Consider the following 72,089-nt stretch of genomic DNA (forward strand, 5'->3'; position numbering starts at 1 on the left):
GTTACAAGCTAAAACACTAATGGATAAACAGTCTCATGCACACCTGGGCAGGTAACACTGGAGGCATGTCAGAAAAACTCTTTACAATTTCAAGGTAACACAGGGTGAGTAATTATACAAAGGGTCATCTTGTGGAGAAAGTAATTGTTTAACAGGTGAGAAAAGACAGATTAAGTAAAATGTAACAGCAGTAAACCACACTGTAGCTGCATATTAATCTTTAAGACTGTTTACAATCTGCACAAATTTTAGAAGAAACAAAGTGATGTAAGAAAATGTACCTTTGACAGCTCCGAGACCATAGTGACCTGGATGAGTTCCCTTCGCCAAGTTTGCTGTTTTGTCCCTCGCATCCAAACAGTCTACAGTCTATATGGTGGATGGTGACGTGACTAACAATTTCATGATAATCTACATCTGCTTCCACAAATAAAAGATGGGCAGGCATGAACACCGTGCATCATGCAAAGTACACGAGAGGGGCAGGTTTAATTAACGAGAGAGACACACGTATACTCCTGATAACATTGGCCAGTTCATAACATCTGTTCATAGTAACAATAATTCTACTAATCCCATGCTCGTTTCTCTCTCTCCATTTACACATCCTTCTTTCTTCACCTAATTTTTGCTGTTTTATTCATGTTTCTCACACATCAGATTTGAAGTTAAGGGAAGCAAGAGGAGGGACTTACTGCAGCCAGCTGGTATGCAGAACAGTTTGCATGTTCATTTGCATTGCTGCTCTCTTAGTTTTGTATCAATGCGTTTATTGTTTTTATGTATTACATTATTTATAGAATGACAGAAATAATAACACATGCTGCAGGACCACAACCTTAATGAGCTTCCTTCACCAGAGTGTGCCAGCAGGAGGTTCCGCAAGTTGTACTTTGTCATAATTGAGATTGTTGTGGGTGGCACTCTTGCTGTGAATTATGAGGCTGCAGGATTTCTGAATGCTTATGTCATCCTCCAGAAGTTTTCAGAGTTGTTGTTACTGCTGTAGAACTGCTGGACACAATCTTTCCTCCATCCATCCCTTTTCATCTGCTTATCTGGGACCGGGTCTCGGGGGCAGTAGGCCAAACAAAGCACTCCAGACACCCCTCTCCTCAGCAACACTTTCCAGCTCCTCCTGGGGGATCCCAAGACATTCCCAGGCCAGATGAGATATGTAATAATAAATGTCTTCTACAGTTCACAGCCTCTCAAAAGTGCCCCTAAACTATTACTGCAATATTATGGGAAACCATTTTGGATTTTATGAATCACAGCCTCTCAGCTACTGCCAGTGTGGCCTGAGTGGAAACAAGACACAACACAGACAAAAGAATAGAATCCTCTGAAAGACACATACCTTTGTCTGTATAATAGCAGTTAAACAGGTCCATGATGGGTGAAGTAAAGTTAGCTGGCATAAGAACTGAAGAACAAAGCTGACGGGGCATTTTCAACATTTACTGTAAAAACATGAATAAAAAGCTGCCACAAGATGTCAGCAAAGCTTCATGTTTCTTCACACTGACATCACACATGACGACTTCTGCTTCTTAATACTTGGTGAATGCTCCTCAGGACTCCTTTAGTTTAATACCAACAGTGTCAGTATGATCACACATGAAGAGCCGGGATAAAGTGTGACAGTGTGGAGACATGAAAGCAGCTCACACACCAGTGTCCATGTTGGAAAGTGTTCCTTTAACCAAATGTTACTGTTTTAATTTGTTCTGTTAAACACCAGATAGCCCAAACATTGAGGCCCCTCAGTTGTTTCACAGGTTCATATTAGTGTGTTAGAATGAACAGAGCTCCTTAAAGACAGATGCTGGAGCATATTTAACATGTGTTAAAAAGACAAACCTCAAATAACTTGTTCTTCTTCTGTTGGTGTGATTGTGAGTAAGCATGGTTATCTCCTTTTTAGCTAATTATGCCTCAACCCATTGTCATTCCAAAGTCGTCTAATACCTCCGCTTAGTCATCGATGTCTGTGTCAGACACCAACAAAAAAAGAGACATCCTTTTGTGGTGATATGATACGCTACCAGGTGCCATCAGTTCAAAACGCTGCAGGACGACAACATGCTTAAAAGTTGCTACAGGGCGGGTGGGAGGGGTGGTGTATGGGTCCAACAAACCCCAGACTTTCACCCATCCTGTGTGAATGTAGAGCCAAGCCATGATGACTTTTTCTCAACCTAACCATGTGCATTTGTTGCACAGGGAAATTATTGGGACATCAGCCTCAAGAGAGAGGCCTTCACAATTCCAGTCCAGTAGCTGTCAAAGGTGTAAATCACTTCCAAAATTCAAACTCTTGCTCCCTATTGGGCGACAACAGCCAGATCCAGGTGGAGTCAGGCAGAATTCCCTCTGACGTCACCAAGACTTTAATTGCCACCGTGCCATTGCCTCCCACAATCCCCCTGTGTGATGAGGTGCTGGAAGGGCGCCAAGGCTTTCTGTGCGCAAGTTACTACTAGGGAGCACTTCAAATGTTTGAATTTAACCGACCTAGGCCGCCCTTTTTCTTGACTCGTTGGACGAGGAAAGACACTTTTCTTTTTGTTTCAACACTCAGTGGAGTCCTCTGTGGTTCTTTGTGCATTGATTATTGTATCAACAGGTGGTTGTAACGGTCAGTGCTCTGGTTCACACCCTCTAGATTATTTGATTGTTAATATTCACATACATTACCAAACTGAGACGAGGACTTCCTCTATTTGACTAAATGCTGGTTGGTCATTGATCCCTGCATCTAGGGTGGTGCCTTGGAATCATTAATTTACATTAATTTATTTTCTTAATTGCCATTAGTAATTAATAATCAATAACCAACCTGCCTTTAGCAAATCCCAACAAAATAAACTTAAACAAATAAGGTGTTATACCAATATGAAAAAGACTGTATGCATCTAACGAGCAGAAACTACATTTCCTGTGAAAACAGAAGTGTATTTTTAAAAAGACACTAACAGATGTAAATTTACATGGCGTCCCAGAACGTCAACAGATGCACCCAGGGTGCCTTGCACAGCCCATTCTCATTCCGAAGTCTTCAAATGTCGCTGCTTTGTCAGTGGTTTTGGTGTCGGACACCAAAGCCAAAAGCCACCTTTTTGGCAATATGATGGGTGGATGGGTCCAAAAAACACTGGACTTTCAGCCTGGAGCTCAGTGTTCATTTCCTGTGTGAATGTAGAGCCAAACTATGTTTTTCTAACCCTAACCATGTGGGACTGAGAATGTGTTGCTTTAACAGAATGGTATTTACTGCAGATCAGTTTTACCTTTCACCTCCACATTGTTATGCCCCCAGTCAAGGGGATCCTAGATGTATATGAAGTGTGACTCCCCATATGGAAAAGATATAGATAAATCTTATAAAGTTTGTATCTCTTGTCTGAAACTTGTATGTAATGCATATGACAGTGAAACCAGATATAAGATCCTTATTAAATTTGTATAAAATGAAACTTGTATGATTTGGGTACTTATAAGAACATTATATGACAGTAATTCCACATACAATATCCTTAGTAGAAAAATGTAATATCAAACTTATGAGTTGGACAATAATCAGTGAAACTAAACTCTTGTAAGTATTATAGAAAACACTTACAAGATTTACTTGTGGTGCCACAAACATGAAACAACATAATCTGATAATAAAACTGAAGGGAAAAGCATATGAGTTGACTGAAAGCAGGTTTTGAACATGTAATGACAATGGACTGTTAAAATGTTGCTATGTTTAGCATTTTTGCAAAACCAGGGATCATATTCTTCTCTCTAAACCAGGGGTGCCCAAATACTTCTCAGTGGAGGGCCAAAAATGAATCAGGGTGGAGGGTCACGGGCCAAAACTAAACATTCATGTTGCAGTGCATTTAATTAAATGACTATGATATAACTATGCAAAATAAACAGTCATACAAAGTAATTTAGAAAATGAATAACATTTCTGTTTATTGAAAGCAGAAAAATAATAAGTACCAGGCCTATGTCTCTAAAAACATGGGACACAACATGTCCCTACAAGACCAATATATTACAGTCTCCACTGTCTTGAACAATCATTTTCAAATAGGAATATAATTGAACAACAGCTTTAGCTTTTTAGCCTTTTCTTGTAAATCACTGAACTGTGTTTACATTAATTTCAGCTGAAACATTAACCATACAGAGCAGAACATGCTCCAAAGTGCCAGACATTTCACGCCTAGGCCTCCAATACAGTCATCACTGCTGACGGGAGCTAAACAGCGCCACCCTACCCTCAATGTAACACTGATTTGTGGTCAGTAGAGGAAGTGCAACAATAAATAAATATTTAAAGAGATATTCCGACTGCTGGCAGCGGGAAAATAATAATTATTTAATTATTGAAAATTTGAGCATTCTGATCAGAGAACTAATTGGCTAACTTCTGCACTGTGCAACTGCCATATTTTCCTATGGCATATAAACACTGATCACCCATGTCTAATTAGACTGTAAAAATACTTCCATCCTTAGCACAAGAGTTGTTTAACATTTTGTTATATCCAATAAGTTAGGAGAAATGATTAAATCAGCACAGCAAATATTCAAAATCCCTGTCGAATGTATTCAATGTAACGCAGAGATTGAAAAAGACTATTCATCCCATTCTTGTAGAAATAGTTTTAATTTTGCACAAGATCAGCAGATTACATAAATTGCACATTTACTTTAGAAAGAAAAAATGGCAATACTTGTTCCCTTTTTACATGACCCAAGTTTATTATGGCGGTGCTTTAATAATTGTTGTACCACTTCACCACTATTCTTTTGGATTGCACATCGAAATACATAAATATTGATAACATGCATTAGAAAATGTAAGAATCACATAAGAATCAATGGACATTTTGTTCACCCTGACATGTGCCACTTCATTTGTTACACTGGTAAGTGTTGAGACATAAATGTTTCCTTTTCAGCTCAGAAACCCAAAATCAATAAGTGACAATCATCTAGTTAACATTCAGTCATTTACAGTAATACGTGTTCAATAGCCGACACACAATCGAGCTGGACTGTGGACACTGCATGTACATACACGGTCTAACTATTTGAGTAGCATTTATGGCTTTGTGAGAGCCTGTGGACACTGAAATATGTGACAGACAGCAGCTCAGTTTAAAAGTTCTGATCAGAGAACCTCTGGCTGTTTTTTAACCTAACTATGTGCTTTTGTTGCATAAAACATAAACACTGATCACCCATGTCAATAAAGTGTGAGACTGTAAAAATACTTCCATCCTTCAAAAGAGATGCAGTTGTCTGTGTGTCATATTTTGCTGTATTAGACCATGTCCACAAAGCGCCATCCATTTACAGCAATTATCTTGTAGTAACTGTTGGGAATAGAATGATTTTATGTGTTTTACTGTAAGTTGTGTTTCACCATATAAGTTTTAGATATGTGAACAATAAGAATACTAAGATGATTTCAGCTGATCTGAATGTGTTTGCTTTGCAGAAGTGGAGAAGTACAGGAGAGGAAGAGACATGAAGTCTGAGGAGCACATACTGCAATGCTTAGATAATTAGTTTCATATATGGTAAAAAGAATAGAAAGTGATGTACAGATACTCTAAACCTGAAAATGGGCCTCACAGAGTTCTCTTGTCTTTCAAAAGCAAACACACAACCACTTAGACAAGGAAGGAGTCAGATTAACACGAGGCAATCCAGAGCTTGTGGTGAAGGAGCAAGTGGAACTGCCAATGAGAAGAGGACAACGCCAGTTTAATGACACTCTACGCTCAAATATACTGCTGAAAGGACAGGAGGTCAGACTTCGTGAACTGACACACCTTTGTTGTTCGTCAGGGACGTGAAGTTGAGACCCAGAGCTCTGTAATTTTATTCCTTTACTGCTTAATAAACTACATTAACTGAGACCGAATATCTTCTCCTATTGCTTCATTAAAGAACACGCAGGACTGAGCTCACACATAGCACACTGGAGAGTAGGATGAGCCCCCAGTCCATCATAACTCAGCACAGAGTTTGTGGGAACCTCTCTCACTGTGGAGAGCAGCTTGGTCACCAAGAGATATCACAAAAAAAACTATATGTAATGGTACATATTCATATATGTTTATTGTGCTTCACTGTTCATGGAAAGTGAAAATAATTTTCCAGTTAATGTTATAAAAAATTCTGTTTTGTCTTTCTGTGCATTTGAGGTAATATACTGACTTTACATACAGAAAACATATATATAAAATGGTATTTGTTCATATATGTAAAGCATATAAAGCAGACATATAGGAAAAACTATATGTAACATGTTTGTTTTCTTCATCTTTGCATTTATTTGATATATAATGGGCTCTTTTGTTTCACATGATTATGTAATTCTTTTTATTTTCTTGTATGAAAAAAATGCAAAAGTGGCCACTTTCAAGAGTAAATCATATAAGCCTCATATGATGCACAATGCATAAAACATAAACTGAAGGTGATGGAACTTCATAAGTTTTTTCTATTCCTTTTCCATATGGGTCCCCACTCTCATTGCCACAAAAGGCCAGCTACACTGAAATATGTCAGACAGCAGCTCATTTAAAACTTTAGATGTGCCAGGCCATGATGTTTTTGTAAAACCTAACTATGTGCTTTTGTTGCTAAAACATGAGGAAACAGACCTGTGTTTTACCTGCATTGTAAATTATTTTCTGAGATAAAGAGGCCTGCAAGGTGACATGCTGTACAGACTGTCAAAAGAAATTATATCAGCTGTGTGTCATATTTTGATGTATTAGGTCCACAAAGCGGCCATATTTGACAAGTTGAGATGAGAATGTGTTGTCTTGCACTTTTTATACTACAGTAATTGTCCGGAGCGTCACAGAATGCAGCCACCTGGTGAATCTCATGTCAGTGAGTGTGCATCTGTGCGTTGGTGTCTGATGGGCCAGTGATCAAGCGTTGGTGAGTGATGAGCCAGGTGTTGGTGTTTCTGTGCACGGGACGAGTGAAATATTCTTTTGATATGTGATCAGTTTTCCATTTGTACTGGGCGAAAAACGTCCTCGCTCAAACTCTAAACCTGAAAATGGGCCTCACAGAGATACAAGTACAAAAGCAAACACACAACCCTTAGACAAGGAAAAGTGTGCAGGGCAATCCAGAGCTTGACCTTGGAGTTTCCCAGGAGCAAGACAGAGCCCAAGAGAAGATTAGAGGCAGTTTAATAAACTCTATTAAGACTCTGCTGATTGGCAGTCATGTTGCTACTCTGTCCATCTTTAAAGTGGTGCTCAGCTTTCATCTGGCCCAGGCACAGTCCCGTCCCGCAGACCTCTCTTCTCCCTCCTACCTGTCAATCACCTCCGGCTCTGGTCGCGGCTCCAGCTGTCTGACCCTCCACTGCCTCAGCTTACCCATCACCTCGCCTCAGGCAGCAAAACCAATTAGTGTCTGATAGTAAAGCAGAGACCTGCTCCCTAAACTTCTCAGCTCTGTTTTTATTTCCTCCTCTCTGTGTAATTGACAATCTCCACACTGACCCAAAATTGAACCTCAGGGATTAATAAAGTATATAAAATTTTACAATAATGTTTTTGTGCTTCACTGTTCATGGAAAGTGAAAAATAATTTTCCAGTTAATGTTATCAAAATTCTGTTTTGTCTTTCTGTGCATTTGAGGTATTTTGATATTTACTGACTACATTTTCAGGGCCTGGATGTATTAACATGACAAATCGTTTTTTCCAGCCCTCTAAATGGAGATGAAACCAAATAATAATGGTCCTTTTGAATCTGTTTGTTTTCTTCATCGGCATTTATTTGTGTCAAAATGGGCTCTTTTGTTTCCTGATGAGTCACTGTGTGGTTTTGCATTTGGCTGACAGAACAAAATGAGCTGCTGCGATTGTTTCCTTTGGACAAAACCCAACACAGCGAGTAACAAAACAAAAACACCATCCTCTAATGTTTCTGTCTGAATCATCTCATCAAAAGTTCCCACTCCTATTATCGTTACAGAAGCCAGCAATTAAGGCCAATCTCACTGCTTTGTGGGAACATTTAAATTTCAAAAGGCTGAGTGGAAGTTTTGCTCACCTGCACTGATAACTTTGTTTTTCCTCTCTCTGTCTGACTGACAGCTGAGCGGCTTCAGGAGAAGATAGATGGTCGTTGCTCTGAGATAAAGAGGCCTGGAGGTCATTCAGACTGTCTGGAAGTAAATTATATCAGCTGTGGTGTCTATATCATCTAGACAACACCATAGTGATGAGTGGTAAGGAAAGGTTCATGGTTATAGTGTGTGATAATGGTGCGATAATTCAGTGCAGGAGGTGAGAGGTCAGGCTCAGTACAAAGCAGAGACTCTGCGGTTGAAGGGACTGAATATCAAGCTGAATGGCACTTTCACACAGGTCAGATTCTTGACTCAGTTCATGAACATCCTGCTCATGACAACAGGTTAAAAGGATAAATCAGGAAGTTTAAAAAAACTAATTTCGAGCACAGGGAGACGTCCAGGTGCTACAAATTGTTGCCGCTGGATTGAATTACAGCTGAAATACATGAGAAGGGATGCGGCGTGACACATCTGCAGCACTGTGGCCACAGCAGAATGTAACATCATAAATCAACTAAAACTTTTCCATCTGTACAATAATGTCACAAAGTGCCATAATTTACTATAATTTAATCTATGCTGTCTCGGCAGTTCACCTCCTGGGCACTGCCGAGGTGCCCCTGAGCAAGGCACTGAACCCCCCAACCGCTTGGAGTGCCTGTCATGGGCAGCCCCCTCACTCTGACATCTCTCCACTTAGTGCATGTATATGTCCTGTTTGTGCGTGTGTGTGTGTTCGGAAAAATTGAATTTCCCCTCAGGGATTAATAAAGTATATAAAGTTTTAAAAAATTAAATTAAATATCAATCCAACCCAGTCTCATTGTGAAGTCGGCAAAAACCAGAGTTTGGTCAGTGACAAACAAAAAGACGTCCTTTCTGTCAGCAAGATACGCAGCCGGTTGCCATTAGGGGTTATGGGGGCACAGAGCGGAGCGGACCGGGTGAAAATTTCCACTCCTCACTCGCAGACCTGTCACTTTGCGCCGCTCGTCCGCTCCGCTCGGTTCTGTGCATTCTTCGCTCCTGTAATCTTCTATTCACAAATAAAACATGAGCTTGGTAGATTCTCCGGGGAAGCCCTCCTACCTCTCCCCGCAGTTAGGGACCGTTCTCCAAGGTACCGCTGCTTCTCTTCTCAGTTTCTTTTCTGAAGTACACAGTAAACTCCATAGTTTTGAAAGAAAATATTGCGCAGGTGCAAAGATGCATTCTGGATGGGGCATGAGTGACAGGAGCGAAATTGGATAAGGCTCTGCTCCACCGTTTAAAAAAAATAGCCACAACTAGGGCAGACGGGAGGGGTAGATGGTCCAACAACCGCAGACTCTCTAGACCCAACCACATGCGTGTGTTGGCCAAACATAATCGTGTGCAATTGTCGTTGAAGGTAAAAAACATCAGTTGGTGGTGTTGTACCAACATAGTGCTTTTATTTTGAAAGAGACTGTATCAAACTGTACATTTCCTGTGAAAACAGAAGTGTATTTTGAAAACAGACAATGCATGTAACAGGCTGAAGTTGACACGGCATCCCAGAACGTCAACAACCAACACACCCAGGGTACCTTGGACGCCATATGTGGACGTGGAAAGTCCATGACCAAACGTGGACATGTGACGAGGTCACAGTGAGGATGAGTTGCAAAAATTGTATCAGTGCATTTTGGCTTTGCTGCTTATGATCACTTGACATTAACCATTGTTACTCCATTTCACTCATGTTGGGAACCGCTATGCAAAATAAACTTCACATCGTGGCCACAATAAGTGCCTGCTGTTGGATCATAAAGGCCGGGGTACGTACTTACATGCAGCAGGGACTACAGTAGGATTTCCAACATGTTTTCCAGCAGTTTCAGTTTTTTATAGGTCCATCAACAGAAATGGTCTGACAACATGGCAGAGAAGTATGTGGCGGACAGATAAACAAAAGATGTTACTCCTTCAGGCTGTGACAACTCCACCAACAGAACCTGATACCTGTGTCTGAAAATATGACAGCTTTGCTTCTTTTTGTTTCTCTTTAGAGAAGAGCACAGTGACAGTGAAGTTGTTTGAGGATTTGAATAAATAAAGCGTGAGGGAAGCCTCATCATGGTCTGTGGGTCATCACTAAACAGGAAGTGAGTGGCAGCCAATGGAGCCTGATGACAGGGTGCAGGCAACATCTTATAAAGAGTAATGTACTGTATGTCTCTGTGTCAGACTGGTTGAAATGTTTCACCTTTACATCACTGGCTGGCTGCACCGTTGCTGCTCCCACTCTGCGGTCACCTGATAGTTTGTAAGTGACAGAGTGGTCTACAGAAGGTTCATTATTGCACTCTCATTGCTTTGCTGTGACATTATGTACATACATTTAAATGGGAGGCTGACGATCACTGTTGTCTGCCTGTTTTTCAATGCTTGATTCTTTCTTTCCATGTTCTGGAAGCAAGGCCACCAAATCCTCTTTACACTGGAAAACTTTAAATTAAGTCTTCAATCAAGGCACCCATTCAGAATAGCTGTGTGATCCATTTAAATTGCTAGGAGCGGTGAGACTCAAGATGATGTTGTAAAATGTCTGAACTTCCTGTTTAAATTGGCGGTACGTGTCCCCGTTTGCACCATTTAAAAAGCAGACGTTGCTACTGCAGACAGTTTGCTTTCACCTCGAACGTAGTAAGCCTTTATTATTAGCAACACTGCTAGCTACTTTCACCAACACCAACTGATAAAACACATACGACATTCCACACACAGCAACACATCATAAAGCATTCCCATAATGCATTACAGTGTGTACGAGTCATTAAAATGAGACTCAATTTTGACTCAACTTTTGCTAAACAGTAAAAATAAGAGTAAAGAGCAGAGCCACTCATGGTAAACGAAGGGCGCAGCCATCTTTGCTTTTGTCAGTCTTTCGGAACTCGTAGTCCTCTGAGTTCATACAAGACCGCTACTGGTAGAACCGCCTCAAAGAGGCGTGTCATGACGTATCGCTGCGTAATTTTGCACAGCTTCCCATCTTTTCTACTGTCTTACTAGTGGTAAGATCTATATGGAACAGCCCATAATAAAAAGGTCCAGTGTGTCAGATTTCAGTAATCCTCTCCTGTAATGACATCTATGTTTAAATCCCGTGACAGTTTCTTTATCAGTCACTGTCCTGTGACATTTATATAAATTTGCAACCGCAAAAAAGTCACCGTCCTTCTGCCTGCTCTAAGATAAAAAAAAAAAAAGAACACACGTCGTCTCATTTTAAGAAGCATTTCCATTTTGTTTTCTTCAAATATTACTTTATAATTCTCGTTATTTTTTATTATACTACTTGTCTGGGCTCCTAGTTGATACTTCAAAGTTGTTTCATGTCATATACATCTTTCAGTCTCCCTGCTGGAAGCCTGCCTACAGCTTTGGTTTTGTTCATTGCTGCCATTCATGTCGTGTTATATATGCTGCTCTGTGGCCCTGAACATCAGAGTTGTCTTCACAAGTCTTGATTATAAAATTGTGTGATCTGTGCTCAGTGTTTCAGGTCTGCATTTTCTGAGCCTCTTTTAGGAAGTCAAGTCAAGTCAAGTCAAGTCAACTTTATTTATAGAGCACATTTTAAAAACAACAATCGTTGATCAATGTGCTTTACAATGGACAATTATGCACAACCAAGAAAAATAATCAACCAGACAGAGTTCGCCTTGAGCAAATTCAATGAAAAAGATGAATATCAAACAAAATGTTCTCATGATCAATCACCAAAAGCTAAGGCAAAGAGATGGGTTTTTAGCCGGGCTTTGAATATATTTATAGAGGGTGAGGATCTAACTGTTTGTGGCAGGCTGTTCCACAGTTTCAGACCAACAACTGAAAAAGCTCTGTCACCTCTGGTTTTAACTTTGTAAGTGGGATAGAAAGCAATGATTTGTCAGTGGATCTGAGGGGACGAGAGGTGGAATAGGGAGTGAGGAGTTCTGAAATATAATCTGGTGCTGGTCCATGCAGTGCTTTGAAAACAAACAAGAGTCTTAAAATTAATCCTACACTTTACTGGTAACCAGTGAAGTGACAACACAGAGGAAATGTGATCACTTCTCCTGGTACCAGTAATGAGTCTTGCTGCTGCATTCTGAACGAGCTGCAAGCGTGACAGAGCTGACTGGTTGATGCCGATGTAAAGGGAATTACAATTATCTAATCAGGAGGAGATGAAAGCATGAACCAGAATTTCTAAATCTTTTATGGACAGAAGTGACCATGACAACTGAGTTGATCTGTTTATCAAATTTAAAGCCAGAGTCAAAGATGACACAAAGATTCTTTACATCGGATTTTAAATGGGAAAACAGAGGGTGGAGAGCACTGGTAACAGAGGCAGAAATGTCTGTGAGGCCAAAGATGAGGACCTCAGTTTTGTCATGGTTCAGCTGGTGAAAGCTTCGTGCCATCCAAGATTTTATGTCATTAATACAGAATAGTAGTGAATTTATGCTGCAAGGATCTGATGGTTTCAAAAGGGAGGTACAACTGGGAATCATCTGCATAACAATGATAAGATATATTGTATTTCCTTAGTATAGAGCCTAATGGAAGCATTCATTCATTCATTCATTTTCTAACCGCTTCATCCTCTTGAGGGTCGCGGGGGGTTGGAGCCTATCCCAGCTGACACTGGGTGAGAGGCAGGGTTCACCCTGGACAGGTCGCCAGACTATCACAGGGCTGACACATAGAGACAGACAACCATTCACACTCACATTCACACCTACGGACAATTTAGAGTTATCAATTAACCTGCATGTCTTTGGACTGTGGGAGGAAGCCGGAGTGCCCGGAGAGAACCCATGCTGACACGGGGAGAACATGCAAACTCCACACAGAAGGGCCCGGGATCGAACCGGCAACCCTCTTGCTGTGAGGCGACAGTGCTAACCACCACACCACCGTGCCGCCCTAATGGAAGCATGTATAATGAAAATAAAATTGGGCCTAAAATGGTGCCTGGGGGAACACCATAGGAGATGGGAGCAGAGGAGGAGTACACATTACCAATTTGGACAGAGGCTGAGCGGCTTTGGAGGTAGAAAGCAAACCATTGAAGAGCCAGTCCCTGAAACATCCCTCTGGAGTATCAAACATTAAAAGGTATAAAGCAGCCTGAAAATGAGACAGACAGAGAGAGAAGGAAATTAACATTAAGAATACAGTCTGAATTTTTGTTGTAGATCAAAAAGGTAGAGATGAGAAGCACACACACCCCAAAGTGAACGAGGGTTTGCAGCATGTCCTCAGCAGCGAAACAAAATGCAGGCAATTTCAAGAGAATCAGGTGGCTGAATCACCACCGGGGAATCTCTCTGTGGTGAACTGAAAACAAAGAGGAAGGAACGATGGAGAGAAGAGGCAGACAGACGGTGACAGAGAGAGAGGGAGATCAGAGTTGTCAAGGTAGACAAAGGAAAAGAAGAACAAACAAATGTTTCTTCTTTCACCTTTACTGTCTGTCTCTGTCCTTCTCATCACAGCTCCCTTTCTTCTGAGATCATGAAAACGCTGATGCTTCTTTCAAAAGGTGCCAAAAATATATTCTGCTGTTTCAACCTGAGCTCATCGTTAGATTTCTGATGTCTGAAGGACTTAGGGTCAAAATATGAAACATTTCTATGTAGGATCACATTTATTCTTTTGGTTGTTTTGATTCATTTGTAATGTGTGTCAGTGAGATAAGTGTTCATCTCTTCTACTGGCTCTCCTTCCTTCTGTCAGCTCTGTCTATCTTCATACTGCCTCTCATTCATTCTTCAGCCTGCAGGATGATCAGCACAGTCTTTCAGATGCATCATAACATTTCCAAAATGATGTACCAGAGATTACATGTATATGAGCGGAGTTTCTCATCAGAAGGTGGAGGTGATGATGGATAGCGTCACAACAAAAAGCGAGACATTTTATAGAGGAGTTCAGGAAACTTTCAGTCCTGTTGGTAACAACAAAATGTTTTTTTTAACAACAAGGAGTCGAGACACTTCCAGCAGTGTTCATAGTGATGAAAACAGGTAGTTTGGGACATGTCAAGCCGTGTTTGTAGCAACAAAATCAGTAATTTTTTGTCATGACAGTTGTTGTTGTTGTTTGCAGAGACATAAGTGGGTATATTTTAACACATGTTCAGGACACTAAAGCATGTTTGTAGCATCAGAGTCTGTTTAATGAGACAGATATTTCCAGGCATGTTTGTAGTGACAGACATTTTTCTTCGTTATTTAAGAAGAGGTATCAACATTTCCAGCCGTGCTTGCAGAGACAAAAGTGGGTATATTTTATGAAAAGTATGAATTATTCCTGGTGTTTAACAAGAGTGCATTTTATAGCAACCAAACCAGGTATATTTAGTCAAAACATGGTTTTCTTAACCTTAGCCAAGTGGTGTCATTTTTACTTTCCATGGTCCATGATCAAATGTCGACATGTGACAAGGTCGGAGTGAGAATATGTTGTTTGGTTAGACTCTTTGATGCAGTTTGGTTGATAGTTAGACAACTTTATTACTTAACTATTAACAGGAATGTAAACTAAATTGTTGAAGCTAAACACAGAGCCGGATTGGCGAGTTGATCCGAGGTGCCCAATTTTCCACCTCGTAGGGTAGACATATTGATGGAACCCTTTTAGTTTAAACAGACCGAGGCGGCCTTCTGCAATGGGAGGAGCTGTTGATGACTTGTGGGAGGAGCTGTTGATGACTTGTGGGGGGGGGCTGTTGAAGTCTTGTGGGAGGAGCTGTTGATGACTTGTGGGAGGGGCTGTTGATGACTTGTGGGAGGAGCTGTTGAAGTCTTGTGGGAGGAGCTGTTGATGACTTGTGGGAGGGGCTGTTGATGACTTGTGGGAGGAGCTGTTGATGACTTGTGGGAGGGGCTGTTGATGACGCCGCACGTGCGAGCACTGGCGGTGGATAAACAGGAAACAGCTGATAGCAGGAATTAGCGAGCAGCTAGTAGCAAGAGGGAAACAAACCTGACAGACACTGTAAAGATGAGCAACTGGGGAGACAAGGAATTGCGCGCCCTCCTTGTCCTCGCAAACGAAGAGGCCATTAACCGTCAGATGACGGGGACGGTGAAGAACGGGCCGACTTATGAGAGAATCGCCGAAGGACTGACCAGCCGCGGCTTCCCTCCCACGTCACTGTTTACGTCACACGCTGAGCTACACGTTTTGTTACTTGCTCACGCCCCCCATTGCCCCGAAAAAGGCACATTCTGTATAAACAAAAGTAGGTAGGCGGCATTTTGCTGCACTCCCCGATTTTGTTTTTATACTGCCAATGCTGAAAAAACACTGATTGGGCTTTCCTGCAGATTTGCACACCTCCTATCTAAAAGGGCTGATGTGTCAGCCCTGTGATAGTCTGGTGACCTGTCCAGGCTGAACCTTGCCTCTCGCCTAGTGTCAGCTGGGAAAGGCTCCAGCCCCCCGTGACCCTCAAGAGGATAAGCAGTTACGGAAATGAATGAATGATTAGCATATCAATTTAAACATTTTTATTGTCTCCAGGTGTTTCCTCATTTCTGCCACTGTCATAATTGAACATACAAGCAGATCAGCTGGTAGATTTACTGATACAATTTATTTACTGTGAAAGTAAATATGTGACAACACAATGATCACAGTAAGTCAAAACAACAACAACAACAACAACAACAACAACAACAACAACAACAACAACAACACTGTTACCAGCTTCATGTGGCCCTCAGCGTAGTATTTTGGAAGGATAATGAGGCCGGTTGCTTGACTTCCTTTTGAGACGTGTACTTTATAACTGTTTAGAAGGATGAGTTGAATCTCTATTTATTCCTCTTGCACTTGTGGAAAACCAGTATTCTGGTACAGAGCAGATGTGCAGCATTACATTCATGTACCTTTGTGTAGAAGTAAGCATGCAGTAGTTTTTTCAGTTTTTCAAACTTCAGAATTCAAAGATGTCCTGGGAACGAGATAAAATGAAATTAAGTGTGTGTGCGCATGTGTCTATTTATATGAATGTTGCCAGTGTGTGTTCAGATAACATGTTTGTGTGAGTGTGTAGCACAAGCAGACACACGCTGCAAAGGGCTTAAACAGTTATGGCTCATACTGTAGACAAGCGTCACACAGAGAGGAAGCAGTGTGTTTCCCCAGAGCCTCACTACCACCACATTACTCCAAACTAATCAGCCGTTCACTTACTCATATCCCCACTGGAGGAACAGCTCTCAGATGATTAATGGGATTAATGGGATGTTGCGGTTGCGGTGATGTCTTTACAAAGGACGAGATGCAAATCAGTGGAAGAGAAAGAGGACCAGTGATCAACTCATCACCATCAATTACAGTCATTCACCTCAGTTAGCCTGTCATACCTGACACGGACAAACTGAGAACAGAAAGTGTTTGCATAGGTACAGATTAGAGATGGTATGTTGGCTCAGGAGATGGTGGTGGTGTTCTTTCACCCACATTTGATGTGTGTGGTTCAGTGTAATGAGCTCACTCAAAGTTAAATTCAATCAGATTACAATTAATAGGTTCATGTTAATTATCCAAGGCTTCAACTTCGTTCCAAATTCGCTGTTGATGTGGCTGACATGTGGACTTGTTTTCTCAGACTTGGGAGGGAAATCTGCATAAAAATGTGAGATTTTCTTCTGTTGGAAATTGCACTGATTTGTTCACAAAAAGTATTTCAAAAAAGTGATGCTGGTGCTGCGTCGGACCATCGTGGTGAAAGGCGAAGCTTTCAATATACTCCATCTATGTCCCAACCCTCACCTATGGTCATGAGCTCTGGGTAGTGACTGAAAGAATGAGCCCAGACACCTCTCCACTGGGTGCCTGGTCAGTTGAGGTGGTTCGGGCATCTGATCAGGATCCTCCTGGACGCCTCCTGTTGGAGGTGTTCTGGGCACATCCTTCTGGCAGGAGGCCCCAGGGGCAGACCCAGAACACACTGAGGGATTACATATCCCATCTGGTCTGGGAATGCCTTGGGGTCCTCCAGGAGGAGCTGAGAGGGATTGTCCGAGGTGTCTTGCTTGGCCTGCTGCCCCAGCAAGCCGGCCCTGGATATGTGGATGAAAATGGATGGATGGAATGTTTGGCTCAAACATCGATCCAAAATAGTCCATCCCAAGTTTGAAAGAGAGACTGAATAAGTGAAACCAACCCATCCTCACTGTGACCTCGTCACATGTCCACGTTTGGTCATGGACTTTCCACGTCCACATATGGCGTCCAAGGTACCCTGGGTGTGTTGGTTGTTGACGTTCTGGGACGCCATTTGTCTGTTTTCAAAATACACTTCTGTTTTCACAGGAAATGTACAGTTTGATACAGTCTCTTTCAAAATAAAAGCACTACGTCGGTACAACACCACCAACTGATGTTTTTTGCCTTCAACACGTGCAGTTAGGTTCAGGCGACAAAATAATCTTATGGCAGGTGAACACCGCTCTCCCAGGTGAAGGTTGGTGTTTGTTGGACCCGTCCACCACCCCTCCCACCTGCTCTACTGACTTTCATCACCTTAACTTTAGTTTGTGTGCCGCTGTGTTTCCCGACACTGCCGTATGCCACTAAAAAACAACAACAACAACAACAACAACAACAACAACAACAACAACAACTAACGGCAACCAGCTGTGTATCATCCTAATGAAAAAGGACAGCTTTTTTTGTTGTTGTCTGATGCTGCAAGTCTTTGCCCAAGCCCTGGGGTCCGTTTCACAAAGCCAGTTTAGTGAAAACTCAGAGTCTGTTAACCCTGAAATGAGGGAAACTCTGAGTTTTCCGTTTCAGAAAGGGAGGTAACTCAAACCAGAGAAAGAGGGATAACTCTAGCCTGTTTCAGAGAGAGAGGTAACTTAAGCTCTCGGTCAGTTACCATAGTAACAGACTCTATGAACCTAACCTGGTCGGGACCAGGTTTTTCTCAATGAACCTCGAGTTTCTCTCTGTCTCCGCCCTCTTTCAGAGCCACACACTCCATTTGATTTCCTCATTCATTCAGTCAGCAGGCGAGTTTGGGCGTAGCCTAGTTCTGCCGTCTGTCATTTAAAAAAATCAGTAGTATATAGGGACCAGCTTTGCGCGTGCACGCGTACACGTGAAATGCGCGTGCGTCCGTGCACGCGAACCGTGCGTGCGCGTTATGAATTATGGATTATGAATTATTATGAATATTAATCTCCTCCCCCCCCCCCACTCCCCTCCCCCACATCCGTCATATGAAATCCTGCTCTCATTGGTTAAACATAGCGCCTCCTTCTGCGGGTGGTTTCTAATGAAACCGTAGCTATTGGCTAATCAAAAGCCCCTCCTTGAGGGCGGATTATGAATAATAATCCCCTCCCCCACTCACACACACCCCACTCAGGGGGGTGTGTGTGAGGGTTTCTCACAATCAGGGTTTTGTGATGTGTGCCGTGTTTGCTTATTGTTTTACCCAAATGTATAAAAATCCCTGTGAAACAAGCAGAGGACACCTTTTTTAAAAAAGGCTAGGTTGCGTGAAACACAGCGGACCCTTTTCTACAGCTTTACTGCGGACAATGGCTTCAATTAACGGTAAGCGTGCCTAAACTATATTGGATAACATTGCTCTCTAGATACTTATTTTTTCTCAGAAAAAAACATTTTAAAAACAACAACCACAAAAAAAAAAAAAAAAGTGTTTCTCATTAGGTGCAGCTGCTGACGATTCCGGAGTTGAAAACCGTGCCCCTGCACCCCGCCGCAGCAGCCGTAAGTTAAAATAACATTTCGTCGTGTGTGTGTGCGTGTGCGTGTTTACTTATTTTCATTACTGTTATTAAATTCTAAACCTAATGAATGTATTTTCGTTTTAAATCTTGACCTAATGAATGTATTTTATTATTATTATTTTAAAGAGTGTGTTACTAGGCTAAATAATGGTATTACTTTCCAGCTGCAGCACAAAGACGCTCACTTTCGTTGAAAAGGCGCAGAACAGACCCTCCAGCCTCTGCTGCTAGAGATTTTATACCGTAAGACTGTTTTATTTTTTTATATTTTATTTATCATTAATGGGGGAATGCTTGCGGCATCATTGCAAACATCTGTTTTACCTCCTCTTTCTCCACAGTGCACAGCGCAGGCCACTGAGACCCCTCCATCAGTTTTCTAGCGGGTTTAACACGTAAGACACAATGTTTTAACGCTACTCTATATGAATATTATGTTAATATGTGTCGGATACAGAATACTGCTAACATATCGTTTTGTTTGTTTGTTTGTTTTTTTTCCATAACAGTGCCTGGGCGATTCACCAGGACTACCCAGCTGAAAATTTCCAGAGGGTTACACTGTCAGGACAAGGATTTCTCACGTAAGACATGTCGTTATATTATAATAATAATAATAATAATAATAATAATAATAATAATAATAATTATAATAATAATAATAATAATAATAATAATAATAGCAGCCTAATAATGATAATAATATTAATAATAATGATAACGTTAATGTTGTATTTTTTTTAATAAACAGTGCTCAACCGCCTGAGCTGACGGCCACGCAAGAAACAAGCGCTGCGGTAGCTGCGTTACTGGTTGTCCAGGGATTATCTGGGGGTGAAGCGTGGAGCGCACAAGGATCGGGCGGTGTAGAACCGGCTCCAACGGCTGTTGAGGAGTGCTTCAACGACACATTCGAGGAGGTCGGGGAGTCTGTGAACTCGTTTCCTAACGGTCGAGAGGAAGTCGGCGGAACAGCGGACGCCCAGCAGCGTGAGAGGGCATCGATCAGTGAGGAACACGGGCCATCTCCTCCTCCTCCTCTTCCTCCTCCTCCTCCTCCTCCGCACCGGCGGCTATTTCACGAGGGAATATCTACAGAGGCTTTGTGGAGCCAGCAGGAGTCGCTCTTCCCACCACAGGACACCAGCCTACAGCATCAGCACGAAGTAAGCAAAGATCTGTTTTCTACGAGTACACCTGTGAAGGCTGGCGTTGCTGATACTGGTGCTGCTTCTGCTCCCGCAGCGGGGAGAGGTGTGTGTGTGTGTGTGTGGGGAATCTCCCCACAATCCCCACATTATTAAGAGGTGATGACTATATTCCAGATTTCGATGATCTGTTAGACAGTACTGGTGATTACAGACACAGTAACTTACCCAATTTACTGACATTATCACCTGTACCCGCTTCATATCCTCCCCCTCCCAGTGTTTTTGCTGACGTTGTTGTTGAAAATGGTGAGGAGGAGAGCATAGTTTTTGTTGATGCACATCCAGGCCACCCCTCCAGCCCGCCTCAGCCTATCCCTTTTCCCCTGCCTCCTCCAGTAGGTGTTGTTGTTGATGTTGATGAGAGTGTAGTGTTTGTTGATGCGTATCCAAGCCATCCCTCCAGCCCTCCCCGGCCTATCCCTCACCCCCTGCCTCATCCAGTAGGTGTAGGTGTAGTTGTTGATGCTGGTGGAGAGTGTATTGAACCATACGTCCCCGCCCTCCATCCCGCCTCCACCTAGCCCTCCTCAGCCTATTACCGACCCTGTCTCACCCTCTGATTCTCCCACCCCAGTGGCTGCTCTAGCAAGAGAGAACGTTTTGCGCAAAACCAGGTGCAGGCAGCAGGCTAGGTTAATCAAGCGCGAACAGCGTCAGAAAAGATTGCCGAGACGCGATACCTCCTCCTGGCAAGCGAGCGGCGAAACCTGATTAGGAACAGTAAAACTAACGAGCGACGCTACAGAGCCCTTAATACACAGGTACAGGTGCTTAAACAGAGCGTCGGCACCTTAATTGAATTACAGCACACAATCACAACATCAATAAATAACCTAGTAGACGCACTGTATAGAAAAACAGGAGCACATTGTAAGTAGACGTAGATAATGGCACCACCAAGGAAAATGTTAAAAACGAATGAGCACCCGGGTCGGGATGCTCGTTATGACACAGATGATAAAAGCACACATTTTACTGATAATGTCGATTCGTCCCAGTGCACTACAGAGGGGCGGCGTGCTTTGACAGGTACAGTTAGGGAACGTTTTAACACACCCTCTGGACCAGATGTACTGGCTAGCCACAGCAGTGTTATGCGCTGGTCCAGATACATTATAAAAAGAATGCGGGGGATAGAGAAGAGAACAGCACTGTTTAAGAGACAGAATTTTATCCTCATCATCATCATCATCACCATCACACGCTTGTGGTTCAGGTTCTGGTGTTGCTGCTACTCCCGCTACATCTAATGCTGAAATCAGGGTTAATAATAATAACAATAGTGACAATGATAATAACAATGATGATAAAATAGCCTCACCATGCCGCTGCTGTCAGTTCTGGGACTGTGAGTGTCTCTGGTGTGAATGTGAGTGATCGCGGGGTCTCTGCTGAACATGCTGCTGCTGTTGGTTCTGTGAGTAACTCTATGGTCTGTCAACACGGCGCAGGAAATCCGGTAGAAGGAACACCTGCTGTTCCATCTACCAGTACAGGCGTTGCACAGTTGCGTGTCCGTGACATACCTAGATTCAACGCTGCCGAATTTCGCCAGAGGGTCGATTTCAGAGACGTTAGTCTTGATAACATCACCCAGGCAATTGACAGTGTTAGAGAGAGGTTGTCAGGCGTGATTGGTGCAGCCTTAGAGGACTCTCCTGCAGGTAGTGTATTAAATGTGGTTTTGAGAGGACCATCTCTAGCCAGCGATGTGCAAGCTGTTTTAAGCTCTGACAATGCATATAACGCTGACGAGTTTTTGGAGGTGATCTCTCAAGTTGTGCAGAGTAATGACACGTCGCTGACAGATGATGATCTGGAGTTTGTTGTGACCGTGGCACGTGGTAGTAGTGGTGGTGGTTCTAGACTGAGGCTAGGAAGCGTCCTTATGATGAAATTTTATCTAAGAAGGGAAGGCACCTGTATAACCCTGAAAACGACGGGTCTCAGAACAGTCTTTGTTTCTCTCTTTGTCTCGCCCATTTTGTTAATGAAAGCTTGTCTGCCACTGATAAAATGCAGTATGCTAAACAACTGCACAGCGCCATAGGATTTGATGAAACCCACAAGGTGTCGCTCTGTGATATCACAAAATTTGAAAATCACTTAAACCTAAAAATCGTAGTATTCCACCATGGTTCAGGGCGTAAACACCTACAGTGTTACAAAACCCATGACGCTGTACACGCCAGCACTGTGTGGATGTACCTGCACAATGACCATTATTACCTGATTGTAAATAAAACCGGTTTCTTTGGCGGGACCTATGTGTGTGACTACTGTTACGGTTCATACACAGAACCGTTTAAGCACGTTTGTAAATACATCTGCAATGTTTGTTATACACAGTGTCACATGCACACAGGGGCCACTGTAAAATGTACAGAGTGTAAACGAATCTGCAAGTCCAGACACTGCTATAATCAGCATAAACACCCTCACTCTAAACACGACGCAGCGCTGTGTGACAACGTGAAATATTGTGAAGAGTGTGGTAAAACCTACAAGGCGGCAAGAACGCAGCATAAATGCACACCACCAAGTGTACACACTGCGGTGAGGCCCTAAATGAGAGCGATGCGGTACACCAGTGTTTTATCCAGCCGCTGAAAAATCAAACCCCACACACAAAATACATATTTTTTGATTTTGAGACACGTTATCACGAGGGCAAGCACGAAGCAAACTTTGTGTGCGCTATGGACACAGAGGGAAACAAATTTTGTTTCAACACCCTGAAATGCGTTGACACGTTTGTTAAACGGTACCGGCAGCCAAAATATAAGGGGTACACATTTATTGCACACAACGCCTCTGGGTTTGATAATTACATACTGCTGGAATATTTTGTGCAACAGGGGATCCCTCCCACAGTAACCATGCGTGGCAGTAGGGTCATCCTGATGTATGACAAGGCGTTCCAGCAATGCTGGATCGATTCTTTCAGCTTTCTACCCATGCGTTTATCCAGGACACCGGCTGCCATGGGTTTTGAGGACATGGAGAAGGGGTATTTTCCGCACAAGTTCAACACCAAGGCGAACGAGTACTATGTGGGCAAATACCCCGACCCCTCGTATGACGGGTACAACACCATGTCTGACAGCGACAAGCATAGGTTCATGATGTGGTATGACACCGTCCGTGAGAAAACCTTTGATTTCCAGACAGAAATTCGCCACTACTGTGTTAATGATGTAGAAGTGCTTCGCAAGGCCTGTCTAATTTATCGTGAGACATTTATCAGGTGCGCAGACCTCGACCCGTTCGACACTGGCGTCGAGTTGCATGGGAGTTTTCAAAACGCGTTTTCTACCCAAAGACACCCTCGCCCTCACGTATGAAGGCGCATACACACGGCAGAATAAAACCTATTCTGAGGTGTCTATGCAGTGGCTGGAATACGTGGCCAGGGTAGAAGGCTCCGAGATTAGACACGCTTTGAACCGCGGTGAGCAACAATTTGGGCAGTTTTTTGTGGATGGGTATAACAAGGCCACAAACACATGCTACGAGTTTGCGGGATGCTTTTTTCACGGCTGTGTCAAGTGTTGTGTCCAGACCGAAGTGAATCCTGTCACCAAAAAACCCTATGGCAGTCTGTACCACTCATTCTGTGAAAAAATATCAGCGTTGAAAAGTGTGCATGGTCTGCGTGTGGTGGTGATGTGGGAATGTGAGTGGGAGGCGCTAAAACGTTCAGACCCATCTGTTCAGGTGCACCTCAACACTTACAGGCCCAAAGAACGCCTCGACCCACGACAAGCCCTTTTTGGAGGGCATACAAACGCCATCAAGATGTACCACAAGGCTGATAACGCAGATGAGAAAATCAGATACTACGATTTCACAAGCCTGTATCCTACTGTACAGTCAAAAAAACAAGACCCGGTTGGACACCCTCAAATTATCCACCGAGATTTTGGTCCGGTAGAAAATTATTTCGGGTTTGTAAAGTGTACCGTGCTTCCTCCCAGAGGTCTGTACCACCCCGTACTGCCCTACAGGTGTCACAAAAGGCTCATGTTTCCGTTGTGTGGCAGGTGTGCTGAGGAGTTAAACCAGACCAGTGTCTGCGCGCATACTGACGCCGAGCGACAGCTGTCAGGTGTGTGGGTCTCATTTGAACTTCAGAAAGCTGTCGAGAAGGGGTACCTGATTGTCTGCATTGATGAAGTGTGGCATTTCCCAAACAAGACAGACACCTTGTTCAAGGAATATGTCAAGACGTTTTTGAAGTGTAAGTAGGAGGCATCAGGCTACCCCGGCATGTCATTACTCTTGCAGAGAAAGCCCAGTACATACGCGACTACCATGAAAAGGAGGGGATTTTACTCGATGCTGACAAAATCTGTGTCAACAAGGCGGTCAGGAATTGTAACAAGCTTCTCCTGAACTCATTGTGGGGCAGATTCAGCATGGAGTAACATGCCCTCCTGCGAGTTAATTACAGAACCGGAGAGATTCACGCAGCTCATGTTCAGCGACCATTATGGCGTCGTCAGTTTGGGTTTATATCCGATGGCGTGGCCATTGTCCAGTGGTGTCACGCAGATGGTAAGGCGTCCAGAGTGAATGATGTGAATGTGTTCATAGGGGCTATGACCACCGCCTATGCTAGGCTGATGCTGTATGACTTGTTGGACAGGCTACAGGAGCGTGTGCTGTACTGTGACACGGACAGCGTCATTTTCACGTCCGGCCCAGGTGATTGGGTTCCCCCTCTAGGCTCATACTTGGGTGACTTAACCGATGAGATCAATGACGGTGATGTGTGCGGGCTCCCAGAGGAAGATTATATCACAGAGTTTGTGTCTGGGGGTCCAAAGTGTTACGCATACTGCACAAAACTTGGTAAAACGCAGGTCAAGTGCAAGTGTGGAACACTTAACGCAAAAAATGCAGCAGTGCTCACCCACGAGTCGCTTAAGGGGTTGGTCCAGTCCTTTGTGACCAATCAGAACACTCAGATGCATGTGATCACAGAGGCGGAAACCATCAGACGTGATAAAAAGAAGTTTCATCTTAAAAATGACATAGTACACAAAAAAGTCAAGGTAGTATATAACAAGCGCAGAGTCCTGTCAGACTACAGCACGCTACCTTATGGCTACTAACATCTCTTTTGACTCAAGACTGCAGCATCCGTTTAGTTTGGTGGTGAGTGGTCCCTCAAATTGTGGGAAGACGTATTTTGTCAAGGGTCTTATTGAAAATGCATCTACAGTTATTTCACATAACATTGATAATTTGGTCTACGTATACTCATGCTGGCAACCTTTATATGACCAACTCCTTAAATTAAGAGACATCAACTTTGTTAAAGGGTTACCCGATTCCCTGTGTGACGACGAGTTATTACCCCCGGACAAGACTAATCTACTCAGATGATTTAATGAATGACGCAAGTGACAATATAGAAGTTCAGAATGTATTCACCAAATGTGTCCATCATAGAAATCTCAGCTGTATATATCTGGTTCAAAATTTGTTTATACAAGGCAAGGCTAGCAGAACCATTAGTTTAAACACAAACTACCTTGTCTTGTTCAAAAACCCTAGGGATAAATATCAGGTTACACTCCTGGGCAAACAGATGTTTCCTGGAAACACTAAATATTTTTTAGAGGCGTTTACTGACGCCACTAGTTCCGCATACGGGTATCTCCTCATAGATTATAAAGCTGTCACTCCAGACCACTTGAGGCTCAGAACCGCTTTGTTATCAAATCAGCAGGTTGTTTATATGCCTAAAAAACAAAGGGCTAAATAATGTTGTCACGCGTGCAGAGGAATCTAGCCATGTTGGAGTTGTTATATAAAGCAACGCCGGGTATGAGAAGGGTCATTGTGTGTGGCGCTAGCGCAGACTTTATCGATGCACTCTGTGAAATAGCTTTAAATGTGTTGAGAGGTAACATCCCTTTGACAGAAAAACAGTACGCTCAGTTAAAAAAGAAGAGAGGCATCATCAGACTGTTTGCGGACAAAAATGTTAAACATTTAAAGAAGAAAAAGAGGATTAACCAGAGCGGCGGGTTTTTACTACCACTACTTGGAGCAGCTATACCATTTATTACAAGCCTGATAAGCAGAGGTTAAGAAGAAGAATATGGAGCATGCACAGAAGATGTTTTTGGTTCCTCAGCATCAGCTTGACATGTTAAAACAGCAACAGCAGCAGCAGTAGCAGTATCAGGACCAAAACACTGCAAGCATAAGACAGGTAGTACAAAACGACCTTGACCGAGCCATGTCTGACATATTGAAACTACCGGACACAGACGTATATGAAAAGGCCAAAAAATACTCTCAAGTACTGCAGCGTTATTTGGCATTGGTGAGACAGGGTGAGCGTGAAAAAACTGTACTGACCCTGGCAATGCCTGATACCAAAATTAGACCAGAGGACCGCAGACCTGACGATGATGATGGGCATAAAAAGGACACGGTTTTAGAGGGTGTGTTAAAACACATTCCCAAAAGAAGTCAGAGAAATGCTGAATACATTTTAGATGCAATTACCCGCTCAAAGCATGTTTTATCCTGGACAGACAACGCTGAAATTGTTGTTAACGGCCGTCCCCTCCACGGTACTCATTTGTATGACCTGGTGAAAAGTGTCACTGCATCACACAATATTTCAGACATTTCTAGACCACTGGGGTGGGGCGTGTTCCTAAAAACCCTAGCCCGTTTAAACATACCTTTAATGGCCATCCCTAACAAACAGGTGCGTGGGGATATAGCCGAGTATAAAAGAATCGGAGACGCCCCTAGTTTTTCATCCCATAAAAGCAAGGGGAAAAAACGGTCGGTAATAGACTCACCGGGGTACTTTAGCACCCCACTAAGGACACCTGCTTCTTCACTACCTTACAGACTAAACACTTCACAGTGGGAGGATTTTTAATATTAAAAGGATGTGTGTAATTTTGTTACAATTGTTCTGATTTCTTTATCTTTTTTAATATTTACTTTTGAATGTCGTTTGAATGTATTTTCTTTTCTTTTTTTTTTTTAACTCTTGACCACATGAATGTATTTTTGTTTTTTAACTTTTGACCACTTGAATGTATTTTCATTTTAAACTTTTGACCAATTTAATGTATTTTCGTTTTTCATTATTACTATTATTAAATTCTTGACCAATTTAAATGTACCTTCGTTTTTCATTATTACTATTATTAAATTCTTGACCGATTTAATGTATTTTTGTTTTTAACTCTTGACCAATTGACTGTATTTTTTATTTTTCATTACTATTATTAAATTCTTGACCAAATGAATGTATTCTACAAATGTGTTAAATAAATGGAATGTCTGAACTGCAGATCATGCTTTCTCTCTCTCTTTATTTATTAGAATTATTCACAGTCACACAGCATGTTGCTGCACTGTACACATGTGAAATTATATCCACGGCATACAGAGGGCTGTATTTTGTTTACAAACTTGCACACCATAGCATCATTGCGTGCCAGATTAGCACTATACATGTTTAACATTCTTGTAAAAGGAATTCCTCTTTGTATATGACACAGAAAAAAGACACAATGCTGTCCACAGGCTGTAGAGTAGTTGTTCTGAACCTGCCTCTGGGAATAATACACGTCTGCACAGTTTTCAACGAGGTATCTGTATATCTCCGATGGAAATTTGTCGCTGTCGGGAGGGTTTCCAAAACTGTCGAAAAAATATCCATGCTTCTGTTTCGTAATATAAATAGCGAGCCAGTGTTCACCGGGCATGTTTGAGGGATGTGTATTCACAACCAGCATGGCGGGGAACGCTGTGCCTTTATGGTTTGACAGTTGGTCGCATGTCAGGACTCCTACAAAATGTGGCCCGTGAATGATTCTTTTATTGAGGATGCCGGTCAGCTCTATAGTGTTCATGGCTGATACCGCTTCTTCTTTTTAGTAATAATCCAAAAGTACTTGTCTCTTGTTTGATATTTCGATAACAGAATCGTAAACAGCATAACACACGAGGTTAACGGTGCGCTGTAGAGGTACTCTGAAACAGACTTCCAACCTCACATTACCACTTTTAATCAGTGATACATTCCCTGCACGACCGTCGTCCGGTTCCAGATTGAAGCAGAACAACATGTAACCATTCCCGAAATCATTACGTGATATGGCCAGAGACCTGTCTTTTAAATGACGTCCTGTAGTTTGTACCAGCTGGAAATACTCTCTCACATACTGGCCTCTCTGAAATAGCGGCTGAAAGGGCTTTGCAGGGTGAGACTGCCCGTCTGCGTACAGGCTAATAAACTCTGTATCGTAATGCTGAAAACAGAAGGGGTTCCGGTTATAGCTCCCCGAATATGCCTCATGGTCAACAAAGCCTATGATGACGAATTTGGGGATTTGTCCCATGTAAAGATTTTCGTGGTGGCACACTCTTGTTCCTGCAGGTATGGAAAATGTTTTCAGAGCCACTCTGTCAATAGCGTATTTAGCGTTAGTGTGCTGCAGTGCCCTGCTATGCGCCAATCTAACGGCAGGTGCCACGGCCACCTTTTTCACAAATAAGCTAGCCGATACGATCTTCACGGCGTATTGATTATTTTGCGCAGTCATTAAGGCAAACTCGTCCTTTGATCGAATAAATTTTAGGGAAATGTCTATACCGTTTAGCAATAACTTTTCCTGAAAAACAAATCGGAGTGTATCGGTGCTATTAATTCCACAGTGCGACTGTTGACGGTGTATCGCCTCTTTCGGCTAGGCCTTCGTTATCTCCGGTTATGGAGGCAGCATTCATGTGGTCTGCTGTGTCTTTACAAAACAGGCCGCTGCTAAACTGCGTATCCAAGGTGTCCTTTCCGTAGTTGATTAAACACTCAATTATCCCTCGGTACGGGTATGTGTTGGAAGATTGGGTTATAAGCCTGTCTCCTAACATGATATCCACCTGCGAGAATAACGTACACCTGGGATAGTTTACAAAACCCACATCTGCGGCTCGGGCCAAATCGGTACCATCGGGGTTCGTGATTCTCGCGCGCATGTACAGGTAGGTATCGTTTAGATCAATGTAATCCTCGCCGCAGGCCGATATAAAAAATTCCAGAGGCCCGGCATCCCGTAATGCCGAAACCGGGGGTATTTCGACAAATGTAGATTTTTCAATGGATGTCTGTGTGTACGGCACTGTGAACAGATCCAGCTCCGTCTTCACACATTCTTCTGACTGGTTGTGTATGAGAGGCATGGCCGTTGCTGTTGTTTTCTCTTCTCAGACTAGAATATGTCTTTACGCAGAATCACCGAGCGTCTTTTGGAAGTTGTGCTTCTCTTGGCGGCTGACTTCTTTCTGATGCGTCGTGTCACTTTGACGGTCGTTTTACGCTTTTTGGACCTGCCGGAGCTGCGACCCCTCGATGAGGGGGGTCTTTTGGACGGTCTTTTTCTGATCACCATCAACCCGTTTCCTTCCTGTCGTCTCGATACAGCGCTTCTGGCAATGTTGGACGCCATATCCCCCAAAATGTTTACAGCTGCATTTTTTAAATGCGGCTTGGCGATGCTGAATCCTTTTTTAAATAACGGTACAGCCATTCTAAGCAAGCTTCGAAATATGCCGCCTAAACCGTTACCGTATTGTGTACTTGAACCTATAAATCTGGGTAATTCGCCACCCACTTGGTTCATGTAATATGTCATATATCGGGCATCGTCACGCACATATGGTGTGTAGGCCATTTTCTCAGGTCTAGAAATACTGCTTCACAGGTCTAAAGTGTAGTTTAACAATCACTTTTCCGTACGTGAACGGTATATACTGGTTTTGATCTTTTTTAACGATATCTCGATATCGTCAATGACAGATTTGGAGAGCGAGGTATAGTGTGGCTGGTCATTTGTCAGAGTGGGCATACGACCTACCTCCGGCGTTATATTTATACATCGGAGGAGCGGCACGTGGCTGTCTCCCACTAGCTGATAATCAACAATATCGCTGTAAACGTATATATTATAAACTCCCCCAAAAATATCTGCGGGGTGAGGAGAGGCGTAGATTTTCTTAAAAATAGGGGTCACCAGTATCTCAAACGGCTCGCCGGGCTTAAAACCCAATATTTCAGCCAGTTTCCCGCGGAACGTCACCTTATATCCTTCTCCTCCCGAAAAATAAACATGATTCGTAATGTTGTTACATTGAAGACCTAAGCGCGATGTTATCGGGTTACCGATGCATTTAGCATTAAATTCTTTTAGTATTCTGGGAATGGAGTCGTAAAACCCCGCAAACAGCGTTATAGTGGCTGTCTGGTTGGTTTTACTATCTATTACTATCGCAGGGAACGTTGGCCACACCCTAGGGTACTGAAGTTCAATAACCCCCACCTCGTACGGTTCGCTCAGAACGATCGGTTTTGCTAATTTTGTTCGGTAGCGCCATATCTTGTTATTAGGATACACGTGTAGCGATGCATTACTCGGTAACGTGACATAAAATCCGTTCTTGTTCTCCATCTTCTTGATGTTGTTGGGATGTGCGACAATTCCAAAGTGGCTGTGTAAACAGATAATGCCCCGTTACACCCTGCGGCATATGCGTGTGTGTGTGTATATATATATATATATATATATATATATATATATATATATATATATATATATATATATATATATATATATATATATATATATATGTGTATCTCACACGTCAACGATGTCCTTTTCAGAGACCCACGAGTTAAATTTCTCAGGCCACCCCAACCATTTCACAAGCGCCATCTTTTTCCGGCCTATAGTTTTTCTGGATATTATTTTCTCTGTTTTAAACACCTTGTTTTTGTCAATGATTACCGGCTGTAGCTCAGGCTCGTAAAATGTGCCTTTTACCTCTTCACCCGAGCAATCTGATATTCTATACACAGGCTGGTCACGGGCTATGCGCCTAGTTATTGTAAAAAACTCGTCTGTATGTTTGTTCATAACCTTTTCTAAACACCCCGCGGCGTTTTGATATTCTCACAGTGTCCCCTACATTATATTTGAACGATACGATCCTCGGCAGTTTCTTCTTCTCCTTGTACAGCGTGTTAAAGACGAGCTTCTCGTTGTCTTTGTTTACATCGGATGGGGCCATCTTTATCGATCTGTGGTGAGACTTGTTGTAAGCGTTGACGAGCGAGGTCCTGAACGACATCAACATATCTACGCGAATTAACAGACGTTAGATATCTCCACATGCGGGTCTTAAATGTTCTGTTGAAACGTTCAACCGTGCTAGCCTTAGTCTCGTTTGAGGTAGAGAAATGTTTAATTTTATACACCTCCATTAGTTGTTGAAACTGTTTCTTATAAAACTCTGTCCCCTGATCGGTTTGAAGTTTTACAGGTATGCGGCCTTCGTTCAAAATGTCTTCAAACGCCTTTGCAACAGATGTACCGGTCTTGTTTTTAAGACACCTAACCCATGCGTATTTAGAAAATACATCGATACATGTCAGCAGGTAGCGCACATTGTCATTTTCTGCTGAATATTCACTCATGTCCACCAGATCGGCCTGGAACTGTTTGTCAATACCGCTAACCAACACCCTATTTCTAGGGAAGTGTACAGCTGCTTTAGCGTGGAGGGTATACACATCTTGCCCCTGTAAGTAACGCTTTACTTCAGGCATCCCCGGAGCCTCCCCAGTGCATTTTCTAACAGCGTCGCAAAGTTTTTGTACACCTCCAAGACCCCCTGGGTGTGCGGGGTCGTGGTAAATCTTGTCTAGCGTGCGCTCCATATTCAGTCAACAACACAAGTGGCCAAGATGAGGTCGACACACCGTCTTATTTATTTATGGTTTTTCAACATGTTTAGGTATTTTACACACACCGTCACATCTCTGTCTATCATGTGTCGCACTAGGTGCTGAACTGCATCACAAACATCTAATGGTACACCATTTTTAATCATCAAAACACACGCATCACAAAGAAATGCACAAAGACAAATAATGTGGCGTGTTGCAAACGCCTCAGACTCATTACTGTTTGTGAAATATGCCGTTACCACATCTTTAACCGCCGATGAACTGTGTGCTGCCGCACACACTGTATCATTCCAATTTTTAACACTTGTCCTTATAACGTTTAAATGGCTGTTGAATGTAACACAGTCGCGTGGGACACCGTCACCGGTAATTACCCCGTACAGAAGTGATGTCAGTCTGTTCATGGCATGGTGTCTTTTCCACGTGAAAAGATACGTGGCTATTGTGATCCCAAACAACATCATTTTCTGTGGTAAATATTACAAATCTGTCGATATGCAGCAGCGGCACTTGGTCCACACGGTGAAGGTCTTGCGTAAAGCGGTCTCGTGCTTGTGGTCCTCCTCCGTCTCCATTTCCTCTTTGGCAGATAGTCCGTCACATCCGGGTCTGAGATAGTGTCTCAGAGTCTCGGCCGCTCCTAAAAGCCTGTCTTGTGAGAAAGCCCCCGGTGATATCTGTGCAAACAGGTAATGTAGAGCTTTTCTTAGAGACAGGTTGAATACAGAGTCCAGAATCTGGTCAAAATACATACATCTGATCTGATCAAATTCAAAAAAGCAAGAGTGTTGACGCTGACTCGGGTGGCTGATTTTACACCCCTTGCAGAGAGCTCTTGTTTTTTCCCGCCCTGCCTTCTCCTTCTTCTCCTTCTCCTTCTCCTTCTCCTCATGCAGCGCCTCAAGCGGCTTCATATGAGGTGGGCAGGGTTCCACACCACCGCAATCGTTTTCCCAACACCCTCTAGTATCATCGTCACAGGTGCTGATCAAGACACTGCCTGTAAAAAAACAACAGAAAAAAAACAACATTAAAATCTTATACACCGTTTATCATAATTTAAAAAGACAAAAATACAAAAAGTTATGCTAACCTAGGCTTTATCAGTAGTCGACGTGTCTGATGATTTTCGGGCGGCACAGGGAAGGAAGGTGACTACCCCACGCATTAGCCGGTGCATCATCGAAAAGAAGACGTTTTCTAACACTCTGATAAGAAGAGAGGATCCTGTCTCTTCTGATGCCCTTGTCAGCTTCGTCAAACAGTTTCTGCAGAGATCTCCAGTCGCACCACTGAATAAAGAAAACAGTTTTAAACCACTCGTCACGCTCTTGAAACGTTAGAGGGTAGGGTTGTTGTCCCCACGCGTTGCGGCCTCTGGTCGCGATCACAGATTCTCGATCTTTGCACACACTGAGAAAAATAAAGTCCTCCCGCCGTTTGTTAAAACGATCCGTCTCGACGCGGTACATCTCGGGGCCCGTTTTGCTGACCCACTGCGAGACATAAATACTCTCTGGGAAACCGGGTTGGTCTAGGTCAGGGCAGACCTCAGACCAAAACAATTTCCAATCGCTATGCATCAAACTGACCGACCATGTTTCAACGCCTGGAACCAAACTGCGACCGGTGGCCGCACTGAGTGTAACGACAGAATCCTGATATTTAACATTGTAAACATACCCATTAACCCCCTCCAGCTCTAGCTCAAATTCACGATTCTCCGGCGTAACGAGCCCACTTCCTACACGTCTCCTTTTCTTGTAAGGGGCCCGAGCATCCACAACCGTCGCTGGGTCATCAGACATACCTGGGCGGTCGCCCGGGGGGCGGGGTGGGGGGTTGGGCGGAGTGGGGGAGGGGATTATTATTCATAATCCATAATCCATATTCATAATTCATAACACGCACGCACGGTTCGCGTGCACGCACGCGCATTTCACGTGCGCGCGCGCACACACACACACGCGCATGCCACGTGCACGCGCAAAGCTGGTCCCTATATACTACTAAAATCATTTAAAAAAAAATCAGAGTCAGTATATTTGAAGTCCATCAGGCACAGTGTGGCGACTTTTTTCACTAACATGGCATGTCCTTTTGATAACGATCCCGTGGATGAAGGTGCAGCATTACTGCGCAGAGAATTAAATATTCGTCGGGAGATGGTTATCAGACCGCGCATAGATGTTTTAGCATTTCCACACAATTATCTTTTTGAGCTGTACCGTTTCACGTCACAGTCCATCATCTACATACACAACCTAATCCGTCCTTACATTTGCAACATTACCAATCAGTCATCCTCTCACATCCCAGCAGATATTGTGTGTTGCGCTGCGTTTCTTTGCAAATGGAAGTTTTTTGTACAATGTCGGAGATGCTGAGCACTTGAGTAAGGCAGCTGTATGCAGGGCGGTCAGAAAAGTGTGCTGGTTTTACGGCATCTGCCTTCTTTCTGTTGGCTGAGTAGAAGACTGTGTTAGTTTTAATAGGCTTAATTATTTAACAGAACATGATACAGATGAGAAGACATTTATGTGTGTGAAAACAGCATTATGTTGGGGATAAAACAACTGCACAGTCAAACAGCCACTTAATATTTACTTTACAATGTAAAACATGATCAAAATGAGGCACCCCCATGAGATTATGCCGAGGTCTTACCTGTTTGAACAATGTGTTTACATTTCATCCTAAACTGCTGCCAAGTGCGCTTCTCCCCCGCGGGATTGCACCTAAATGAAATAAATTAATAGGCTACCATTCAAGCAGTTCCCCCTGTAATATTATTGTGATTGCAAAGGACTACATGTAAACTTACGCATTGACCCGAGCAGCAATGTTCTCCCACGCCGTCTCCCTCTCTTTTGCAGCTGCAGCGGTGTTGCACTTCTTTTTGAAAACGTGTGCAAACTTGCAGTATGAGCGCATTAAGATTTCTAATTCTAGTGGGGTGAAAAACGCAGCCCTCCCCGTCCCCGTTGCCATGGTGACTCGTCGAATCGGGGCTCCATTGATGCTGGCTTTTTATAGTTGTGGTGCAGGCGCTTAACTCCAGGTGAAACTACTCTGAGTTGATTAAACTGATTCAAATCAGCTGTTCTGGAACCGGAAACTCAGAGTTTCTTATCTCAGAGTAGATCAACTCAGAGTTCAGGATTAGACTCAGAGTTTGTTGAACCTGCTTTGTGGAACGGACCCCTGGATTTCAAGGACTTCAGAATCAGGCTGAGTTACGTGTGCACAGCTCTGCTCTACTGACAGTGGGAAAGGAGTGTAATGCTTGTTTTTAGCAGGTTTACCCATGTTTAAAAAACCCTGCATATGCACACTTTTAATTCCCTTTCAGCCTCCTTAATGTCTTCAACAGTCTCCACCAGCATCACATTCATGGAGGAAAACAAGCAGCTCATGATGACATATGGCCCTCTAACACAACCATAAATCCCACTTTAGCAATAACAAGGACAGCAGAGTGCTTTGAAATTTAGGGGGGGGGAAATGGGGGTAACAAAAAACAACTATTTGAGCTGCTCTGTGTGGCTGTACTCGAACAATCAAATCAGGGACAACAGATGGAAATCAGCCTTTGAGGCTAACTACACAGATCTGTGGATGACACTGGCAAACAGTGTGTTTCCAGGCTTTCAGTGGAAATCAGTCACTTTATTGTTAAAACCACCACCTGTGATTCAAGCACTGGCTTCATGAGTTCAAACACACTCAGTCTTCACACCCACAACCACCCAACACTTATTATAACATCTTTTACCATAGTTCAGCTAATTTAGAATTAAATTTACTAAATATTATTTATTTATTTACTTATTTATTATCTCCAGAGACCCTGGGTGACTGGGGCATTGTTAATAAATAATAAGGTTCCTGTTGCCCCACATGTTCAGCAGCCCAGTAAACCCTACATTTTATCCAACACTGTAAACTACTGTCATGTTTATTTGGGCTCTTTTAATCCCTATCAGGGCCTATACAAGGAGATATTTTTATGCTGCCAGTACCAAGAGCCCACGCTCCTCGGAGCACTCTTTTCAGAGTTTTAACCCTAACCTTACCTAAACTTAACTGTAACCTGAATCCTAAAACCAGTTCAGTTAACATTGTTTCTGTCTCCACAGTGAAAGTTGTGGATGGTCCCAACAGCAGCGTTCCTTAGCGTCCCCATGTTTGGTCCCCCCTCTGTTGGGGTACCTAGCACACAGATCTGGTACTAAAAGGTGGAGCTAGAAACCCTGCAGTCTGATTGGTCAGTAGAGGACGCTCACTCTGGTTTTATGTAACCTCTGTTCATACATCAGTAAACTACAACTATAAAATGAAAGAGAAAAAAATAACTTAATTCACTGGGCCGACTGCCGGCAACTTTTAAGGTGGAACATTAACTTGTAATGTTACTCAATGCATGAGTTGATGACGTGAATCCATCAGCACACCTTAAATTTCACTGTGACAACTTTGACCATCACTTTAGTTTTTATATGACACACACTTTTAGTAATGACTTTAAAAATATAGATTCATTTGGAGCGGATTATATGAAGGTCATATATTCTAATCCTCACTTCCTGTGGGCTCCAGCAACACTAAACCCCTGAGCTTGCCTGAGAAGGACTAAATGCACAAAGCTGCTATTTTGAAATATCCCATGGAGAGAGACTCTCACTGCAGCCTGTTGTATTTTGTTGTGAAAATGTGGGCGTGCAGCCTCGTTCTGTGGACGATAAACCAGGTGCAGACTTCCATCTGTGTCACCGCTGATGAGGAAATACAGCGAGTGCTGGACGGAGCAGTGAGTGACAACAACCCCGCCCACATTTAAGAGGACTGTCTGAACACACCGAGGGTCTAGGTACCATGTCTGAAGGCTTACTGCTGGTTCCAGAGGGACTGGACTGAAAGGGTTTGGTGGAGACGGGGCTCAACAGGCCTTAGAAGAAATGACAGTCCTTTTTTGGGGGGTCCTTACTATGTAGCATGTACACACACACACACACACACACACACACACACACACACACACACACACCTGCTGAAAGTTAATGTTACTGTTTAGTGCAGTTTAGCGTGGTAATTAAAAGGTAATTAAAAAGGGGATCAGAGCAATCAGCCGTGTGACACATCTGTGGGGAATCCAGCCTTTATATTATCTTCTCTTCATTTCCAGGCACGAATCCAAATTAATACAACTTCCTGTATTTTAGTTTAAGTTCAGCATCAGAGGAGAGTGAAGACGAAATTATGTTTCAGATAAAAGAAAATACACACACACACACACACACACACACACACACACACACACACACACACACACGTAAAAACATCAAAACAAAGTGAAAACAGCTGCAGAGAATTAAGAGCTTGTCCAAACTGTGTCTGTGTGTGCACATGTACCCACACAGGAGGCATCTGTTTGTGTAAATGTGTGTGTTTGAGATCGTGCAACATTCAAAGTGTGTGTCTCTGTGTGCGTTTTTCACAGGGATTCATAATGTGTTTGATCTGAGGGAAGCGAGGCGTGAAAATGATAAAGGAAGCTCTGCAGCCGGCTCAAACAGCAGCGTGTGTTTGATGGCCGGCCTCGGCTGCCAGATCTATTGATCAGATCAATGTATCAGTTCTGAGAGCCACACAGGCAGCCGTTACAGGATCCTTCTGATTTCAACTGTGTGTGTATTAAAAGAGTTAAACAGTAAATCAGCTCTGGAGCTTTTGTAGAGATTATCCAGCATATCGTTGAGTCGTCAGCAGTATTTCTTCCCGCTTTCTAAAATGTAATGTAGTTCAGATAGTTATATTCACTAATCTGCTTTAAACTGCTGCTAATTGCAACGCTTCATACAGACTGCGCTCTGCTCAGAGATACTCTGCTAGTTCACGTCAGGCTGCTCAGATTCATTTGCAGTCAGAGCAGCAAAGTGACACAGCTCCTGCAGCTGGCGTAGACATGCTCGGGATAATGGAAAGCGCTGATTTGATTCTTCTGCTTTAATATGTGAGAGATGTTGACAGTGGCTGTTATGCCAAAAACTGAACTGTGGTCCTCACAGCTCCATGTGCTCTGTGCCTGCCCTGTCAGCCTCCAGGTCTTCTGATTGGAGCCATGTGCTTCTTTCCAGCAAAGCACTACTTCACACTGATTCACTTCACACGTTCACACACAGCAGATGTCAAGTGTAACAAGTGCCTGGTCACACCGCAGAGCAGCTCCGCAATTTAAGTCATGCGTGCTTGTGAAACAGGTGCTGCTGGCTGTTGGTGATGTAGTCACTTGTTGTTGGGTCACGTAGTGGTTTCTATTGCGAGTTTCATTTGTGATAAAGAGGAAAGCTTTAGCAGTGTTTTTTATTTATGCTGCAGAGCAGTTCGGTAACATGTAGACAGGGCAACACAGTAAATATGAAAAATGTTCCCTCACAAGGTCAGAGCTTTAATTTGTTTGACCTGTACTGGATTGAAACTGACTGCCTAAATGTATGCAAAGGTGTTTATAGGAAATATAGCATCTATTCTAGTGTTACTGATTTCAGCCTCGCCGTTTACCGTTTGCTCTCCTAAAGTACAGGCCACGCTACCTGCATGAGCAGCACAAGACAGCCACCTCGCTGAACTGCTGCCGCTCCCACAAGCGCAGTGTTCACATAAACAGTGTTGCTGCTGCAGAGCTGCCTGCTGCTATGACTACTGTATTTCCACAATTCAAAGCCCGTACTCCACTCATTTATGGAGCCATGTGATCCACTGGCCACACAGTCCTGCAAATATTTCAAGATGAAAAGGCTCATGTTAACATAAAGGGATTCTGTCCACAGAAACATTGTCAAAGGGATTTTATTTTGAAATAGAAACAGGAAGTGTTGATTTACAAATAAATATCTAGATTTTATCATGTCACTGTCAGATATAAACAATGAAACAGTAGTAAAATGTGATAAGATATTAGTGTGATTATTAGAACACCATTTTTACTGTCCTGCTGAAAACTGTGCATTACATGGAAACACATTAGGCAAGACTCCTATTCTCTGGATGCAGCTGACTCGCGATGCTCACACGGGCAGTGTGGCTGTCTAACAGTGCAGTTCTAACCAGTTTGCCTAAACCTGCATCTGCCCTGCACCGCTTGTCGCCTGTAATTGCAGCTGATTGGCTGTCTTGATGTGAGCATCATTTGAATTTTTCAAATTGTCACACCTTCTCGTTGCTCTGCCAGCTTGGTCTGTATGGCAGGTATCCCAGCATGCTATGTGCAATGAATCAGTTGCTTCTAAAATACAATAAATGGAAGCAAATTTCTGGTTGTGTAACGTCACATGCAGTAGGTATGCACCATAACCTGTTAACATGGGCACTGAAAATGAAAAATAGAAATAAAAAAAAATAAAAAGGAGTTCTGCAATGCACATGTGCTGCTCCCACAGGCTGTGTGGCTCGCTGTGACACGTTACAGCAGCTTAAGAGTCATCAAAATACACAGTGATAGACAAGTGTAAAAGTTCAGGATCAAATGTTCAGATGTGTCCCACTGAAATCCTCTAAAACATTCCTGAATTTGCACCAAGAAATTTGACTTAAAGCTGAACTTTCCAACAAATCTCATTACAATCTGTTCACAAGTTTGAGATTTCCTGCTAACTAACAAACAGACAGAACAACTGGGACTCAGTTTCACACTGAATGGTTATTACTTCCTCAGAGGAGGTCATGTTTTCATTCTCAAGCTGAGAAAATGGCTTTATGGGTTGTTTCTTTGTGAGAACGCGTTGATTTGCTGACCGAGCCCACAGAGGTTATTATTTATCCTTCATCCCCCTGTGTCCTCAACACACTGATTTACAAACACGGCAAAACTCATTCCTGACTAAAAAAAAAATGAAGCTGCTGCTTTTTCTTTCCAAAAAAGTAATGAAATAAGTTTTTCAGCATAATGAAAAGCCCCAGTGCTCTCTGGATGAGAGTAAACAACCAAACGATGCTCACATGAATCGATTCAGATCTCGTCGTAACTGCAGGTGCCGTCTTTCAGCCCAGAGTGAATTTATTCCCACTAATTAGGATGTTGTTGTGATCTCAGAGGGAAACACATGATATTTAATTAGGGTTACTAGTTTGGTGAGGACTGGTGTTATCGCTGAACATGAAATGTGGCCATATGGTGGATATAAAAAGGGACAAAGTGAAGGTAATTCATAGACTGGATTGGATGCGTATGTGCTGGATTGCACAGTATTTGTCTCCATGCAGAGAGAATAAATCCTCTCCAAAGAAGCCAATAAAAATGAAGAATTCTTGTGATGCAGCAGACTTATAAAATCTTTGCTGAGTGCAACTTTTCCACATCAGATCTCTGAGTTTTGTTTTAAAACTAACCTGTTCACCAATAAAATAAAAAAGCAGGCTGTATTGAAGCCCGGCAGCCCTCCGCCTCTGATCTGCAGCACTTTAATGTTCATATCAAGCCGTCTTGATGTTGTGGAAGCCCTGCGGAGTTCTGGGTTGCGCTCACAAGAACCCTGGAGACTGGAGTGAGAAAAAAAAAATAAAAATCAAGAAAATCAAGCCACAGCATAAAGTGTGTGTGGGATGCTGTTTGTTGGTGTAACACATTCAGTGTGCTCAGGCTCAACTGTGAATGAACAACAAAAACCCTACAGCAAAAAACAAAGTGTTGCTTTCTGCTCAGTGTGAAACCAAAAGGGAGTTCCCCTGCTCTGATTCCAGTCAGTGAGAACAGTTTATTGTTTAAAGACAAACAGGAACCACAGATTAAACTATATGATGAAGGATGGTGTCTTCACTTCACAATGAGACAAACTGGTGATAGATGTGAAATGAAAAAAGAAAATCTCCAGACTTTTCTATTCAAAACTGAATTCACTCAACTTTAGCATAAAGCAGCTGACAGTGAATATAACACGATAAAAACTTTACATTTCTAAAGTTTGATCTACAACTGGAGCAGCTTCCTGTGTGGGCACAGACGTTTTAAACTGTGAAACTGAAGCGTTCTTATGCAAATTATTTTGTTGATTAGCTTACCAAACATATCATCTCATGTTAACAATTTAATGTTGACCAGAGGTTGTGATGTCAGGTGACCAAACACATGTCAGGATGTCGTCTAATGAAGGACAGCACAGTGGTGCAGTGGTAAGCACTGTCGCCACCTCCAGGTGCTCCGACATGTTCTCCCTGTGTCAGCGTGGGTTTCCTCCAGGTGCTCCGACATGTTCTCCCCGTGTCAGCGTGGGTTTCCTCCAGGTGCTCCGACAAGTTCTCCCTGTGTCAGCGTGGGTTTCCTCCAGGTGCTCCGACATGTTCTCCCCGTGTCAGCGTGGGTTTCCTCCAGGTGCTCTGACATGTTCTCCCCGTGTCAGCGTGGGTTTCCTCCAGGTGCTCTGACATGTTCTCCCTGTGTCAGCGTGGGTTTCCTCCAGGTGCTCTGACATGTTCTCCCTGTGTCAGCGTGGGTTTCCTCCAGGTGCTCCAGCTTCCTCCCACAGTCCAAAGACATGCAGGTTAATTGGTGACTCTAAATTGTCCGTAGGTGTGAATGTGAGTGTGAATGGTTGTCTGTCTCTATGTGTCAGCCCTGTGATAGTCTGGTGACCTGTCCAGGGTGACCACCCACTGTCAGCTGGGATAGGTGTGTCTCTGTGACTTCCTGTATGGACTGAAGGCTGGTGGAAACTGTTCGACTTCACCGCAGCTTTATCACCGCCCCGTGCTACAGTCGCCTCGTCTTGTCCACTTTCCAGGCGAGGCACAGTTCATCTCGAACGAGCCCATTAACTCATAGGATGTTCTGATAATATGAACCCCTCCCAGTGTAGTCACTTTTGAAAACAGCATGACAGCCCATTCTCCATGGTAGCTAATCGTTGTGTGTCTGGTGAAAGTGTGGAGGATGAGAGGCTGGATGTGCTGACGGCTTAAAAAATTAATCACCTGACTGTAAAAACAATGTAGTGATTATATGTGAACATGTACAGGAAAGACATTAGTGCTGAGGACAGGCAGATGTGTTTACCACAAAGCAGCAACCCATTAGATGAAGCGGAGGAGGAGGAAGATGATGGTGGCTGATGGTGTCAGGAGGAAGGTGAAGTTTTCCTTTCACAGTTTCCTCCATTTATCCTACAGGACGATGAGCGTCCACATCAGAGCAGGAAAACTCTGAGGCTGTTTTTTTCCTCGAGGCGCTCTGAGGTGTCAATAAAGACTCAGTGACGCTGTCGCTTGATTTGCTGAAATCTGTCACTGTCCTGCAGAGTTCAAGGATCTGGAAAACAGTAATCCATCACTGCCTCGGCTCTCTGGACACTCGGCTCTGACCTTCAGCCATAAACAGCATTACTGATGTATTACAGCAACTGAGACTGAATAATTACACAGAAGAGGAGCGGACCTTTAGCACGCAGCCCGGCGCGCTCACCGCTGGCTATAAATATGGATAGGGAGCTGTGATTTGAACCGTCGCAAACCTGATTACATGCGGAGAGGAAAGCGCTGTGTGGGTGGTGGCTGTGATTGAGCTGGAACAGCAGCTCGGGTGGCTTCCATGCTGAGCTGTCACTCTGACCGCGCCACCCCCCCATCACCCCCACCCATCTGTGTTTAATGAATATGTACATGGCTGTAAATGTGATATGTAAAACACAAGAGGAGCGATGACTGTGCCGTCGCCGTAGTGTCACAGTACAACGATGTGTACGATGCTTTGTGATGTGTGAATTATGTTTGGACCAAGGTGCTTCACCTGGGTTTACTCTCATGGACTCAACATTTAGTTATCACACTTCTAAAGGTGAAGAGGTGAGACACTTGAGCCACCATTACAGGTGACAGAAACACTCCACTGAAAGCTTTCTTCCTCCAGCGATCTGTGTTTTCCTGTAAAGAGCTGCTGTGCACACTCTTCCAGCTGAACTCTGGAGATCTGTGAAGGTTACAGCAGGACTCACATGTCCATGTACTTCGCGGCCATTCATTTTCCATTTCAAAATAACAAATTAAAACAAGGAAAACCAACCATTACCCGTTTTGTTTTGAAATGACCAAACGAAAAAGGAAAAAAAAACGATCCGTCTCGGGTCCGTGTATCATTCGTTCATTCCATTTTCAATTTAAAATCAAAAAACGAAAAAACGGTTTGTTTTTTCATTATTTGTTTAATAATCAAATTCAAAAATACAAAAACGGTTTGTTTCTCTTACTTTTGATTTTATGCTCACATCAAAAAGAGCAAATTGAAAAATGGGCCACGATTAAAATTTGATTTTGATTTTTCATTTGATCCAATTTGCGTGACCCGGAACTATTTTTTTGCAGAAGTGCATTGCATTCGCTGGATAAAAAAAAAATTAGACACCTTATCTCGTAATTACAAGAAAAGATCGTAATTACACAATTAATAGCCTAATTAATTACATATGTGCAAATAGCCTGTGTCGTCCTTTGTTAACCATTTCACATACAGATGTTACTCATTTCAATGCCGCAGCCACAGTGAGGGGGTGAAATAACTGATCCAGGAGTAGCTGCAGTGCACAACAACCAACCACCAGCAGGTAGCACATGTGAGCAGTTGAGATGCAGCGTCCAACTGAAACTGTTTGAGAATTAGCAGTACTGTTATATTTTCCGCCGGACCTGTACAGTATACTAACTCGTTACAGTCTTAATTTCATAAAGGACATTTATACTATGATATTTAAACCAACCATCCGTATTATGAAACATGAAAATAAACTTTTAGCTTCTGAAGTATTTATTTAGACAGCTCTGATAGAGCTCAGGATTTATCAGGAGGATGCTGCTTTACTCCAAACAGTTTCACTGTATGAACCTGAACTGTGTGTGACCTTTTGGATGTGTAGAAGAATACAGAACATTAATTAACATTAGATCCTGATATATTAGATCCAGATAGGCTAATTAATGAAGTTAGGCTGCTGTGTCTCGTGCGTAAAAGCCCACAGCATCTCTCTCAGTGGGGAGACGCACTTATCGTTTCTACTGCGGTTGCATCTCTGCAGGTATTTAATAAACTCAAACACTTTTTGGGGAGGGGGTGTTTAATAGTCAGCACTCTCGCACCTCCAACTGAAATCATTCTCGCAGCTATGGGTTCACCTGCTAATTTATGCACCATTTATGAACCACATTCACAACCAAATGTATTTCCCTGCACAACCAAGAATGAAAAATTAATCACAGCAGTATCGATACTTTTCGTGATAGAACAGTGTAAGGACGCAGTTTTCTGTAAAATGTGCAGATCTGTGTTTTCGTGAGCTGATCGGTACTGAACTAACAATGACTGTAGACTATAATAAGCCTCCCGCCCCATGTGTGTATATGTGTGTAGCTTTGTATTTTGTATGGTGTGTTCTGTGTGTTTCTTGCTTTGTATTGTTTGTTGTTGTGCTGTTGTATGTTTTGATTGTGGGGGACTGTGGATGTAAATTAGCTTTGAGTTAATTCTGGTGCAGTGCATCTTTTATATTACAAATTGTACACTGTCCCAATTCTTATGACTAGTATATTTTATAAAAAACAATATATGAACCCAAAGATTACAATAAATTAAATGGTATTACAAATTAAGCTATTTTCTAAAAGTTTACTACCTACTAGAATCCCACATCCTGTGTTAAATAGGCCTACAATGTATCCTAACTATTTACAATGAAGCTTGATTCTTCACTCCCACATCCCATTAGAACATATGTGAATGAACGTTGCTATGGCAACAAGTGACAGCTAACGTTAGCATTAGTTAGCTTAGCTCAATCATCCTACAAACAATAACCCATAAAATTACAATTCAACATATTTAAACGAAATCAGCAACAGCTACCAACAGTCCTTACAACCTTAGCTAATGTGTTGTCACAGGTTAGATTGTCAAAATGAAAGTAATAACAGCTTAAATCCCTGAGGAACTACGCTGGCATTAGTGACAGTTGCAGCCACTCGTATGCAGTTACCTTACATTGCAGTTCCCTCAAACAATATCACGAAGCACAATACAAACGATATAAACAAGTTATCTATTAAGGGTACACTACTGATAAAATCTGAAGGTGCTTAGGTGACATTTACCCACCTGAAAGAATAAATGAAAACAAACGGTGATTTTGCTGGTCTTCATAGCTTTTAGCCTACTCTAGGTGTAACTGCCAACTCTCGTGCCTTTACTCAAATCAGTTATGCTTTAAATTGAATGGGGGGCATCTGTATGGTATCTGTAAAGATACAAAATTGATATGTCACAATGTAGCGGGCGGATACACATAAAACCTACCCTATATGTCACATACATTTGCAGTTCTACATCATGACACTGGGATCATTAGGATAAAAGGGGATCTAACACTGACCCTTGTGGAAATATAGTATAAATGTTGCTGCATCTCAACTGCTCACATGTGCTAGGCTACCTGCTGGTTGTTGTTGTGCACTGCAGCTACTCCTGGATCAATTATTTCACCCCCTCACTGTGGCTGCGGCATTGAAATGAGTAGGCTAACAGATGTATGTGAAATGGTTAACAAAGGACGACACAGGCTATTTGCACATATGTAATTAATTAGGCTATTAATTGTGTAATTACGAGATAAGGTGTCTAATTTTTTTTTTTTTTTTTTCCCCTCTTATCCAGTGAATGCAATGCACTTCCGTAGAAAATAGTTCCGGTTCACGCAAATTGGATCAAATGAAAAATCAAAATCAAATTTTAATCGTGGCCAATTTTTCATTTGCTATTTTAGATGTGAGCATAAAATCAAAAAGAAAAACAAACCGTTTTTTGTATTTTTGAATTTGATTATTAAACGAATAATGAAAAAAACAAACCGTTTTTTGTATTTTTGAATTTGATTATTAAACGAATAATGGAAAAAAACAAACCGTTTTTTCGTTTTTTGATTTGATTTAAAATTGAAAATGGAATGAACGAATGATACACGGACTGTCTCCTGTTGTTCATTTGATAATAAAAAGGAAAAAAACGAAAAACGAAATGTTATCCGATTTAATTTGGGAATTTAAAACACCCTGTGGGAAACTCCTCTCTATTTTGTTCGTTTCTTCTGTGACCAGTAAGTTGCGTTCATGTGGTCAATGAAATGTACATATAGAGCATGTACGTTTCCTATAACTACTAGAATACTGCTTTATCTGACATGTTATGCTAATAAATAACTTTTCTAGGTCATGCTACATGGACAGCAACAGCAGCGTTTTCCGTTTTTCTTTTCTTTATTATCAAATAAAAAAAGAGAAGGATCTTTTTCCTTTTTGTTTGGTCATTTCAAAACAAAAAATGGATAATGATTGTTTCAATTTGTTATTTCGAAACGAAAAATGAATGGCCGCGAAGTACATGGACCCTCACAACAGACATTTGGATTCATGTTGTTAAAGGGGTTTTAAAATGTTTGTGTTTATACACCAGTGACAGGCAAAATGTCAGCGCTCTGAACTCTGCCTACATTGGTATTTTTGCATGTCTTCATGTCATTTTTCTCCAAATCCCTCAAATTGAAGTTGTTTTTCCCCCCAGCTTATGTTTAGCCATCACACACACGTGCTTGCGTTTTTTTTGTTTGTTTGACACACTGGTGTAAAAAGAAAAATATGGGGACTTTTTTCCTCCTCCTCTTTTTCAACCTCATCAGGTCCTTCTAATCTCAAATATCCAGGAGAAAGTAAAAGAGCACAGCAAACAGCAGCTCAGGTCTCAGGAGGACTGAGGTAATCAGGTGATGGCAGCCAGGTGTGTCAGCTGAGGCAGGTGAGGCGAGTTCCTCCCTGATGAGAACTAAACGATGGCTGGTTTGTGAGGCCACCTCAGACAGCTCAAGTTAAGGTTAGAGGACACCTTTAGACTTTAACGTGACACCAGTAAAATCTGATGAATTTTCGCTTAAACATTTAGAATATTTCAGCAGATTTGAGAAAGTCAAAATGTATTTTCGACACTTGAAAGTCCAAATGTATTGGTTTATAAAAACTTAGAAAATAATGGAGTTTAAATGAACGTTAAACTTAAGTCAAATCAGGAAAGGCTCTCCGATAAAAGTATGTTTTAAAAAGGGACTTAAGAGATCACCGACTCTGCTGACCTTACTGTTCAGAGCCTCGGGGCCCCGACAGCAAACACTCTGTCACCTTTAGTTTTCAGCCTCTGGAACAGATAAGACATCTGCTGCCCGAGGACGTCAAAGGACTCTGAGGTCAGAGATATAGCAGGGACAGAGACCATGAAGAGCCTTAAGATTATTCAGTAAAATCTGTTCTAAAACATACTGGGAGCCGGGGTGAAGAGGCTAAAAGTGGAGTGACATGATCACGTCACTGGCAGCTGAATTCTGAACAGTCTGGAGTCGATTAATAGATTTTTGATTCAAGTGAGAAATGAGATGAAGGTATGCAAGATTGTGTTTTTAAATGTTGAAAGGCATTGTATTTGAAATATTTCTAAAGATGATGAAAACATGATTGTACAAATTTTGCGACGTTACTGTAAAACCAGCCTCCAAGATTTCCTGCAACAGCTTTGATATCCTCCAACAGGGGACCAGCCAAAGGCAGAATGTGGCGTATACATCCTGAAGGGACGATAATGATTAGTACAACACGTCCAAATGGGTGGAAAAATCAAACTGCAGCAATCAAACTTGTTCATTGGCTCGGCGGCAGCGAGCTGTCAGACCATAGGATGTGCAAAACTCATCTGGGCTTCAATAAATCCATTTTTAAATACATTATTCATATTCTTCAGGTAACTTTTTAAACAAACCTTGCTCCATCTTTAATTCATTACATGAAAATATTCTCCTGCTTCTTATGAGTTCGTACGGTGTCCTCTTACAGAGTGATTTTGCATCTTTAAATACATTTTCAGAGTTGAACAACGGAGGAGAAAATGTGACAGTTAATGTCAGTGTGATGTTGTGTAAATGATTCAACAAAACCTACTTAAGACTCTTAATCTGTGCATTGAAAGCTTTAAAATAAGTATTATGTAACAGGAGTTAGGAGATCATTCTGTTATTTCAGTCAGAACACCCACTTGTTTTTTATTTTATTATTATTTTTGTCTAAATGTAAAGTTGAACGGAGTTAAATCAAAGTAAACTAACAGCAGTGTCAGTTTGGCTCAACATTTACACAGGAAGTAGACAGAGGGCTCCTGAGTGAAAGTCCAGTGTTTGTTTGACCCATCACCTCCCCTCCCTCCTGCCCACAGAGACTCTCCAGCTCTTTATATTACGTTGTTACTGGCAGCGTTTCAAACCGACGCTGTCCAGCGGCGTATCAAACTGCCACAACAGGTGCTTTCCAGCCGACTGTGGCTTATCACAACACTGCAAATGTTCCATCTGGAGGCATTACACACTGACACCAAGATGGCTTTGGCGTTGGTGTCTCACCCTGAAACCCCTGACAAAGCAGTGATCTTTGGTGACTTCAGAATGAGAATGGACTCTTACATCTACATATGATGCACGAGGCATCCTGGGCGCGTCTGCGGTTGACATTCTGGGACACACTTCAGTAAATGTGTTTCTGCTCGTTAGATGCAGTCATTTGAAGATAAACATGTCGGTAAGACAGCTCATCATGTTTAGTTTTGTGCAACAAGCACAAGTGGTTAGGTTTTAAAAAAAAAAAAAAATCATGGTTTAGCTCAACATTCTCACAGGAAGTGAACAGCGGGCTCCTGCGTGACAGTTCAGTGTTGTTGGATCCCTTCGGTCGCCCATCCCGCCTGCTCTCAAAGAGCCTGTCCAGCTCCTTATATCACATTGTTAGCAGCAGCGTTTCACACTGACACTGCCCAGTGACAAATCACACCACTGAGAGACGACAGGCTGGCAGGGTGTTGTGTATCTTGTTTGTCTTTATGGATTATATAGATGCTGAATTAACATGTGACGCCTTTTATCTGGTGTTTCTAGTTACATGTTTTTGCAGACATGTGAGGAATTATTAAAATGTCATTTCTTAAAGGGAGTTTGGTGTAATGTTTTTCACCAGCAGCAGGATGGAAATAATATCTTCGTACAATCTAACAGTGACTGCAAACTGGCATCGTCTTCAGATGTGAGAGGCCGTCACACTTTCCGAAGCCTTCTAGTGTGTTGTCACTCAGTGAGCTGGGGGACCAGTTTATTTGGAGAAGACTCTTGAGGAGTGATGTACACAGGGAGCGGCCACATGTGGGTTTGGTGTTGGACCTCAGGTAGACGGCTGCTTGGATCAGAAGCTTTTAAATCCCTACCAAAACCATCGAGGTGCTCTGCCTCTGCTGTGTTAAACAACTAAAACAAAACTGCTCTGTCCTGTCTAAATATCTGTTTCTCAGCAGAGCTGCGTCAGGTGAGACACGAAGCAGAGACACACTGTCAAAGGAGGTCAGTGCTGACAGAGAGGTGTATTTATAGGACTGAGGTAATCAGGTGATGGGGGTCAGGTGTGTCAGCTGAGGCAGGTGAGGTGAGTGACTCCCTGATTGAAGAACTTAATGATGGCTGGTCTGTAAAGCTGCCTCAGAGTTCAGCTTCAAAATTAAAGTCACTTCTTGACTTGTTCATTTAGTTTTTATTCCAGCATTTTCCCAATAAACCCAAATAAATCTTGACTCAAAGACGAGTTTATTTCTGTGTCCAGAGCAGCTCTACATGTGAGAAATGTTTCAATAAATCTGTCTCACACTCATGAGAAGCAACATGTGGCACATCAAACATGTTCAGCCCTGACTGATGATGCTGATTTAGTCATTTATAAAAACACTGTGATCTGCTGCAGACAGAAATCATGTCACACAGAAGGTGAGAAACTGATATGTTCATGCAGCCACTGATGACACACTCCTGTAATGATGGAGACTCAAAGTCAAAGCTCCTTTTTCCATAGGAAGTGACCGTTTTGTGCGTACACAGTGTTTATGAGTGGGCTCCTGATTGTAGACATTGTTTTGTTTTCTGGCACACAACATTTTTGGTTTTGTCTGTATGTACATTTTTAGTATGGATCCTACGCACTGATTTATAAATAAGATCCTCAGCTTCCCCTTCATCTCGTCTCATTATCAGCAGCAGCATCTCCACAGGAGGGGTTTCCCTAATCTACGTCTTTACCACCCTCCTGGAATATATGACATCACCATAGGGTCTGATCGACAAAGTCTTCTCCCATCTCTCATACGTGCATGTGTAAATAAATATTCTTTTCTCAGGGTCTCTCCTGATTGAAATAGGATTAATGCAGCTTCACTCATAACATTATAACTCCTACATTAGATCGTACTGAGAATGATGATGAAGAATAAACACTCACAGGATCTGCAGTGCCATTAAAACACATGTAGACAATGTATTTACAGACTCTCTGAGATCAGAGGTGGAGCTAATCTGTTTTGAGTCTCCATCATTACAGGAGTGTGTCATCAGTGAGCACGGTTACATGCACACAATAATCAGATAACTGGGAATAATCAGGTAATGGTAATAATCTGATTTGATGCATTTACGTGCACTTCAATAATCTGATAATCAGAAAAACCTGGTTTACATGATTCAGTTCTCCCCAAGTACATGACATAAAACTCAAACTTCCTGTTACAGTAGGTACTCATATCCTTGAAAAACGTCAAAAAGTACGCAAGTCATATATTAGCAGAATAAAGCACTCATCATGCTGACAGCTTGTGTTCTTACAGTACTGTTTGTTCTTATCATTAACAAATACATGTGAGAGCATTCTAATGTGTAGTTTATCAATGAGGAGCGAATTTTACATACTTTGGGTAGTTTCGGAGTAAAAGTACTGCAAAGTGCAATATACAAGTGTAGTGTATATAAACTTGTCACACAAAGTGCATAACATATAAGTAAGATAAAATAAAAGTGACAGTTTAAACACTGAGAATATAAACATATATTATTTTATGTAAAATCTGAAAGGAAACAAAAACTGTCAGATTAACGTAGTGGAGTAGAAAGTACAATATTTCCCTCTAAACTGTAGTGGAGTGTAAAACAGCGAAACCCGAAAGAAACCAGATTAAAGGGTAAACATGCACCGAGTAATCTGACTACTGGGGACGAAGCTAGGTGTGTTTATCTGATTTCTCATAATCAGATAATGGCTTTTATCTGATAAAGCCTATCGGATCATGCTGTTTACATGACCACTTGAATAATCAGGTAACTCCAGAAGTCAGATACTGATCGGTTTATTAGTGTGCATGTAAACGTGCTCAGTGGCTGCATGAACATATCAGTTTCTCACCTTCTGTGTGACATGATTTCTGTCTGCAGCAGATCACAGTGTTTTTATAAATGACTAAATCAGCATCATCAGTCAGGGCTGAACATGTTTAATGTGCCACATGTTGCTTCTCATGAGTGTGAGACAGATTTATTGAAACATTTCTCACATGTAGAGCTGCTCTGGACACAGAAATAAACTCGTCTTTGAGTCAAGATTTATTTGGGTTTATTGGGAAAATGCTGGAATAAAAACTAAATGAACAAGTCAAGAAGTGACTTTAATTTTGAAGCTGAACTCTGAGGCAGCTTTACAGACCAGCCATCATTAAGTTCTTCAGTCAGGGAGTCACTCACCTCACCTGCCTCAGCTGACACACCTGACCCCCATCGCCTGATTACCTCAGTCCTATAAATACACCTCTCTGTCAGCACTGACCTCCTTTGACAGTGTGTCTCTGCTTCGTGTCTCACCTGACGCAGCTCTGCTGAGAAACAGATATTTAGACAGGACAGAGCAGTTTTGTTTTAGTTGTTTAACACAGCAGAGGCAGAGCACCTCGATGGTTTTGGTAGGGATTTAAAAGCTTCTGATCCAAGCAGCCGTCTACCTGAGGTCCAACACCAAACCCACATGTGGCCGCTCCCTGTGCACATCACTCCTCAAGAGTCTTCTCCAAATAAACTGGTCCCCCAGCTCACTGAGTGACAACACACTAGAAGGCTTCGGAAAGTGTGACGGCCTCTCACATCTGAAGGCAATACCAGTTTGTCACACTGGCTCCCTGTAAAATCCAGAATTGAATTTAAAATCCTACTGTTAACTTATAAAGCTCTAAATGGTCAAGCTCCGTCATATCTTAGAGAGCTCATAGTGCCATATTATCCCACCAGAACACTGCGCTCTGAGAACGCAGGGTTACTCGTGGTCCCTAAAGTCTCCAAAAGTAGATCAGGAGCCAGAGCCTTCAGCTATCAGGCTCCTCTCCTGTGGAATCATCTTCCTGTTACGGTCCGGGAGGCAGACACCGTCTCCACATTTAAGACTAGACTTAAGACTTCCCTCTTTGATAAAGCTTATAGTTAGGGCTGGCTCAGGCTTGCCCTGTACCAGCCCCTAGTTAGGCTGACTTAGGCCTAGTCTGCCGGAGGACCCCCCTATAATACACCGGGCACCTTCTCTCCCTGTGAGGGTCCTAAGGACAGAGGGATGTCGTATGCTGTAAAGCCCTGTGAGGCAAATTGTGATTTGTGATATTGGGCTTTCTAAATAGAATTGAATTGATTAAAGAGAAACAGATTGAAAATGAAGAGGTAAATTAATTAAAGTCGGAGGTGCAGCAAAGAGTAAAAATAAAATCTAATCTGAAGGGCGTGGTCGATAATGACGTTTCTTTTTCCTCAGTTATTTTCCAAAATGCAAAGCTCCTTTAACTGGCACATGGTCATGGTTTGACAAAGTAACAAAGAGCAGCAGGGAGAGAGGGCTGCTTGTCTGTAGGTGTGTGACCATCACAGTTTCTCTCACTTTGGATTAAGGTGTATAAAAACAATCTCCAGCTAAAACTGTGAAAACCGTTCCTGTGAATCTGGTATCATCACACATCTGCAGCCAAGAAGGGAAAAAAAAGTTGTCATGAGCCAAATCTGACTCAGTGGGAGTTTCAGTTGAGCGATCCAACCTTCAGCCCGCACGCCACTGACCCCTGACGACTGCGCTGTCACAGAGGCGTCCACGTGCTGTCAGCAGGACTTTTTAACAGCACGGGCCGGCTGACAGCGGGATCGTGATTGTGACACGGCCGGCAGCAGCAGCACGCAGCTGAGGAGTCTTTTAGCATCACTGAAAGTCACATTCACATTCTGAGAGCATTTCCCTGCGTGATGATGATGATGATGATGATGATGATGATGATGATGATGATGATGATGATGATGATGGCTGTACAGGCGGAGCTGAGTCAGATGTCTGAGCTGCCAGTTAGTCAGGTGGTTTTTGGAGCACTTCCTGTTTGTGCTGCTGCAGTCCCAGAGGATCTCGAATCAAAGAGCAGGCGGCTGTTCATTATCCAGAGCACATGGTGTTTGTTCACGACATCTCAAAAGCTCAACGCTTCTTTATTAAATGCAGAGTTTTTGGTTTCTGGAGTATGCATCAGCTGAGCAGAATGTGTGTGTGATCCAAACTTTATGAAATCAAGAAGGAGCTTTTAGTTTAAGCATCCACTTTTAAATCTTCAGTGAACCAGGTATCTGCGTCCTGACGAGGTTCTTCCATTCGTTCTTGCACCAAAGTCACAGTTCAAGTGCTCCTTAACTGGTCAGGTCCGCTAGCTCCTCAAAGTCCGTTTTTTAAAACCTGCACCGGTAAATCTCTGTAGCAGAACCAACCTGTTACCTGTTATTATGTCTAAGTCAAAGCCACATCCTCCTGCACCCGTTAATAAAAGTCCTGCAACACTCACATTAAGCTGGTTCTCTGTTCTGGAATTCCAAATCCAGCGGAGGAGAAGCCTCTGACTGGATGGTGAAAACATTCAATCACACATCACAACAACTTTAAACATCTCCACAGGGAAGGCTGACTGGAACAGCGCCCAGCAGCACTGGGGGGCTGAACAAGAACACAAGTTTAGGGGGTGAGAGTCTGAGCAGGGTGGTGGTGGTAGATGGGTCCAACAACCACTGGCTTTTACCCAGAACTGTAAGATTGTAAAGCCAAACCCTGTTCTCTTTCCTAAGTTGTTGTTGTTGTTGTTGTTGTTGTTGTTGTTGTTGTTGTTGTTGTTGTTGTTGTTGAAGATATGTTTTTGGGCATTTTTGCCTTTAATGGATAGGACAGCCAAGTGTGAAAGGGGGAGAGAGAGGGGCGATGACATGCAGCAAAGGGCCACAGGCTGGACTTGAACCTGGGCCACTGCGGCAACAGCCTTGTATATGGGGCGCCTGCTCTACCACTAAGCCACCAACGCCCCAACATTTTTGTTGTTGAAGGAAAAAACATCAATTTGCAGTCTTGTACCGACGTAGTGCTTTTATTTTGAAAGAGACTGTATCAAACTGTACATTTCCTGTGAAAACAGAAGTGTACTTTGAAAACAGACAATGCATGTAACAGGCTGAAGTTGACACGGCGTCCCAGAACGTCAACAACCAACACACCCAGGGTACCTTGGACGCCATATGTGGACGTGGAAAGTCCATGACCAAACGTGGACATGTGACGAGGTCACAGTGAGGATGATGATGAATTGTCTTCTGTTATAAAGAACTATTGCAGAAGGCATAAACTTCTGTTTTACTGTATTCACTCCTCATGGTTTCCTGTGCGAATATTCATTAATCGTTTGTTCATGAGTTCGTGAGTGCGTGAGTTAGTTCGTGAGTGAGTTTGTGAGTTGAAGAGAGGTGCAGCTGAGGATGTATATACAGGATGCCATGATGAATCAGACCAGAGTATGCAATATGAACCAGTATGTATTGAACCTTGTATACAACAGGAGATGGAGATGAGCTTTTCATGTATTTAATCTTTGTCGACAATTGTGTACTGAATGTACCGTACTGTATATTGTATCTGGAACTGGGCTGAGAAAGAGAACTGTTGTGTGTGAGGAGGCGTTCGTTAAGACCATAAGTGTCTGCTATTGAGTTTCCTGATCCAGGGGCCTCATTTATCAACCGTGCGTAAGCACAGATGTGTGCGTCATGAGTGCGTAGGAACAATCCCACGCATAGTATGGAATTTATCAGCTTGCACTTGTGCTTAACCCTTTGATGCACAACATGGGTCTAAAGTGACCCAACTGAGTTTATGTTCTATATCTTCGCAATAAATTAATTTCATAATTCAGTATTCCAGGTTTTCCTCAATTAACTTGTTTTTGATCATTCTACATCCTTATTTTATGTTTTCCTTTCTTTTTAATAAAAACCCTTTTTGTATCACTACCCTTCTAATGCGCAACATGGGTCTAAAATGACCCATATCCATTTTCTATGTTATTTCATGTATGGCTGAGTGTTTCTATGATATCTTTGAAATGTATTTTATCATTTATTATTCCAAGTAATCAGTAAATATCTTGTTTGTTTTTTAGCACAAATCATTTTTATTTTTTCCTTTCTCATTTTATGAAGCACAGCTTTTGTATTTCTACATCAAGTTTGCACACATGGGTCAGCATTTGGCGGGAACCTGTAAAAGTTTGTTTGCAAGTAGGAACATACTTACCTCGGACAACTATTCACAGCTCAGCACAGCTCCCTTTGCACATCTGATACATGTAAGTCTTGTTTTACAATTGTTCAAACATTACCCTAAGAAAATATTTGATAATTGTGAAATATAGTTGATGATGCTGGCAATGCAGGTATCCATGGGTGAAAGCTGGGTTGTTGCTTGTCCTCCTCCAGTAACAGATTTTGTTTTTATGGGCCGTGACACGTTTTTTGGCATTGAGTTTAATATCAAACCATTTCTTTAATTTGAGACACTGATCTTTCCTCTGATCCAACAGAATTAAAAGCAGCTGTAACCTTCTCCCACACAGCATGTTTTCTTTTGTGAGTCACGCCTGCATTTAAAGTTTCAAACAATACTTTTTGGTTTGATTCAACTTCTCCAACAAGTACCTCCATTTCTGTGTCCGGGTAATTCCTCTTCTTTGCCATGATTTCGGTGAGGAAAGAAATCATTTCACGTGACTAATAAAGAGATTGCCACTACCATATATGGTCAATTGGAGGTGTTTCTGAATGCAAATTACCTTAACCGTGCACGAGCATGGTAGTTAAGAACAGGTGAGATTTATCAACACGGATTACTTGGGGTGTGCGTACGACCGGTGTCCACATGTTTGATAAATACGGATATTTTTGTACTTACACACATTCTAAATTTAACTCGTAAGATAGAATCTAGAACCTTTTCTAAGCATGGCTGATAAAGAGAGACAAAATGGCAGACAACAGAACTACAAAATGGCCGAATCAAAGCTGGCTTCAGGTCGGGGGAGGTGTTTGACAAAGACAAAGGACAAAGGAAAAGAAGCGGGAACTTTGAAATGCCTGTTGAAAGCCTATGTTAATGAGTCTGTGTTAATGTGACGTGTGTTGCAAACGGTCTGAATTAGTGCAGAGATTGTTTAGTTGGGTGCAAGAATCTGTTTGTGAACAGTATTAGCAAACTAAACACTGAGCTTTGGCGAAGCCAACTAATCAATGACCTCACTGCAATCTATCACAACAATAACTCAGTAAACAGCATCAAATCACATACAACAAGTCAAACAGTCTTGCTTAGCCTGTAAAGCTGAGATAAGCTATGCCCAGTTGTTACATTACCGATCCTTGAATGGATGGGAGAGAGTCACTTTGTGGTGTGCTGCTTTGTTAGCCGGCAGAAGAAGGCTGGGAAGAACCGTGGTTCCAGCTGCAGTCTTGTGTCCTTGTTCCAAAGGTTCTGATCCAAGGAAGCCAGTCACTTGGGGTCCTTGCAGAGTTAGACACTGGGTGCTAACTCACTTAGTTCCTTGTTGCTGGAAAGCTAGTTGCAAACCTTGTGCTTGCACCTCTAACTTTCTGGTTCAGGTTAGAGTCTGATCAATTGCCCCACCTCTGATGGTTCAGGTTAAGGAGCAAGGGTCTGAGCATCTGGGCTGTTCCAGGCCCAGCAGGAAAAAGGTGTGGGCTGCTCTGCAGTTCCCGAGTAAGAGCGAGATTTGTGTGAAGGGAGCAGACCTTCTACAGATGCCTGTGACATCAGAGTCACATGCCACTATAAAAGTCCTGTCAAATCAAGTTTTGGGACTTGAGTGTGTCACACATTGTGTCACTGAACATCTTCAGTCCACAGAAAAGTTCAATTGTCAGTCCATTCACATTGTAACATCTGGGCAGTTTGTTAACCAGCTGGGCATTTGTTGGTACTATCTATCTTGGCTAAGCAAGAATAGTCTCTAAATACAAAACAAAACCTTCAGGTTACAGAACAACTCCAGATAAACAACAATGACACTGGCATGGTGTAAAATAACTAACTTGAGTTTCTCAGTAGGTGTTAGTGAGAACAGGAATGTTAGTTATATACATGTGTTAGGTGAGATGGAGAGAGGGCGTCACCTACAAAGAGAAGGGTGTGTGTGTGTGTGTGTGTGTGTGTGTGTGTAGTCATAATGGTGTCCTAACCTAGTGTTTTGAAACTAGGGGTGTAACTGACAAGAATTTACAGAAATAATCCAAGTGTACCTGCAAAGTTGGACAGTGGTGTCTCAGTCCAATCAGAATGTAGGCTGCCTAAACTAATAGCAGGGTGTCTGGCTATTACAGTTTAGAATTACTGAGATTGCTACTGTTGCTGGCAACTCAAGTCTGCCCAACTGCAAGAAACAAGGTACTTTGGATTAGCATTTGTGTTACTGTCAGTACAGGGGTGGACTAAACAAGGGGCGAGGTCTGGAGTGCCTGTGCATAGCTGGTGGCTCAGGGCTGTAATGCTCCTGGTAGCTAGAGGCAGAGAGGCATTCAGAGGCACTGTCACTGTCTGAAAGATTCTGACTGTCGTCTGAACTGTGGTCAGACATGTCAGAGATGCTGTGCTCATCATCTGACTGGTCAACTGGCAAGTCACAGTTCTGGGCCAGAATCTCTGAGTATGGCCTTCTACAGCTTCTGTTCTGTGAATGGCCATCTCGACGCAGTTGGGACATAGCGGGTACGCTTCTGGTCTCCCTGGTGTCTTTTTACACCCCCATTCGAGCTGTTGTGAGGGTGGTGTTTTGGGGCAGAAGACCGGTGTGACACTGCAGGATTTGAACTGACAGGTTCAGTTGGTATCCCCGTGGCTTTGGAAGGGACAGCAGTTTCCCAAGCTACCTGTGTCAACTTCCTGAGCTCATGTATGGATGGGATACCTTTACATGTCATGAGTACAACGTGAGTACGTACACAAGGATGCAGGTTACGCAAGAACAGGGACTTGAAGCTTGGGTTCTCATCTAACCCTGGTGCGTTCTTGCCCTGAAAGTATGTGTGTCTCAAACATTTGTAATCTCTAGGATTCTCAAGACGTGAATGTTTAATTTGGAGGGCTGCAACCATAGAATCAATCTCGTCAGCAGTAGACGAAAATTCTTCTTTCAGTGCTTGACGGAGCTTGGTGTAGTTACTTCTGACACTGGGACGCTGGCACTGAATAAACTTGTGGACAGCTTTGGAACTGGTCTTCCACAAAAGTTTAATCTTCTCCCTTTCAGTTGCCTGGTGCAGGTCAACTAGACAGTTGTCAGTCTCTCTCAAATAATCATCAACATGTTGATCACAGTTGTTTGGATCAAAAAGTTCAATGTCTTTCGCTAAAAACTCAAGCACTTCAAAGCGAGAGCAGTCAGATATCCTGTCTGGTGAAGGCAAGACTAAATTAGCATTCCTAAGGAGGTGTGAATCACATGCTGCAGGTCTCTGGGGTTGAGAGGCCGAGGTTGAATGGTTTTCAATCCCCCTTTCCCCCTGCGCATGGGTGAAATATCAAGTCAGTGTCTGAGGAATACATGGGACAGAATATCCTGAAGATAAACCACATGTTTCCTCAACATCTGTGTTTGAGACATGGGAAGTCAGGTCACTGCTACCTCTGTCTGTTGGTGGAGGTTGGGGAGCTGACTTCATTCCCAAAGACTTCGGGTCTGGTGGGAAAGATTTCCACTTACTGAGCTGAGGAGGTGTGAACCTCTCATCCAGGGAAGAGGGTGAATCAGAGAAGCTGGAATCACACTGGCTGTAAGACTGTGCTGGGGCTAGATGTTCTGATCTAAGCCTAAACAGTTCTTTATATGAACAGAGGTCTAACTCTGCTGAATGCAAATCATCTAAATAGCGCATGGCTTTCTTGTTAGCCATCTGTGCTTCATGGAGGAGGGAAGCATTTTGCCCTCTTAGAGTTTCTACCTCCTTCTCTAGAGCTGATTTGCTCTGAAAGGCAAGGGTGGTTTGCCTGTGAAAGATCAGAAGCAAGCATTTTAACAGTGTATTACTGGATGCCGTCTGTGCATCAGTTATCACTGAGTAGAGTTTATCTCTTCAGTGCATTCACAGAGACTCAATCTGCTGATGAGTTCTGGACAGCCAGAGTTTAGGCTCTGTGCAATGGAAGAGAAACTGTTCTACACAGGGGTTCACCATTGTTAGGTCTTAAAAGGAGGGTGAGGCTAAAACAGGTTGTCTTAGTACAAGTCAAATGTTAAGTTGGCTGTGGTGTTGCTTGGCAGACACCTTGAGTGTAACTTGTGAGTACACTAGCCTAACAAAAGAATGTGCTGGCCTTCACTGTGGGGCTAGCATCCTTTGGAGGAGGGGTGGCTACAACACAAACAGGCACTAAAGATTAGGGACAGGAATTTACAACAGTAAATTTGCCTGCAAAGATAACAACATGCACTAACTAAATGCGTGGCAGTATCAGTTAGAGTTGTTTCTTAAAGTTAACTCAAGCTGGAACTTAGATTGTAACAGCGAGGTACAAAACTTCACAGGGCTGGTAGCACACTGTGGCTCTTATGCTCCATCTTCTACTTAGGCTGAAATGCTTGGCAGTAACAGCCAGTTCTCACGTAAACTGTGTCACAGGGCTGGTGGCACTCTGTGATGAATTTCAAAGGAAAACAGGAACAATAGAATCAACTGCAAAGTTTGACAGCTTGACCAGACTGCACTGAATACATGGTATTCAAATGTTGAACCAAAATCTTACAAGTTTCTACAGGGTAGGTCAACTTGAAAAGCTAGCAGCAATGGCAGCTCTAGTGTAACACTATGAGGCTTAAGATAGCGGTGATCACTTACAATGTCTTTCAAATTGCTTTGTCTTTGTGAATAAAATAATTCTCATCACAATGTACTTGTTTGTAAGTACAGCTGAATGTCTACTGCTGTAGCAGACTAGCGGTGAATGTAAAGACTTTTGGGTAGTCCCAGAATGGAATCAAAGATTTTTGGTGTGAACCAATGTATGGATGGTTTTGGTCCATTTTGAAAGGAAACACTGAAGTTTTTTTTCCCCAAACTGTAAGGATCACTGTAAGTGCTACTGTCATTGAGTAATCTAAGTTTGAACACATTGAAGTAGAAGGTTTTTATTCTAGCCTGAATTTTTGTTGCGAAAAGATGCCTTCAGATGAGTGTAGCTGGGACTTTTTAGCTGGAAAACACAATGGGACCACCACATGAAGCCTTACCTAGTCCCAGTTCAAATGTGATAACAATCCTACAGAAAATTAGTATTTTACACATGTTTTTCTAAGGGTATGTCTAGGCGTTTCCAAAAATGTGTCGTCTGGAGACTACAAAATGACCCTTGGATAACCATAGTCACATAGCTGGATAAAAGCTTCAACGTACAGTCATAATTTTGGGCTCTAATGAAAGGTGACACTTAGAGGTATCCTATCCCATACCCAGAATCACTATCAATATTGCTGAAAAAAGTTACTGAAGCATAAACTAAAATTTATGCATATAAGAGTCAAAACAAGTGCTGTTATGGAAAATTGCTTTTTATATGAAATGTAAACATAATTAACTTTTACACAGCAAACTATTTACATTATGTTAGAAATGACAACTGACAACATGTCAACTGTCCCTTGCCTACAGTCAAGTATAGTTGTGGCAGCTTCATGGTTTGGGGCTGCATGAGTGCTGCCGGCTCTGGGGAGCTCGGTTCATTTAGGGAAACATGAATTCCAAGCAGAGCATGATCGCCCCTCTTCAGAAACTGAGCCGCAATGCAGTTCTCCAACATGATAATGATCCAAAACACACCTAGAAGATGACAACTGCCTTGCTGAGGAAGCTGAAGGTGATGGACTGGCCAAGTATGTATCCAGCTCTAAACTCACCTGTGCACCTGTGGGCCTTCCTCAAGCTGAAGGTGGAGGAGCACAAGGTGTCTTCACATCCATCTGCTGCTCTGCTCAAGTGTCATTTCTATAGTGTTGTCCCATGAAAAGATGTAATGAAATATGTGCAAAAATGGGAGGGGTGTACTCACTTATGTGAGATACTGTATTTACAAAACTTTCCATCTTTCCATCTCAAACACTGACGTGCTGACGTATTGTGGTAAGCGAGTTGTGTCATTTCCGGTGTTTCTGTGACAGCGTCTCTGTACTGCTCTGGTGAATTCCACTTGCCTGCTTTCTCACCTCAGTTGCTTTAACGCTGCTTTTACGTCTACTTCAAGTCATAACCCACACTAGTTCTGTTTAAGCACCTATAGCTCTCCTCCTTTCTACGACTTTCTCGCTAATCTCTTAGCTGTTGTTTGCACGCTCTTAGCCTTGTTAGCTACATTAGCTTAGCCATGACTTCTCCTTCTCCTGCTCTTTCTTGCCCGGTGTGTCAAATGTTCAGTTATGCCTCTGCCTCCTTTAGCAACAGTGGCAATTGTAACAAGTGTAGCTTATTTGCTGCGTTGGAGGCGAGGCTTAGTGAATTAGAAGCGCGGCTCCGCACCATGGAAAACCATTCAGCAGCTGCGGTAGTTAGCCAGTCCCCTGTAGCCGGTGCGGAGCCACATAGCATAGCCTTAGCCTCTGCTAACTGTCCTCCGGTAACTCCCATTCAGCCGGGAGGTTGGGTCACGGTCCACCAGAAGCACAGCTCCAAGCCGAAGCCCACGGCTCACCATCAGCCTGTTCACATTTCCAACCGCTTTTCCCCACTCAGCGACACACCCGCTGAGGATAAAACTCTGGTTATTGGCAGCTCTATTCTGAGAAACGTGAAGTTAGCAACACCAGCGGCCATAGTCAAATGTATCCCTGGGGCCAGAGCAGGCGACATTGAATCAAATTTAAAACTGCTGGCTAAAGCTAAACGTAGATTCAGTAAGATTGTTATTCACGCCGCGCAATGACACCCGGTTACGCCAATCGAGGTCACTAAAATTAATATTGCTTCGTGTGTGAATGCGCAAAAACGATGTCGGACTCCGTAGTTTTCTCTGGACCCCTCCCAAATCTGACCAGTGATGACATGTTTAGCCGCATGTCATCATTTAACCGCTGGCTGTCCAGGTGGTGTCCAGCAAACGATGTGGGTTTCGTTAATAATTGGCAAACTTTCTGAGGAAAACCTGGTCTCATTAGGAGAGACGGCATTCATCCCACTTTGGATGGAGCTGCTCTCATTTCTAGGAACCTGGCAAACTTTATTAGTAATTTAAATCCCTGACAACCCAGAGTTGAGATCAGGACTCGGAGACGCAGTCCTAAACGCCTCTCTGAGCTTCTAGTTCAGTTACCCAGCCATAGTTTTCATAGTTTTATACAAACGGTGTCTGTCCCCCGACCGCCTAAATTATCTAAATCTAAAATTAAACAAAGAGGAGTTGTGCATAACAACCTCCATAAAAATTAAAACCTCTTCTGTGACAGAAAGACAAAACAGGAGAATTAAATGCGGATTGTTGAATATCAGGTCTCTATCGTCTAAAGCAGTGTTAGTAAACGAATTAATATCAGTCTCACTGAAACCTGGCTGTGTCCAGATGAATATGTTCGTCTAAATGAGTCCACTCCTCCCAGTCATAATAATACCCACATTCCTCGAGGCAGCGGCCGAGGAGGGGGAGTTGCAGCCATTTTTAACTCTAGTCTGTTAATCAGCCCAAAACCTAAACTAGATTTTAATTCATTTGAAAGCCTCATTCTTAGTCTTTTACATCCGACCTGGAAAACCTCGCAGCCACTTTTATTTGTTATAGTGTACCGTGCTCCTGGCCCGTATTCTGAATTTGTATCTGAATTCTCAGAGTTTTTATCCAGTTTAGTTCTTAAATCAGATAAAGTTATTATTGTAGGCGATTTTAACATTCATGTTCGACGTTGATAATGACTCCTGGCTACCGCGTTTATCTCATTATTAGACTCCATTGGCTTCAGTCAGGGTGTACATGAACCCACTCATTGTTTTAACCATACCTCGATCTAGTTCTGACGTATGGAACTGAACTTGAGAACCTAACCGTCTTTCCACAGACTCCCTCGCGATCGGATCCTTATCTGATTACTTTTGATGTCTTTTTACTCGATTACACGCCACTCAGCAACAGTTACTATACTAGATGTTTATCAGATAGTGCTGTCGCAAAACTTAAGGAAAAGATTACTTCGTCCTTAAATTCAATACCAATACCTTCAGTAACAGAGGTTTCCCGTGCCGACTTTAACCTCTCCCGAATTGATCATTTTGTTGATAGCAGCGTAGGCTCGCTACGAACAACGCTCGACTCTGTAGCTCCTCTTAAAAAGAAGTTAAAAAAGCAAAGAAAGTTCGCTCCTTGGTATAACTCTCAAACCCGTAAGTTAAAACAAATATCGCGAAAATTTGAAAGGAATTGGCGATTAACCAAACTGGAAGAATCTCGTTTAATCTGGACAGACAGTCTCAAAACTTATAAGAGGGGCCTCCATGCCAGAGCAAACTATTACTCAGCTCTAATAGAAGACAATAAGAACAACCCCAGGTTTCTTTTCAGCACTGTAGCCAGGCTGACTGAGAGTCAGAGCTCTATTGAGCCTTGTATTCCTTTAGCCCTTAGCAGTAATGATTTTATGAGCTTTTTTAATGACAAAATTCTAACTATTAGAGGCAAAATTCATGACCTCCTGTCCTCAGATAGTACCTATCTAACCTCAAACACAGCTGTAAAATCTAATATATATTTAGATTGCTTCTCCCCAGTTTCTCTTCAAGAATTGACTGCAGTGATTTCTTCATCTAAATCATCAACGTGTCTCTTAGACCCCATCCCAACTAGGCTACTTAAGGAGGTCTTTCCTTTAGTTAACACTCATATATTAGATATGATCAATATATCCTTATTAACAGGCTATGTACCACAGTCTTTTAAGGTAGCTGTAATTAAACCTCTACTAAAAAAGCCCACCCTGGATCCAGAGGTGTTAGCCAACTATAGACCAATATCTAATCTTCCCTTTATGTCAAAGATCCTTGAGAAAGTAGTCGCAGACCAGCTGTGTGATTTTCTCCAGGATAGTAATTTATTTGAGGAATTTCAGTCAGGATTTAGAGTGCATCATAGCACTGAGACAGCTCTAGTTAAAATTACAAATGACCTTCTGATTGCTTCAGACAAAGGACTCGTCTCTGTACTTGTTTTATTAGATCTTAGTGCGGCGTTTGACACAACTGACCATCAAATTCTGCTGCAGAGACTGGATCACTTAATTGGCCTAAAAGGTTCAGCACTAAGCTGGTTTAAATCTTATTTATCTGATCGTTTTCAATTTGTTGACGCGTTAGCAATGAACCATCCTTACGTACTAAAGTTTGTTTTGGAGTTCCATGAGTTCTGTGCTCGGACCAATCCTATTTACTCTATATATGCTTCCTTTAGGTAACATCATTAGAAATCACTCTATAAATTTCCATTGTTATGCGGATGATACTCAGTTGGATTTATCAATGAAGCCAGAAGAAAGTAATCAATTAACTAAACTCCATAACTGCCTTAAAGACATAAAAACTTGGATGAGCACCAATTTCCTGATGTTAAATTCAGACAAAACTGAAGTTATTGTTCTTGGCCCCAAACAACTCAGAGACTCTTTATCTGATGACATAGTTTCTCTAGATGGCATTGCTCTGGCCTCTAGCACTACCGTAAGAAACCTCAGAGTAACATTTGATCAAGATTTGTCTTTTAATTCTCATTTAAAACAAACGTCACAGACTGCATTTTTTCATCTGCGTAATATTGTGAAAATTAGGCCTATCCTGACCCGAAAAGATGCAGAAAAATTGGTCCACGCTTTTGTTACCTCAAGGCTGGATTACTGTAACTCTCTATTATCAGGTAGCTCTAGTAAGTCCTTAAAAACTCTCCAGCTAATTCAGAATGCAGCAGCACGTGTACTAACAGGAACTAAGAAACATTATCATATTTCTCCTGTTTTAGCTTCTCTGCACTGGCTCCCTGTAAAATCCAGAATTGAATTTAAAATCCTACTGTTAACTTATAAAGCTCTAAATGGTCAAGCTCCGTCATATCTTATAGAGCTCATAGTGCCATATTATCCCACCAGAACACTGCGCTCTGAGAACGCAGGGTTACTCGTGGTCCCTAAAGTCTCCAAAAGTAGATCAGGAGCCAGAGCCTTCAGCTATCAGGCTCCTCTCCTGTGGAATCATCTTCCTGTTACGGTCCGGGAGGCAGACACCGTCTCCACATTTAAGACTAGACTTAAGACTTTCCTCTTTGATAAAGCTTATAGTTAGGGCTGGCTCAGGCTTGTCCTGTACCAGCCCCTAGTTAGGCTGACTTAGGCCTAGTCTGCTGGAGGACCCCTCTATAATACACCGGGCACCTTCTCTCTCTCTCTCTCTCTCTCTCTCTCTCTCTCTCTCTCTCTGTCTCTCTCTCTCTCTGTCTCTGTCTCTGTCTCTGTCTCTCTCTGTCTCTGTCTCTGTCTCTCTCTCTGTCTCTGTCTCTGTCTCTCTTTGTGTCATATGGATTACTGTTAATTTATTATGCTGATCTGTTCTGTACGACATCTATTGCACGTCTGTCCGTCCTGGAAGAGGGATCCCTCCTCAGTTGCTCTTCCTGAGGTTTCTACCGTTTTTTCCCCGTTAAAGGGTTTTTTGGGGAGTTTTTCCTGATCAGCTGTGAGGGTCTTAAGGACAGAGGGATGTCGTATGCTGTAAAGCCCTGTGAGGCAAATTGTGATTTGTGATATTGGGCTTTATAAATAAAATTGAATTGATTGATTGAATAGAACTGACAGAAATTCTTGATAAAACTAGCCCGACAAACTGTTTTTTTAGGCGTATTTGCTAACGACCAGCTCCCTAAAACATTTACGAAGGAGCGACCAGCTATGATGGTCATAAACACAGACCCCTCTTACATGAGCGGGCAACATTGGGTCGCTATACACATTAATAAATATGATGTGGGGTCATTTTTTGACAGTTTTGGAAATCCTCTACATATTTCCGTTTTCCAGAATTGATTTCTTTCTAAAGAGAAATTGTCCAACTATTAAGCATTCTGCCAGACAAGTCCAAGACACGCACTCTACTGTATGCGGGCAACATTGTATTTTTTTTTCTTTGTCACGTGGACAAAGCTTTAACATATGACAATGTGTTGAAAAAATATGGCAATAACTTGTCTAAAAACAACTTAAGGGTTTGTAAATTTGTTAAAGAAATTCAACCTTTTGCTACATGCCACAAAAAAGTTTTTTGGGATGTATCCAATGTGTCCAATCAGTTGATTCTTTTAAAAGTGTGTGAAGTAACATTTATCATGGTGTGTACTATTGTACTGTGTATCATTAATACATGTCAAATAAATGTGAAGGCCTGTGTGAATGTTCTCTATACTTTGTGAGATCTAAATAAACGACTCTACAAATGATAAATTTACATTTTCTTTTGCTTTATTTAAAAACACACACACACTCAGCAGAATCACACATTTCAAAAATCTAACCAGTCTAGGAGATACAAAGGGAGTTGTTTCAATGTCCGGTCGTCGGCTTCTTTTCACAAGAGGAGTGGCTGGAGCAAGAGCTTGTTCCTTAAACTCCAGAATTTTTCCCCTGACTTGTTGATTTGGCACAACTGATAAAGGTATGTTCAACACGGCTAAAGATTTTAAGCAATTCTCCCAACCTATAGGACGTCGATCATCAGGAACATTGTGGGGTGCTGTGACATTTTTTATTAAATCATACACATGAGAACCTTTAACAACAACTCCATTAAAGACAAACTCTCCTTGTGGGTTCCAAGATGTAATGTGTTTTGAGGCATCCATTTTTTCCAAAATATGTTGTGCCTTATTCTTGCAGTTTTTCAGCATGTTTTTCAAAATTTCATTAATCAGAGTCTTTCTTTTTTTCATTGCTCGTGTAAACCTGTTCTGAACCATCCTCGTTGATCGGGAAAGCCAAAGTCAGCGTATTCTGCTCCCTTTCCCCCTGCTTTACCACTGTGAGAAATCTCCAACGCCATCAAATATTGTTTTGCTTTTTCATGAAGGTCTTCAGTTTTTAATAGTCTTTAATAGCACGATCCAGCTCATTTTCCGCAGCCTCTCGAATAGACTCACGCACAGGTTGTCTTCTTAAAAGATCAAGATGTTGTTGAGGCACAAGAAACATTTTCTGAGCATGCTCCATATCTTATTTTCTTGAGGCAATGAGACTCGATATGAAGGTCACAGCTATACTCAGGAGAGGTAAGAGAAATCCACCAGACTGACTGATAAACTTCTTTTTCTTTGACACGCAGACCTTTTTATCAGCTATTAATCTAATCTCCGCCTTCCTCTTTTTTAACTTTTGACACTGTGTGTTGTTTAAAGGTACCTTGCCCTTTAAAACATTCAAGGCTATTTCACACCATGTCAAAACAGTCTTTGGATGCGTATTGAATGATATGCTTTCTTTGAGCGGGTGATGCATCATGCAGGAGTTTTAATAAAGACAGGTTTCTCCTCAGGCGCCCAGACATGTTTCACATACACCACAGGCAGGTCAGAAAACAAGTCTGTTCTGAGACGGAGGTGGTCAGGTGTCCTGGCTTTATAATCAATCAGTAAATACCCAAAAGGAACACTTGTAGCATCCTCAGAACACTCCATAAAAAGTTTGCTTTTCCCCGGAAACATCTGTCTGACATTAACATGACCTGGTATTTATCTCAAGGTTTTTAAACAAAACAAGATAATTTGTGTTTAGACTAATTGTCCTGCTGACTCTACGTTGGAAAAATGAATTCAGAACTAGATACAAACAGCTTAAATTTCTATGATGTACATATTTCGTAAACACATTTTGCACCTCGACATTGTTGCTTGCATCGTTCATTAAATCATCAATAATTAACAAATTGTTTTTATTTACAGGTAACAATGAATCATCACATAAAGACGAAGGCAATCCTTCAACAAAATTTACATTTCTTATTTTCATCAATTCATTATACAGTGGTTGCCAACAAGAATAAATATATATAATATTTTCAAATTTATCTGAAATCAGTCTGTCAACATTCTCAATCAATATTTTTACAAAATAAGTCTTTCCGCAATGTGAGGGTCCTGACACAATTAGACTAAAGGGATGTTGTAGTCTAAAATCAAAACCGTTTATTTCTCTTTCCCCCATGTTAATAGCCATATGGCAGAGTTGTCAAGTCCGAGAAGACACGACGTTTGGTGTACACCACTTGAAGTTTTTTAATGTTTGACCTATTTTTCAGCTCAAAGGTCTTTTTATTCCTCACTATTGTGTCCGATCTTGTCACTAAATTTTGCGTTGTCTCGCCACGGTTTGCAAACTCAAACAAGACTGACGAGGGCATCATGTGTGACGACAGAAGCGTTGTGTGCGTTTAGAGTGATTCCCTTGCATTTTAATTGTGTTTTGTTATGGGCTGTCTGATAGGCATAACATTTCGGCCCTCCCGACACAAACTCAGCAATATAGTCGTCATCGCCTGTGTCACCATTTACTTCATCAGTCAGGTCCCCTAAAAATGGGCCTGTTTCTGGGATCCAATCTCCATCCTTTGACACAAAAATAACTGTCTGTCAGAACAGAGGCATCTCTCCCCCAGTTTATCCATGAGGTCGTACAACATCATACGTGCATACGCTGTCGTCATTGCCCCAATGAAGATGTTCATGTTTTTTGTTAGAGCAACCTGCGCCAGTCTGTATCTCCACTGAACAAGTGCAACGTGATCAGATACAAATGAAAACTGTCTGACATCGTACTGACCGCTAAACATGTAGCGGGTAAATTGTTCAGGGTCTGTCACTAACTCACATGTAGCCTGATTTTCACGCATTGAAAAATGACCCCACAAGGAACTGAGGAACAGTTTGTTGATACTTCGCATGGCTTTGTTGACAACTATTTTTTCAGGGTTTAGTTGGATCCCCTCTTTGTCATAGTAATCTTGGACATGTTTGGCTTTTGACGTCTCATCTTTTGCGTAACTTGGATAGCCTGAAGCTTCCTGCTTTCGCTGAAGGAACGCTTTAACATATTCTTTGAATAAGTCATTGCTCTTTTCAGTGAAATGCCACACCTCGTCACTTTTGGTAACAACATACTCTTTTTCAACAGCTTTTTGAAGTTCAAGACTGACCCAGACTTCTCATGAGCAGAGTGAATACACTCACCGGTTTGGTTTTGAATCTCTGCACATGTTCGGCACAAGGGAAACATCAGCTTGTTGTTACAACGGTATGGAAGCACCGGATGATACAACCCCCGGGGAGGCGACACAGTACACTTCACCAGACCAAAGTAATTTTCAATGGGCTCAAAGTCACGGAAGATTATTTTGGGGTGTCCCACTGGGTAGTTTTTACGAGCCTGGGGTACAAGCTTGTAAAATCGTAATAACTTATCTTTTTACCCTCAGCAGCTTTGTAGTGTAGTCTATATGCATTGGTGCGACCCCCTCCAAACTTTTCGTGGAGTCTTTCAGGCACATCATAACTTTTCAGAAAGTCCTGCAGCATCTGGTCTGTTTTTTTGGCACGTTCCCACTCACATTCCCACATTATCCTTACGTTTAGCTTGTGTGTCAGTTTGAGAGCATGCAGTTTCTCTTTAAATTGTCTGTAAAGGACGCCGAATGCAATCTTGTTTACAGCGTTTTTATGACCGGGACTGTGGCACTTTGGACAGCCGTGCCAGAAACAACCGGCAAACTCATATGCAGTGCATTCATTTCCACTGTCACAAAAACCATCACCATGATACGGACCAAATTTCTCTTCCCCATGATTGAGGGCATGTCGAATTTCTATTTTGTTTCTGAAAGCCTCAAACTCTACTGTAGAGTTAGCCACTGTATAGACGCACTGGAGAATGTCTCGTACTGGCTGATGTATGCACCGTCATGTCAATGCCAGTGTGTCAGGGGACAGGAATCGTGTTTTAAACACAGCCATGCAACACGAGGCAAGCGTGGTGTAGTCAAAAGGGTCTAAGTTGGTACACTCTATGAACGCCTCACAGTACACCGTACATGCCTTGTGCAGCACAACATCACTGATTCCATATCTGCGTAGTTCAAGCTGGAAATCAAACACCCCATCACGCACTGTATTGTACCACTGCATGAAATCTGCCCTGTCTTTGTCAGACATGTTGTCATACCCGTAAAAGTGAGGTTCAGGGAACGGACCTACGTACTTTTCATTTTCTATTTTGTTAAACAAATGTGGAAAGAAGCCTCTCTTTTCTTCATATTCGAAACCTAATGCTGCAGGAGTCTTTGACAAACGCATTGGCAGAAAGCTGAAAGAATCGAGCCATCTCTGTTGGTAGAACGCATCATATCAACAAGACTCTACTACTGCGCACAGTTAATCTCGGGGTGATGCCCTGTTTGGTGAAGTAGTCTAGCATTATGTAGTTGTCAAACCCCGATGTGTTGTGTGCTATGAATGTATAATTTTTGTATATTGGCTGCCTAAATTTTTGCACAAATAGGTCGACACATGTTGCACCGGAGGCCCACCATTTTTTGTTTTCAAAATCAATTGCACATACAAAATTGGCTTCGTGTTTGTTGTCATCGGATCGCATTTCAAAGTCATAAAAGACATACTTAGTCTGTGGTTTTGACGGTTTTTCGGGCTGTATAAAACACTGATGCTGTATGTCTGATGTTAACAGATCTCCGCAGTGACGGCATACGCCTTTTTGACAATTATGCCCCACAGCATTTTTTCTGTGACTTACTGAGTACAGACGGCCAGTCGTTGCAGTATTTAGTGCGGTCACATGGTCTAAATCTCTTGCGATGTTTGGTTTCTGTCACATCTTTGTGTTTGTTCAAACAAAACGCTGATCTACAAATGCACTGACAATCTGGACAGCGCGTGGGAGCTAGATCTTGTTTGTGACACTCAGACATACATTGCAGAAATATTTACATTTGTGAGACGTATAACCCTTGTAGCAATATTTGCATATATATATGCACTACCAAAAACGCCTGTTTTGTTCTGTATCATATAATAATGGTCCTCATACAGAGAGCCAGATTGTTTTTGGGTGAGGTTGTTCTCGTGTCTGATACAGATCCAATTTTTTAGTACCACAACTGTGGTGAAAAACAAGAATTTTAACTCATATGTTCTGCTCAAATTTTGTCACGCCTGCTAGCGACACTTTGTGATTTGGATTAAACCTTACTTGGGCATGGATTTGCTGCGCCTGTTTTTGAATGTCGGTCTCAGACATGTGTGGGTACATATAACGTGCTACACGCAGAGAAACACAGATTATTGTCTGTGTTTGACGGAGCGTAGAGACAGGCTTTTTTTTGAATGATCTGATCATACTGGATATTACCTAGTTTGCGCCTCACACCTCCTCGTTTGTTTAAAGCGGCTGTGATGACAAACTCAGGCATATCATCTGATATTGTTCTGTCATTGCTTTGCATAACCTGCTCAATCTCGCTCAGAAATGTTTCCGCATATAGTTGTTACCGGCGTTTAATACCGCGCATACGTCGCTGGACAATGATGGACCTCTCAGTACAACATTTAAAATGCCGTCTGGCGCTGCCAAACTTGTTGAAAAATCAATAATGTCTGATAATTTGTGTCTTAGTGTCGCCAATGCTGTTCTCAAATCACTCGTCCTTATGCTGTCTAAATTGATATGCTGCCTAATTTCAACCCTGTTGAATTTTTTTCTCTCTGATGTTGAATTGTCTGTCCCAAGGATCTGTGGGACTGCACAGGTAATCTCTGTAGCCGTTAGCGTATAATGATTGTAATGTGTTTGTTTTCCAATTGTG

At 42.3% G+C, this 72,089-nt stretch overlaps 1 protein-coding gene across 1 annotated transcript in view; it reads right to left on the reverse strand.

Moving 5' to 3' along the window:
• The window catches only part of LOC125903046 (G-protein coupled receptor 4-like), a 15,289-nt gene extending 14,904 nt beyond the window's left edge, over positions 1–385 (reverse strand). The window contains exon 1 of the mRNA XM_049599658.1: positions 282–385. The gene's annotated coding sequence lies outside the window, so the exon portion shown is untranslated. The remainder of the gene's footprint in view (positions 1–281) is intronic.
• Positions 386–72,089: the final 71,704 nt, after the last annotated feature.

Source organism: Epinephelus fuscoguttatus, linkage group LG16 (genome assembly GCF_011397635.1).
Source record: "Epinephelus fuscoguttatus linkage group LG16, E.fuscoguttatus.final_Chr_v1".
Taxonomy (NCBI): Eukaryota; Metazoa; Chordata; class Actinopteri; order Perciformes; family Serranidae; genus Epinephelus; species Epinephelus fuscoguttatus.